Here is a 72,089-nt window from a genome sequence, read left to right on the forward strand (position 1 = left end):
TRTGCATTAACTTATATTTTGTCTAGTGCACTGTGATTTTAATACATAGTGAGTGTCACAAAAAACATTTTCTAATTTACCTGCAYACATACACAGACACCTGAGAAAGAATAGGATTTCCACACCTACTTTCCAGAATTTATTACAGATTCTTCTCACGATGTGGCAATATATAAAATATGCTGTTTAATTTTTACTGGTTTCACAAAAGCTGCAGTTGCRAAGATGAAGTTACTCAGCTTTAATTTGTCTGCATAGAATCATTTGCATAATTCTTCCACACAYTCAAATCCAAATACAGGATCATTCAGTCAAACAAATCTCCTTTGTATCAGTGAATAAGAAAAGAATAAACAAAATTTATTCCAAATGATACAAAGTAAAATATGCACCTAGTAATAATATTAGGATGCTTCAAAAAGGTGCATATCTCCTTGCTTTGTTCATATTACAAAGATGTTTCATTTGACAAGACAAGATGAGCCTTGAACTAATTATGGGTGATATTGTAGTCTTGTGAAGTTATTCACAAGCAAAATTCTTGATTCTTCCTAGCTTCATATTTTCTGYCATCAAAAGTGATAGATTCTGGTAAAAATGCATGATTTTTAGCATTAGAAATGAGAAGATAATTAGGTGGGAGTTTTTTTAAGCAAGTATGTTGGCAGAAGTTTCACTTCTATTGACTGTTGAAATGTAAGATTTTTCTAACATTGTGGTTTTATAAAGCAAGGATCTGCATCTTGCCACCACCAGTAAATTCATATTCTTAGAGTCCTATCTCAAAGGTATGTCTAGCAYATGTTAGTGAATAATTGATGGTTCMAAACTTGCATAATGCTGCCTGCAAATTGTTGTCCTCAATTTAAAATTCCTCACTTWGCAGTAGTTCAACGTGAGGTGAACTTAGACTATTTTTATTCTAAAACAAGACTTTCTGTAAAAATAATTTGTTCCAGATGAATCTGAGTTCTTACTCCTGTGTATAAGATGCTTTTCCACTCAATATTCCTGGAAGTAGGAGAGTCACATCTGCTGCTTTTCTTAAGAWTTTTTGGCTTTGAGAAGCTGCTTTTATGAATGAAATGTTTGTGTTTCRTTCACTTAATATCCTTTACTAAATGAGTCAGTGAAGCACATATGGGTAAGGTTTRGCCTTTATGCTGTTCCCATTTGTCTACTTTCCCATCGAAGGGACTGGCAAGGATATGACAGATTACTTGTATCATCCTCCAGGTTTAGCTGGCCCATTTTACAAGGTCTGTCAAATGGTTTTGGTTTCCTRCTTTAATGCTTTTGGTTGATCACTTTTATACTCTTTTCTGTATGTAAACAAACTTGATCTGTGGCACTGCCATGATATTTCTTTGATACTGACATGATGCTACATGCATTATGCAAAGTCGGTCTAAAGCCAGGACTGATAGGAAAAGAGAGAAAGGAAAAGTAACAGATGCTGAGACTTTCTGAAACTACTCCTCTATATGAAGGACTTCTTTTGACTTCCTTTAGTATCTTTTAAGAAATCCCTTAGTAGGAGGCAAAATCACTTTGCTGTGAAATACRTATATACAGATTGTTGATTACCGTCCCAAATTTTCATGAGGACCCCTTCTGCCTTTCTTTTATTAAGGCCAAAGAACAGAGTGTTTAGGAGTTTGAAAGTGAACTAGTTCTGGGTCAAAATGAATCATTGCTAGATAAGAACTCATTTAACAAGGTTAAGAGACTCTTCAGTTTCACAGGTCCATTTACAGGGTTTGGTTTTAAAATTCTTTCCCCCGTTAGGAATGCAATGTGAAATATAACCTTCAGCTTGATATCTTTCTTCAGAAAACTAAACCAGGACTGATGTTTAAAGCCATAGTAATGTGCATAGTAATGTTCATATTTTAATCACAACATGGGATAATCTTGTTGAATTCATATATTTAGAGGCAAGCTTTAGTCAACTTCATCTGACTGTAGCTATTTAAATTAGAGTGTGATTAGTAAACAGCTATTTACAGAGTGTGCAAAGTGAGGAAGTGAAGGCTTGTCAGGTTCTCAGAATAGCTAGCTGTGGCCCTAGGTAGATGTTGTAAGTATTATGGTTAGATTTACTTTTCAACTAACAGCTTTTCAACTAATAACTTTTCAACAATAGCTGGGGTTTTTTTTTTGTTTGTTTGTTTGTTTGTTTTGGTTTTTTTTTGTTTTGTTTTTTTTTTAAATTTTATTCTGTGTTAAAAAACAGCTTTCTGAGGGAAAACCCTAGACTTTTCACTGAAGGTTTCCCTAAACTGAAGTATTGGAAGTTGGGGCTGGCAACAGAGCAGTGTCAGAAAATTTGTTGTCTGAGTCAAACAGAATTGTTACTTCTGACACCTGGCAGACAACAAGGACAGCTCTGCTTGTTTTGCTACCATGCATTATGGGAGTTGCAGGCTGGTCATGCTGAGCTGAGGGAAGGTGTGTAAAATAGAGAAAGTTTTTTAAAGAATGCTAAGAACTTCTGAGGGAATTATCCTGATCCTGAGGGAATATATATTTTCAACACATGCATTCAACACATTTGACTTCAGGAGAGGCTAAAAGGGGGATGTTTTCTTTAATGTGGAGATGTCATAAATAGCTAGGCTCTCTGACAGAAACTTTGTGTTTGAGGGACCTTCTGGACTGAAGAAGAAACTATAATTTTATTTTTAATTTCATGGTAGGTTAAGGACTGTCTGAGGCTACCAGGATACCAGGGTCCATTTATAAAATTTTATTAATGTGTACTTATTGCACTTTGTGCTGTTTAAGCCATCAGGAAGATAGAAGTACTAATGATAATGAATATTTACTTACAAGATCAAAAAGTGCTAATTGCTAAGCTTTACTGAGAAATGGAAAAGTAGGTAATAGACTCATAAAAGGTGCACCAATACTGAAATGGAAAATCATTATGTCTCTTAATTCTTTAAAATGAAGTCAGCAAGTAAACATCCATCCCATTTACTCACAGACAGGCAGGCACTGATTTTAACAAAAATGAAACTCATTTTTAGTGTCAGTCAGTTTTTCCTTGTAAGTCTGAATGTAGACTCCTCATGGGCTTCTTGTGTGCTTGCATGTACTTACGTCTGTCTGTGGGAGTGCTCCTATCCTGGTGGCCACGTCCTTTCCAGCTGTGTCTGCTTGCCCGTCTAAACAAAACCAACCCTTWAAACATATTGAACCTCATGTTGATCACTCTGACTTGCAAAGTCAGGTAAGTCACCCAGGGTCTCCTTACTTGAATGAATGCCTGACACTGTGATTATACCTGGAATCATTAGGAAACTTCTTTTCCTCTAGGAACCTGCATTGAATAAAGCTGCAACTTTCTTCTTGAGGCATTTCAGTGCTAACAAAAAGATAATCTACTTGTAAAAGAAAATATGTGCCTGTAGAGAGCAGATAGCTAACAAAAATATTTTTTCCTTTGTGTAAAGAGCTGACATCTAGGAAGTATTTYGCATTATTTTTACAGTAAGATTTATCTTTCTTCTGGCACTGTGATTTCTCAGTGTTTGAAGTTCAATATGWGGATGTATGAGGAGAGGGTGGGATGGAGTTCTTCTGTTTTACTGTTTGGCAAAACCAGGAAATTCCACAGTTGAAAAGTGGGCTTTAAATTTTCTTTAATGAGAGAAAAGGGGATGGTGGAGGAAAGGAATAACTAACTGRGGCATGTGAGCTGAATCTTTCTGTCTGCTGTATTCCAGGACTTGATCTTATTTCAAATACTGCAGAAGGAATKAAATGAGTATGTAGAAGATGAAGTAATCTAACTGGAGTACTTCAGTAGAAAGGAGAAAATTACATGATCACATTTATTTGCACTGGAATGGGATCCACTAGAGATGGGATTTTAAGTTCTCACAGGAAAGACTGTGTTCTTTCTGGTAGTGTATACGAACATGAGAGGGAAAATGTCATCAAATCAGGTGTGCAGGGAGATCCTGTTCACAAGATGGTTGTAAATCATAGATGAAAAAGAGATGCTGCTTCAAGATCTCCATGCTTTTGACAGTGTGCTTACAAAGCATATTATAGTTCCATGGTGCATTTTGCTCTGGCAGCAAAAACCTAAAGAATGACTTTTGTACCTGCCTAAAACATTGAAACAACTGAAGATAAGATTGGGACATTAGTTAGTTGAAAAAGAAAAACAAAATACAGTGGCAAGTAACCTTTGTGAAACATTTAAAGGATTCAGGAGTAACATTGATCTTTTTCTTCAAGGTTTGCATACTGGTGGATCTCTGGGAACAAAAAGAAATATGCTGGCAGTAAAATGAGCTTTGAAATAAGTATTACTTCATACTCTTTTCTAAGGACTTTTAATAATTTTCAAACTGTTGTCTCCTGAAATAGAATAGTGGAAAGGTGTCTTAGATTTTTGGGAATTGTTGCCTTAACATCTTGCATAGGTTATGTTTATATATATATATATATATATATATGTATGTGTGTGTGTATATATATATAAACAACTACAGATATACATACATAAGTACCTTATGCTAGGATCTTATATATGCTATTTTCCATTCCAATAAATTTTAGAATTATGATAYTGCTAGTGTAATGCTCTGTAGCACWGCATGCTTCTGAGTGAGTTTATTTAGGTTTTGATCCATAGTATTMATGAACTGTATGATGTGAATTTTCCATTAAATTATTTGTCATTTTGAATTAGTAAATAATGAAGAAGGCATATAGAAGGCATAAAGTACCTCCATCGCTGCAGCTTGAGTGTATGATTGGAATTTTGTATATAAAATAAGGTAAAATAAATAATACAAGTAGGAAAATTAGTCTGCACATGTTTCTACATTGCAGTGTTCCTGTGTACTTAGAGAAGCTGCCCGATGTCAGTGGGGACTAATTAAGGGGAAACCCAAGCAAGTGGTAAATAGGTTCCCATCTTCACTCACTGTTTAGGAGGAGTGGGAGAGATTTTTCAGGTRTGGGGTAATGACTGACCCGATGAACAGGGAACATTCTTAGGGAACATTCTGAAGTCATAGRGCTGAAAGAAACTAAAGAAGTCAGAGACCACTGTTGTTAGGAGGCATGGAAATAGTTGCATAGCTAARCAGTCACAGATTATTTTGTACATTGTAACAGTAAGAGCTTAATTTTGGTATGAAATCTGAATATTTACATAATTGAGTGAAGTCTWGCCCCTTGCTAAAACACCAACTATATTTTGTTCGTTTGACTGTGGGCAGTTACATATACCTTGGAAGTTTGCTGCTATTAGTGCTCTTGAGTTTTTCACATAGTCATAGTCATGGAAGTTTCTAGAGCAAAACACTAATTAGAGGCTTTGGAAATACTGGCAGCAATTTACTTATCTGCCCTTGAATATGTACATGTCTAGCTGGGTCTATAGGTCTCTGTGCAATTTATTAAAACAAGAGAGTTCAAGATGTTAATGCTGCTCTGGCTTAATAACTGTGCTATCAAAGCAGGAACTGTGTAACAGTAATGAAAATTAGTAATCATTATTATTTTTTGGTGGTACCATTAAAATATTTAATTGTCTCTCAGTATAAAGTTCTAGCTTATTAACATCTAAAAAAGAGGCTCATATAATGAGGCATAGTAGTGAAAATAGATAACAGGATTAAATCTCTGTCAAAGTGATCAAGGGGAACTCTTAAGAGATTCATTAACTCTCAGGAATATATACAGAAAAATTAATTAAATCCAAGACMAAATTTAATTATGAAGATGGCATATAAGATGGTTGCAGAACAGTTTCCCTTACGTTAGTCATGCTTATTAAAGAAAATTGTGATATGTAGAGGCAAGAAGATTTCCTCAATGTGCAAACCCCAGCAATGTTTTCTGTTCTTGTTGASGACTACACAATACCTGGAACCTCTCTGGTTACATAGAGACCTCACTTGCATCTGGTGTTTCTGTGTTATTGCGTTTCTAATAAAAGTGAAAAGTGYTTATATCTGATAAATGTCTTGAAATACAGGAAATGTGGTGTTTTTTCCCCCCAAAGATTCCAGAGAACTCTTCAAGAGCTTTAGTGCAGCTCGGTGTGGTGATACTTGGAAATGAAGTTTTGCTCTTGCCTGAGGTTAGGATATAGATTCAATCAGATAATTTCTATTAATTGCCTTTTTTTAAATTTACAAGACCTAGGGTAATATTATATATTGTTACACTAAGAACCTGGAACTGAACTGTGTGCTATAATACTAGATCAGCTGTAGCCTTTCTACTAAGTTGTCTTTGCAGATSTAAGATACAAAATAAACAGTGTAATGAGTTGTTAAAAGCAGCAAGTGTTCTTTTGCCCTAGAATAGAAAATTATTCAAAATGGTTTATTCTCATTTGTTTAGTGTGCTTAAGCTCAACATGCCTTAATTTTGTACTACRGGAGAGATTTTCATTCCTGTTTTCCACAGCACTGAGTTTTGATTTTAGGGACATTTTTATACTTTATTCCATTTTTCTATGACATGTGTCTTTATTACTGGCCCACTGGCATATTTCATTTGTAAATGAATGCTTGTTCTTATCTATGTGTATCATATRTAGATACCACCATCAAACTTTTCTTTTAAATCCATGTGTGGGTGGGAAATTTCAAGGCTAGAAGGGAATTTTAAAGGCATAAYTCCCATTAATCTTACACTGTGAATAGCTTGCTTTTAATTGGATTTTAGATTGTGGTAAATATAGCTGTGTGAATCAGAACAAAGCATGATAATGAGAGCAAAGTGTTGAACAGTTCCTTTTGGTTATGTGCTGTACATCAGTGTCAAACTCTTTCAGCTCTGTGTTCAAAGCCCGTATGTTATGAGGGAAAAAAAAAAACGAATTTAAAGTGCTACTTTAAGTTGCATACAGCTAGAAAGCTTCCATGTTGTTAATAAAATGTACTTACCYGGTTCCTCCACAATCAAAACCCTTCTTTTTTTTGGAATTATTTTCTGTATTTCTTATATCTTTGGTTTTGATTTCTTTTCCCTAGGAAGGAYTTCAAAATGGATTCCTGGAAACCACTTCTTCTTCTCTATATTTTCATCTTCTCTACAGAGGCACAGGAGGAGACTGGTAATATACTAAAGAAATGACTCTTCAAGTTGATAGCAAAATTCGTTTTTTACATTTATACCCAATGTCAGAGAGAGATGAAGAATTGRCGAAATTGTTTTCTAACCAAGAATTATAATTAGGGATAATGTGGTATGTTTTTATGAAACTTATATTTATAATTACAATAGGAGCATTTTCCTAAAAACGCAAAATTAAATCCAACAACTCATTAAATTATGGGTTTGTTCTGCATGCTGAAGTTTCATATTTGCAAGAACAACAATTGTAAGACTGTCAAAAGCAAGAGAAGTCACAGTATCTAGCAGTTCCGTTTTGGTAGTCAGGTTTTCTGGAAGATCTGTTTGGGACATGTTCTGCACAATTGCAGGATTTTCTGCCTGACTGTCAATTTGAGGGAAAAATAACTGTTTCATCCATGCTCTACAAGTATTATATGCTTTTGAAATTTGTGGGAACATGTGGGTTTAATACTKACTACAAAGAAATGTGCTTAGTACTCTTTAAGTTGGTGTGAACTAATTTTTTTCAGAAAATAAATATTGATTAGTAATGTCTGCATTCAGAATGAAGCTCAAAGTGCATTACTAGCTTTTCCTTTTTTTGTCTTGAGAGCAGGCCAGCATATTCCTATGGTTGTGTTTCACATACAGAAGTGTTTAAAATACATTTTCTGCAAATAAGTTCTGAGCAGACTGAATAAAAATTGTGCTGTGGATTTCAGCATCTCTCCTTTTCCTATGAATGGAGTTGCAGAAGAATGTATCTTCTGACCCTCTGTATKATAAACAGGGGAAAAGAAGGAACTAGTGGGTGATAAAAATGTAGCAGGATAGATGGAAGGGCTTCTTTGCAAAAAACCAACAGGTCTTGGTTACTAAAAAGCAATTAGGGTTCAAAACTACTTTTCTATTAGATTACACAGCCTTTAGGGAAAGAGGAAAGTTACAACAYATTTCTTTGTTTGCAAGAAAGCATCCATGACTGACATAATTTTCCTGGTAGATGGATCCTGGAGTTTAGGGCCAAAGACCTTCAAGAACATGCACAATGATCAATAGCAAGACAAAATCTGTGTTGGTATGATTCAGCACAATGATGTGACATACACTGAATTTTTGCTGAGCACTTTTTATAACAAGAATGATTCTTTATAGAAGATACAGAAATAACATTACGAAGAAGGAGGCATCAGAACAGGGCACAGCCTCCCATTTATGCTAGAGAATCACTTTGTAGCAAGTGCTGATAGCCAAAAAGAGGTTTGTCCAGAGCTTTTTCAGTGAGTACTCTGCTGACAGAATAGAGCATGCAGCAATGGCTTTGAGGAACAGTGCGATCCATGTCTTTGAAGTTGACATAGGGATGAGAAAAAGTCCTTTGAGAGCTGTTTTTAATACCTGATGACGGAGAGTTCACAGCAGAAAACCTTCATGCATTGAAAACCATCAAAAAATGTCAATCAGGTCTGTTAATCCAAACATATCCCTCGTCAGGGTAAGGAACAAACCTTTTTTTGAGCGTATAATGAAAAATATCCACATGGCTTTGTGCAGTCTCTAATGAAAGTACCTGAGCTAGCTGGACTGCAGTGCAAGTGTTTTACCAAAGAATACTGCCCATGTTACTCAGTTTGCAACCTGCAACTTGTACTTTACTTCAGTCAAGAGCCACTACACTCTGCTACACTCTGCTATGGTAAATATCTTCTGAGGTAAGAGAGTGTTTCACATTGATCTGTCATATTCATAGCTCCTCAGTGTCTGAAAGGAATCAGARCAGATACCCCCAGCAGGTATCCTGATAAAAAGAGGGAAACAGACAAYTCAGTAGTATTTGAAAAAGAACCTCATAGAAACATAACTTTGCYATCTCCAGCAGACCATACTGCTTCAGTGGGACTGTCAGCAGTCACTGTCTTCAACAAAACTGAAGACTCAAAAAGGCACTACGAAGAGGGGGTGTGAGTAAATCCATCCTTGGATAATCCATCCTCGGTGTGAGTAAATCATCCTTGGGTGGGAGGTATTGGCAATATGTGAACAGCAAATCCACAGGAATTCTGAGGTGCTACCCAAAACTTTTTCCTAGATGAGAAACAGAAAGTGGTATCTCTTACTATATCTTTTGGATGGCAACAACTGGCTTGGATACCACACAACCTCAGAGCCTGCCAATCCCAAGGAAAATAAAGGTTCAGTATTGCCTTTGSTTAACATAGCAACTTTTATAAAATGTCACATGGTGGTTTTGTGTCTGAGTTTATTTTAACTTGGTGCTAATCATCTTGTCATGTGGGAAGACTGAAGTACACAACATACAGAGTTGCTCTTTAACATTTCATATTCATGCCAGCTGATACTGTAGATGTGCTTTTTTAGCTGAAAAAAAGAAAAATTGAGTCAAAGACAAACCAAAAAGCTTCCTCTTGTTATTCTGACTGTGGTCTACGTGCATGGCATTGATTGGGGATGGCAGAAGAGGCAGTTCTGGAGCACTTCTCTTTGTGCTCATCTTTATAGGGACTGTGACTGTCCCTTAAAGCTCCTTGTTGTCTTCCCATGTGTTGTGTTCACATAGAGGTGATATTTTGCATGTGTTGGATATATGCTCTTTGCTCTTTTTGTTTTGCCATAAAACTGATCCAACCCAGTTCTCCAGGCTGCATTTCCTTTGTGACCAGAAACTTACTGAGAGAAAGGAACACCGGGATGACCACAGTGCTTGTCTAGGGCTTTTTGTAACAACAGCTGAGCCAGTCATGYATCCTAGGTTAGTGTGATCTTGAACACCCGCAAACTGGCTGATATTTGCCAGGGTGATGGGAATTAAAATGAAGAGCTGAGCCTTTCTTCCAAGAGACAGAAGCAACTCTGTGGATTATATCTGCTCAGGTGGTTTCAGAGAGGAGAACAGCTGGGCCTGATTCAGTGTGAGCTTTGCACTCCCACCCACTCCTTTTCCCATCAAGAGCTGAGCATATTCYCAGATGAAAAAGCATTCTCCGGCTTCTGCAAGCAGAGAGGGAGTGCAGTGCCAYGGAGCAGCGTGACTGTGGCTGACGCAGTAGCACCTCCTGGTGTTTCATGGTAGAGAGCAGGGAGATTTAATGAGGGAGCAGTAAACTTCATATATTTACAGTCACACTTGTTTAGACAGAGAAGTTAAGGAAAGCATACTGGGTTTCATCTCAGTGATGCATATATTTATTGCTAAGTTCTGCATAAATTTGTCTCATAAAAMAGAGATCAATTGTGAAGCCTGTTTTATCTTGTCCTGTCATCTGTTTTTATCTATTCACTGTCACTGACCTTCTTTCCAGTAATACGCCTATTAATTCCCTTTCCTCTGGTCACCTTCTCTTAAACTGCCAGATTTTTCAATTAAAAAAGTTGCATTTCAGGGACAGAATTTTGACAAGAGAAAAAAAAAAACCCTTTGCAGCAGTAAGATAGGGCAGCTTAACAACGTGAATGTTTGTAGGAAAACAGGTGATGAGAAAAAATCTGGCAACACAGAGATGTTTACTCCTACAAAYAAATAGGATTATCAACAGGATACCTACCAGTAGCTGTTTTACACATTCTCATGAACAACAACACAGTAGCACAAAGAGTGAACTAGTTACTGCTGYTTTTTCATTATTGCTGGTACACTGAGGACTTGACAGAGAAGGTTTTAAGAGCTGAGTCCATGCTTACCCTTCATACCACATCCAAACTATATGACTAAAAAGACCCAGGTCTTAGAAGAATCTTATTGTGGAAACATACTCTGTGCTGTATAAGAACACACCCTGGAAGAAATATCCATTAGGTTTTGTGTTCATGTGTGCGTGTAGACACATATGCATGTATAGATTTATTTAACTAATTGCTTTGTTATGAGCTATAAAGACAAGTGACATAGATTTTTGATGTTGSTCTGAGGTCTGAATGGCAGATTTTTTCAGACAAAATCTCATTCAATGTGACCTTTTACATTCATGCTGCTTTCCAGCAGATCCTACCCTCTAGGGGGCAGTTTGTACTGCAAGTGAAAACTTTGAAACATAATGACGGTCCCTCTGAGATGAAATTATTTCTGGAAGCATTTGGTTAGAGAACTGAACACATCTATCGCTTTCATGAGCTAAGGAAAACTCAGAGAAGTTATGTGGAATAATGGGAACAAGCCCAAACTAACAAACACAGAAAGCAATCTTGTGATTGCTAAGTGTTTCAGTGCCAACAAGYGAGAAGAGAATAAAATTATGTAGAGTGCTGTTTCACAGCTAGAATTGCATTTTCGCTAAATGCAATTCACAGCTAAAATCTGACTTCCCTGAAGAGGTACAACAAGGATTAATAATGCATCTAGGAACACAGAATAAAATTGAGAAATGAATTATCAAGGTAGAGAATTAAAAAACCACATGGTTTTGCTGTTTAATGAGGGCAAGATGATTGGGAAGGTGGAAGGATTAACCATGTCACAGTATTGGTTGTTATTATAAGGAGTGGTGCAAGCAATTCCATAACTGAAGTAGCTTCAGCTCCATCACCTTACAGCATCTGTTTTTCACTATGGCTATGACATTTCATGTAAGCAATACTGTCTCTTCCTCCCATGTTTGGGTTTTTTTTTTTTTTTTTTTTTTTTTTTTTTTTTTTGCCTATTTTCCTACATATGTATGTATCACCTGATCCTATGACAAACTGGCAAAGCACAGTCAGTCATCAAGGTTCCTTTTGCAATTGGAATTTGTGTTGCACATTCTCAGTTGACAGCAAAGCTCAYGGAGACATTTTTGAAATATGATGCTGGACAGCTGGAGAACAGTGACATGTTTTGCAGTTTGGGTAGGCACAGATGCCCAGTAACTTAGTTCTTAGTATCTGCAAGTTCACATGGCCACACTGAAACCTGTGGGCTGATGGTATTTTATGTTTATGAAAACCTTTCTCACTAATTCTTAYTTCTGTTTTTAAATCTACTATGTCAAATTTTGTTCCACTCCCATGATTCTGACAAAAAACAAGATCYCAAAAAGTGTACGTTTATAGTTTCTGTTTCCTRTATTTATTTTTTCAGAATGCRACATAGATCTTTCTATAGCAATTGATATTTCAAGGCGTATTCAGCCAGCACCCACAATGCTTCTGAAACAGAGATTGCAAGCATTCCTCCCCAGTCTTCTACTCCAGATGAAATCACTGCCAAATACCAGCTGTAATGCTCCAGTCAACATTGGGTTCAAGTTTCAAGTATTGTCACAGACCAAACAATTACTCTTTGACTCTGGTTTTGAAGACTATAATGAAGAGATCATCCAGAAGTTCTTAGATGCACAGACCACTGTGGACACCTACCTGAATGCAGAATTTTTGCAGGCGCTTGAGGAGAACTTCTTTAATGTGACCTCTGCTAAAGTTAAGGTAACGTAATGGTATGAACGTATATCTTGGAAAAATTAGGCAGTTTGATGTTTACAGACTCTGATACTGAGTACTCGAGGGTGACAAAATTTAGCTCAGGAATAGATAATGCTAATGAACAGAATCACAGAATGGCAGAGATTAGAAGGAATCCCKGGAAGTCACCTTGTTGAATCCCTCTACTCAAGGAGGGTCAGCTAAAGCAGGCCGTCCAGAGCCATGTRCAAATGGCTTCTATGTATCTCCAAGAATGAAGACTCCTCAATGCCCCCAGGCAATCTGTGCCAATGCTCAGTCACCCTTGTGTTTTCCTATGTTTATATGGAATCTCCTGTTTTTTCAGTGACTTGATATAACCTGTTGTATCAATTTCAATTCCCTAGGCACTCCTGTAGTGAGATGGTACCCAAAACATTTGGCCTAATATATATGATGATKAGTATTCATACAGAAAACCTTCTTATATCTTCTGTGGAATGGTTGGGAAGTAGAAAGTAGTTTTCTCTCAGGAACACTTATTCCTGAAAGGAAACTACTTTCTTATTCATGATTCTGKATCATTGTCCAGAATAGTGACAACTAGAAGCAGAAATCTCAGAAGGTCAGCTGAGAAATTTGTTCACAGAAATTAAATCATGTCATTAAGTTATCAAATAATTTGAAATAACAAAACTGAGTTCTACRTACAAATAACCGATGATCAGGAAATTCTGCCTAGATGCTGTAGTTAATTCATCTGTCTTGAAGTGAGGTGAAGGAAGAAGTATAAAGCTTCATCTAATCTCTTCTGAAGTGTATGGGTATTCTTTCAACTTGGGTTTGAGAAATTCGGATCTTGTTGGAGTGTTTCARGGTCAATGCCTTGACAATTTATTCTTCATAAATCACTGCCTCTGTAAAGCACTGAGCATGTCCTGTAGTMGCTGCTGGAATATTAGCACTTAATACGGTCTCCATGCAGAAAGACTTTCCTACTAAGGAAGGACTAGTTAGTTATTGCAAAATACATMAGGGGTTTCCTCTTCCAACTTTATTTTCACTTTTATAAACCAGCAATTTTAATCTGACATGGACTGAGGAAGTCATATTACAAATTCTCCTGCTTTCAGATGAAAATTGACATTCTATTTTTCACTGCATTTGAATAGGTGTGTATGACTTATCAATTTAAATTCTCATTTGGTGCGTATTCAATAGGTTTTTCCCCCAAAGATTTCTTAAAATGTCTGAACAGAGAACATGACTACTRTTTCTTCTGAGTCTCAGAGAAAGAACTTGTTTGACATATAAGTAAAAGCAGTGCTTTTTTCCTCCTAATTGCCAATTCCGGAGATGAGCAACAAGAAAGGCTTCTTTCTGCTTAAGCATTATTACTATAAATAACTATGCTGCATATCTCAGCACTTTACCAGTGGAATAATATTCTTCTGTGATACTGTTTATGTGCAAATTGAAAGTACAGAACTTGAGAATGCACATGAAATCACAATTTAATGTTCCCAGGACATTGAGCAAGAACATGCTTGTTCTGTAAAGATTATTAGTTATGAACCTCATCAGGGACCAAGATTCTCTGTTGTCTGAACTTCTTATTTTCTTTGTTATTTGTTTGCTTAGGAACAAAAAAGTTGGACCTAATTCCAGCATTTTCGGCAAAACATGACTTGGATGTATTCCAATAAGATCTTCATATMAACAAATTCTTTGTAAATATAATARTAATATTTACATATATTTACATATAAAGCCAACACTAACACCACACATYCACCCCACTAACACCCCATATTTTTGGCGTGAAAAGGTGGAAATGTAGCCAATACAAATTATTAGCATCCTGAGGTGAGCTAAGTTTTATRTCTTAAGAAGGAAACATAGGGCAATAGAGAACAATAGGAAGCATAGAGCAGAGTGATGTACTGTCTGTGTGGAAAGGGCAAAAGGACATAAATATCTGCATGGGGGGAGGATTAGACCCAGAGAGGATTYGCTTCCTGGTGTGGCTCAGTTGATAGCCAACAGGAGCTGCTCTTGCAGAAATGGGAAAATTTGTCCACTCTAAATTATTCTCCAAGTAAGAGAACTCTTCAGACATTAGAGGAAGTTTTTCAAGGGGTAAGTTATAAAATAATTTCTCTTCTACCTTGTGTGCTAAGATGACAGATATARTGTGATAGCCATGCTATGTTCAGCAAGAAAAATCCCTCAAATGATAGTGCAATCAACAAAGAGAGGCTTTTGTGTTCTGTTCCCCTTGTTCTCCTCTACCATTTTCCAGCACACATTTCAGATCTACCACAGYGTAATGCAATTTGACCATCTCATAGCCATTTCTCAATGTGAACTKTACTTTTTACAAAGAGTGAATTTCATCCCTTTGCAATTGACTTTGCATTACTCCTTTTCCTGACAGGTTCTGCTGGTATTTTCAGATGGGATGGATGATTCACTGGAAGACCTCAAGAAAGCAGCAGACTCACTTCGTTTTAAAGGTATTATTCCAGTACCAGGTTCATGCTCCAGCCTCCTACTACCAAAGGCCTGATGTACAGTTTCCCCATTGCTACTTTTCCATGTAGCACTGCTTCTCCATGCTTGTGTGGCATTGCCAGGGAGTCCCTGAGAGAGTATTTGCTTCTCCATGTGAAGCAGTGTACATGATGACTTCTCCCTATTTGTCAGATGATGCCAGAAACATGCCTAGGGGTGCAGAGGTTCTAGTTTCTTGAGTCCAGCTCCAAAAGTTGGAGMAATTCAGGACAGAACCCTCTCACTGATGAGAACAGCACCAGAGGTTAGATACAGCTCTGACTTCTCTAGGAAAAAGCCATTTTAAACTTGTGTTTGGGCACTGAGTAACAGGCTGGTCTGCAAGCTGGGGAGAGAAGTCAATTGGAAAATTTTCAGCCTGGATTTTTCTCCTACACATTTTTTAATAGCTTCATTTCTTTTAACATACTGTATTGAAGATATGAAATGTAAGTATTTTAGAGAATTGCTGTTATTCAAGTTTATATTGTTGGTTAAATAGTATGTTTCAAGAACTCACTAATTTAAATCTGTGCTTATGTTGAAGGTCTTGATGCACTTCTATTGGTTGGCCTGGACAATACACAGAACTTGACTGAATTTTGGGAAATAGAATTTGGCAGAGGGTTTGGATACAATGAACCTCTGAGTGTTGGTTTTGCAGATATTGCAAACATCTTGCAGAGAAACCTTGTAAGTCCTTCTATAATACAAACAAAAGGTAGGAAAATTCAGTCCCTGTTTTATGATTAATATATTAAAATAGAATGTTTCTTGAAATTTTTCAGGATACTGTTGCAGAAAGAAAATGCTGTAAGGTTATTTGTAAATGTCTTGGAGAAAATGGTGAGCGTGGTGTCCGGGGAAACCCTGGAGAGAAGGTAGGAGATCTAAGATAGATCTTATATATTATTTGTTTTATTTTTCAAAATGTTTCTATTTTTTGTAGTATTTCAGAGCATGCATGCATGTCCCCATGCATGTAATGTTAGGACAGATGAAGGAGAAACATGAAATGGGATCCTTTCTCTGCTTCATGCTCCTATGCAAAAGTATTTTATAATGTATTATTTTTACATATAAAGATCATTAAGCACTCTCCTGCACCAATTCAKCAGAAAATGGAGAGGGATTAAAAAAATAAGTCTGATTAATTAAGAGGATTTTTAGCCATTGCGAATGAGTAACTTCCAACTGGCAAGCTGAGAGTAGAAAATAATCCTTTTTCACTAGGTATGTGCCTTATCCTTTTGTAAATGGTTRTTCCAAATATCCTCTTCTGTAAGTGTGTTTTGATCCAAATGGATTACTTCTAAGACTTTAAATTGTTTGTTTTAAGCCTTTTTGAATACAGACATCACTACTTCTACAGCCTGCTAGTAGAATTCATTATTAAGGTTTTTAATATATGTAGTCTCCATTTGACTACTATTCATTCCATTGTTTCTACTTATTCCAGTGGCATCTCAGGTAAATGATATCCATAGTTCGCACTCTTCAGTTACATGATTGCAGTTAAATAAAGTTTTGGTTATCTCTTAACAAAAGTATAGYCTTTTAATACCTTTTCATAAATCAATTTGCTGATTTCTTCCATTACTCTTGTTGATTTTCTTACATTTTTCTATTTTACTAAAAGTCTACATTATGCTGCTTAGACAGTGTTCAGAATGTAAATATAGTTGTTTTGCAACTAGAAAGTCCCTCTGTTCCAGTTTCTCTTTGCTAAAGTTTTTGCTCTAAGGGTATGACTTCCAATACAAAGTTTAAATGTTCCTATGTGTTTGCAAGGCATTGCAGTAACTTTGTCCTAACAAGTTTCCAGCTCCTTATATTTTTCRTTTCACCTTAGAATTTCATTACTGTGTAATGCTTCCTTTTCCTAATCATTAGAAAGATGTTTAATTTGACCACATATCTCAATGAGCTTTGTTAAGCCAGCAGTTTCCTGAAATAACAAACTGAAATTTTATATTAACCMTTGTTATTTTCTTGAGTTTGTGTTTGGGKTTTTTTTCATATCYATGTCAAATACATAGGACTGTACARAGTGTCTGTGTAAATGCAGGGAGAYTGCCCTCCTCAGCATAACCAGATCTAATTTTCAGGAAACGTTTTCTATCCCTATGTGCAGAATAATCTGATAGAGGTGAACCCAGAGTGCTTGGAAAACARTGTTACTTATCTTTTAAATTCTCATTTTTCAGGGAAGTACAGGTTACAGAGGATCTACTGGTCATCCTGGTGAGGAAGGTGGGATTGTAAGTAAACGCTTATCTTCCTGCTATGATGATGTTACATGGTTCCTCAACCTGTCTGCACTTATTTGCTGAGTACCCATCAATGCTAACTCAAAATTTGTTAAAGGAACAGGTAAATACACAGACCTGTTTCTCGGTGCCTCTGCATCTCACGTAGATAGTAGCACAGTTAAAAAACCGACTCACCAAAAGTGGGTTAGTTATTCAGTTAAAAAAAACAACCCATCTTCAAGTACAGACATTTCATTTGGAGCTTGGTAATGCAGTATAAACATAGAAYGATAATGAGAGCAAAGAACCAGGTGCAACTCTTATGGCTCATATGAAAATTTCCAGGTGACTTGAATTTGTGTCCTTAGTGCGTAAAATGGTGATATAGTTCTGTCTTTCTTTGGTTTTATGTGATCAACCAGTATGAATTAACCAGTAATCATCATTGTATGGATGAGATTGAAMGTTTTCTTTTGTATCTTAGGGGGAGAGAGGCCCAGCTGGTTTCAGTGGCACTCAAGGAGACAGGGGATGTCCAGGTGTCAGAGGCCATAAGGCAAGTATGTAACCTTGAAACACTWACTCATTTTGTTTCCCACAAACCTRTTTTCTGTATTGGGAACAAATCCCTGTGYTGTCTTCCTGAAGCATGGATGGGCAGCAAGATCCAGCTGTAAGAATGGCAGACTGTGTTTGCTGTCTTATTTTGAGAGGTATTTTATGTAACCCAAGCATGGTTGAATAGCTCAGTGTTTTGCTGACTAAGCAGCTTGATCATGAATTTTTCACCACCAGCACCAGACCGGCCTTAGTTAAACCTATAAAGCTTTATGGAATGGGAATGAAAAAGAAGGCTGTACTGTTTCTCAGAGGAAAATAATAAATCCCATATTTGGCCGTAGAGGGTTTTACAGTAGGGACTACCAATACTCAGTCCAGCATACCTCTGCACTGCTATTTTGGCCCGATTTTCAAGCTCAATAAAAATACTTTTACCAAATTTCATCTATGTTTATTTTCAATTTTAGGGTGCCAGAGGCTATAGAGGAAGTCAGGTATGTGTTTACATGTRTGATCAATTTTCTTTGAGATCATGTTTGGCTTCCTTGTAAGTTCATGTAAACCCTGTAAAATGAAATTATAAAGGAACAAAAATAGTGTAAAAACCTCACAACATTTACTGTACTTTTGCTGTGGCTCTATAACAATGAATTTAAGATACCCATCACATTAATCAAAATCGGTAGCCATAACTGTATTTTTAAATGATTGGAGTCATAGTTGATTTAGTCTAACTGACGGGGAAAGGATTTATTTACTGACTAATTGGATAATCTGTTAAGGTGGTAAGAATCTCATTCTAATTGATGAAGAGGAGTAGAGGGAAAAGAAAGATTGTGACTGTTATTTATTGCAGGTTTGGACAGCATTTTCACAATCRTTACTGACAGCTTTTCAATATCCAAACTTCTCTYCAAGCCATTCTTGTCATCTCATCTRTTAATGTTGCAAGTCTTCTTGTTTAACCTTTCATACCTGTTCATCAAGGAGATATGGGCACCAATTTGTTAATAAAATGTAAAGCCAGAAAACAATCATTTATAATGGTAATAGTTTCCAAGCTACAGTGAAATTAACTTGTATTGAATGCTTTGATACAAATTTCATTAAAATGAAATTAACTTGTATTGAATTCTTTGATACAAAACCACTTCTAAAACCTGTGAACCTCAAAGACTCAGAAGATGTTTGCCTCCATAACTGAGCAGCTGGGAGAAAGTTCAGAGTGTGTTTCTGAAACTTCAGCTCTATTAAAAGTACTACTTTGTATTAATTTGTTAATCTTCTCACACATTTCTCTTCCCTTTTCCATTTTCTGCTCTGTTCTCTGAAGTAATTGGTCCTCCCTCAAATATYCAAAACATCTGATTATAGGACAGTGAGAGTACTTGCTGATGATTTCAATTTGTCWAAGTTAAATAGTGCAGTAGGACTTACCATGTGCACAAACCCTACTGAAATCCAGTGAATATGTGAATATCTTCATTATGTTGAATCATTATATCCACAACTTTTATGCTAATTAAAAATATGACTTTCAGCACATAAAAAATGTGATTCAATTGTCCTAAGTTAGTAAGGTTGAGGCAGTTTATTGAAATTAATGAAGTCTGCAAGGCATTTTACTTCAGCTATTTGGAGAAAAGGCAATACTGAATATTTAACAGTATGAAGTGTGGCTCAGGTTTTCTGAGGTAGGAAATGACTGATGGAAAAATAACACTTCAATAAGAGTCGTGATTACTTAGTGCTCAAAATTTTTCTGGAATGCTTATTCAAGTAATTCTTATTTGTGACTTATTAATCTGATCAAAATGTAAAGACAGCTATTTTTTTCTTGTAATAGATACAGAACTCTTTTAAATGCAAGAAATTCCTCCTCAGGAATTTTAACTAGGTGGTTTTGTAAAGTCAATTTAGGATCAAATCTTACAAAACAGTTGTATCTGTGGTTTCTATCAGAGTGAGACTCCTGATGCCTTTAACTACTTCCATTTTCGGTGTTTGTTGAATATAATTTCAGCTTTCCAGGTAGTTGTCTCTGTTAATTTAATTTCTTACTRCAAATTAAAACACCCCAGTTAATTCCTTCATTTTTATCCTAATAAAGAAAGATGGAAGAAGTTTCAAAATAGCCTTTAAAAATTAAGTGTGTTATTTGGCTGGGTCTGAAACATTGTGGAGTATACATAAATGAAACAAGATTCTCAGAGTTACAACTTTATTTCAGTGAGATGCTTCAYACAAGTTAATATTGCAAACTCTTTAGGGCTGAGATGGATGTTTTGTGGGAAAATGACTTCTATAAATATTTGCAATATGGTGAATCATTTTTGCAGTCAAAGGAAAGAGAAAAGCCATGTGAATTTGAAAGGGAAGGTGACTGGTATTTATGTAGCAAGTATYACATTGCTGAAAGAATTATGAAGTTCGTTAAAAAATCCTGAAGTCTTAGATCAGTCTTTTGTAATTATTTTTTAATCATGGTTATTCTTTCTGRTTTTTCAATCCACTGTTCATGTTATAAAACCATGTAAAAAAGAAAAAAAAAGCACAATACAAATTCATATGATGGTTGAAATCAGAATTACAAGGCTATCAGCATGATTGGTAAAATACTACTAGCTGTATTTTTGGAACATATTTGGATTTTGAAGGTGCTGCAGTTGGGAAAAGATTTGAAAGCTAAAAGAAGGAAATGCAGAATTTAAATCCTGATGGAAATCTATAATTTAGATAGCTGTTTTTCTTATTAAGTGTCCTTAGCAATTAGTTGTTTTAGACATCCTTAATTAATCAAAAATATTAATTATTAATTCAAATTTATAGTTACTATTAATTATTCTTGCTAACCATTAAAAACCACAAATCTTATTCAAGTTTCCAAATGCAGGGCACGTTTTTCTTTGCTCAAAGAGACAAGTGGACTAATGCTAATAGGCTTTTTTGTTTTCCCTTATTGCTGCAGGGTGAACATGGTGAGAGTGGATTTGATGGCACTCATGGAGAGCAGGTAATCACTACTTTAAATGTGCAGGGCTATTAAAGACACCAACCTCAGGGTCCAAAGGTACAGATTTTGGGCCTTGAATGGCCTTTAATGCTGAACAGATATTCCCTGGTTGGGCATTTAGAGTTTCATATCTGTTTGRAGCTGGATTCTGCCAGACAAAMCYKRRRRSCCCMWTTWWYMRRRARRASMRSCMWTWAWTTTTTKCTTCTTCCCCTTTCTGTGTCTAGGGAAAACCTGGATTTCCTGGACCTTCTGGAGAAAAAGGCAGCAGAGGAAAATGGGTAAAGTAACATTTACAGCAATGTTTAGATTTTATGGAAACATCATTCCTAAGTGTAATGCTGTCTGCAATGCCTGTGAGGTGTTTTTAATAGCTGTCTGTTCTCTAATATGCTGTCRTGCMTGCTCTAAATCAGTGCAGCTCCACTGACTTCAACAGCTCTGGCCTTCCTCTGCTACAGATACTATTTATACTTGTACCTGATTTGTTTGTGCTCTTTTTATGATTTAGGGTGGAAAAGGCCCCAGAGGARAACCAGGTGAACGAGGAGAATCTGGTCTAAGAGGAGATCATGTAAGGGCATTCCTTTATTTTTATTACATTGCACTGATTTGCAACTGAACTTTATGATGGAGATGCCTGAAATATATGTGTTTTGGAGTTTTTCACAATCCTAGATAATGCTGTGCTCTGCAAGAAGCATGGCATATTCTAGGAGTCCTGAACTCTTTAGATGTAGATGGACTGATATGTTTTGATATGTTGCTTGGAAGCAGATATTTTAGCCTGAGGTCTCCTGCTTGTTTCTTGGACTTTTGTTTTGTTTGTTTTTACCATGGRCAGCAGAACTCCTTTTGAGGCTGCTTATCATAGAATTACAGAATGGCTTGGGCTKAAAGGGACCTTAAAGATCAACTGGTTCCATACCCCTGCCATGAGGAGGGACACTTCCCACTAGATCAGATGGTCTAGTGAAAAGATCAGGTGGACTCGGTCAGTCTTCCCTGTTGGTTTCCACTCTACAGAGGAATTTTAGATCAGTTGAAAACCTGCGCACTTTCTCTTGGTTAGCAATTTATAATGATGCAAAGGCAAGTTACTTCTTCATGTTACATTTTTAACTTGCACGCTCTGGAGACCTACATAAATGCACTCCCTGAGGATGAAAATTCCAGTGCAGACACCACATTTCTTGTATCACAAGTTCATMTTTTCACAGATATTTCAAAGACTTTGTTCCAGTCATATATTGTGCTTACTCCTGTCTTTAATGCTTATATTTTAAAAAAACCCATTCAAGTGTCATGGTAATTTGCCTCTTTGAGAGATCAGGATTTCACCTGATCTAGCACACCTGATCTAGCATTCAGTGGCTAAATGGAACCCCATGCYAGTGTAACCCCCCATCTGAAACTCATGAGTTATGATCTTAACTCAATTAACTGTATCAAATCAACCAGAACGTTTTCACATTTTCAGTTTCATTTCTTGCCCATTAGTAATTTGTCTTTTAATCTCTGTGGAAAAGAACTTGGCGGACTTTGCAGAACTTCCTATATGGTGTTCTTACAAGCATCTTTATTTAAAATAGCCTTTTTATTTCTTGCTKTCTGTTATTACAAATTTAATTAATTCTATTTCTGTATCCTGCCTCTGTAGTCAAAGTAATAAAGGTGTAGTCATTGAAAATGCTGAGCTTTCCATTGTCTTTTTTCAGGGAGATGCTGGGGCTAGCAATAATGTTACTGGTCCTAAGGGTGAAAAGGGAAACGTAGGACGGGAGGTAAGCAAGTATTTCTATTTTGTGAAGAGAGGATTTGTATAATTGTTAATTTCTAATTGGCTGACTGGTGACCAAGGAGGTTTTTGTTTGCTTGCATTTTGCTTTTAATATTTGTCTGCAACACAAAAAACTTGTAGGAGTTGCTTGATACAGTAAAAAAAAGAAAAAAAAATTAAAAATGTTTAAAAAGACAATGGAAGTATTCCCATAATATAGAGCTAARGGAAAATATGGTTTCAGTATAAATACATTATTCAACCACGAATTTACACCATCAACCTGAAAGGCTTCAAGTAATGGGTTGTCAGGATACTGTTAAAAATCATCCTGGGAAAAATGCGCAGGGTATCAACAGGCTGCAATCATTTTGTTATAGAACTTCTATTGCCTCAGGGTAGTGGCTGGACTCCATTTTAATCTGTAAATAGAATATAAGTTAGGGATATGCACTTGTGTAGTGATGTTTGAGTTTTTAACAGGTTTTTGAGCAATACTGCAAGAAAAGAAGCAAAACAGAAAAGCATGATGTGTTATCATTACACTATGCTTGGAAAGAATAAGCAAAGCTGATGGGTAGTTGGACAGTAATACATAAATGATGGTGAATGAAAGATTAAGAGGGTGGCAAACATGAGAAAAATCCACTATTTTAGAAGTTGRATTCTCTCTGAACAAGTAGAGCTGTATGCATACGCATATGTCTATGTAGAGTGCACTGAAAGCAGTAGAAAAAACTCTGAGGGTTACTTTTTGGAGACTAGTAGGGTTTTGATGACTCTTTGGAAGCACTTCTAATCTTAAGTAGTCCAACTGAAAGGCTGAAGTCAACAAAATTATTTCACAGAAGGCTTGACTTAGTATTTTAGCAGACATGTTTTGTCCAGTTTATAATTTTTGAATATAAATGATTTGCAGAAGGCAAGAATCAAYATTAGTATGACACAGCTGTTTGCAATGCAAATACTTAGAAGAAAAAAGAAAGAAGGAGTATGTAAAGAAGAATGTGCATGTAAAAGAAAAAAGAGGGAGTGTTTAAAGTGCTCTGTCATTACTTTGTTTTGCAGGGAGACCCAGGCCCACATGGACTCCAAGGAGAGCAGGGAGATGCTGGCCCCAATGTAAGAATAGTAATCAACATGGGGTGGAAATAACTAATAGAAGATACAGTGGGGTTCCCACTGAGGAAACCTATTTTTGTTTTCTTCCTGTTAAGCCTTCCCACCCTTCAAACTCCTGCAACGAGAGGGAACAAAAATCTTCTAAACTTTTCATAATGAAACATGTTTGACTTCAAATTGAGTAGCTTATATATAGCAATGTGTGTTCTTTTCTTTAAAATCAATAGTTTGCTTTCCTGTTAATTTCAGGTCTGATTCATGTGAAGTCACARGCTTTAAACTCAATTTCTTTTTCAATGAGCCTTAATTGCTTAATGATTGCACTCTAGAGAAATCTTTCTCTTCTTTCTGCCCTTGACTACAAGTTTTCTGTGCCTGTTCAAGCAGATAGATAAGTTCACTGGCAGCTGAGCTACTCCTTTTTAATTCACTGGAGACTGGAAATTGTGAGGGTACTTCTAGTCTGTCAGAATGGTGCCAAAATCAGGCATGACCACTCCTCAGTCAGGCTGCAAAAACATCCTAAAGGCCTCAAGTGATGTGAGGTTCAGCAGTAACATTCACCAGACCTGCTGAGCAGTGTGCAGCAGGAAATGGTACTATCCTCTGGGCTCACATAGAGAGAAGAGGGCTTTTGGTCTCTTTATTTTAGCCAAAGGGCAGCTGACTGGGAAGATGTTTTCCAGAATTTTGTTGAAATGTCTTCCATCTACACTGACTAAGGATCTAAAACCTTATTTCTTTTTGGAAAGGCTTGCTTGTGTAAGAATTTCTGTCCCAAATCCACCCTTKTCTCATTTTTTACCTTAAATCTTTCTGTGGAAATAATCTCGGATTTCTTTAAGCTGTGTTTGATTTTATTGTATGTATAATGTGTTTCATGATGAGCTGCTGTTTCACATATTGCTAAGTGTTTTGGATGTAATTTCCCATTCCACTGCTTCCTAGGGTGCAGCAGGTCGAAGAGGCCCTCCAGGTATAAAGGTGAGTACCTGACCCTGCTGCTCCCTATYTATGTGCAGCTACATGGCCAACCTGAGTGCTTGCTCCTCTTAAGGGAAAAGTTTCATTGTAAGCCAAAACACAAGTGTTTAACCATCAAAAGTCTATTTCAAGCCAAGGCAGCCTTTGAATCTCAGGTGGATGTAGCAGAGGCCCTCCTGACTTGAAAGAACTGGAAAGGAGTTTTCATCAAAATAAAATGACAGTTACTTTTATTATTAGGGCAAATATGGGAACGTARCTAAGAAAAAGACTGTCACTATAAGTGACAGGAATGAGTAGTTAGGCTGCAAATTCTGACAGTTTATTCCTCCTTTGCTGCGTGCACACAGAGATTYGCATGATACACACATGCAGCACTGATAAAATTAGGGCAAGTTCTACCTGATGCTTTTGCTAAAAATAAACATAACAGTGTTAACTGCAGCTATGAAAATTGGCTCAGATTATAATCAAGATTTTGAAAATAAGGTCCGAAGTCAATATCTAAAAGAATATAGGATGTAAAGAATGGGTCAAGCCCACTGCATGCTGACTGATCATTTGACAAAGATCTTCTGGTGAAAAAATCTCTTATGTCATTGAGAGACGGCAATCTCTCTCTCTCTCATTTTTAGGTGGTAATCCTGTTTTTTCTAGATTTACACCCCATAGAGTCACAATGAAAGAAAAGTTTCCTGAGATACTCTTAGTAAAGACATCGCTCCAATTCTCTTAAATGATAGTTCAGATAATGTTCCTGGGTTTCTTTTCTGTCCCAGAATATGAATTACAAAATACAGTTATGAAAGCAAATCCAAAAGCMKCTATATTCAAGGATGGATTAGTGTRGGTAAAAAKTAAMTTSTAGGTATGTTCAAGTATAGGTTATATGATCATTCTAGAAAACTTTGCCTTAGCACAAATGGTTCACATTTGACCCAATCTCTCTACCAAGTTGCTAACACAAGTAAGGAAGATGGTATATACCATGGTATAACATTTCCCCTTTATCTTAGTGTCTATAAATCCAAGGAAATGTTCCAATTTTGTGTATAGSACTGTCAGTACCAGCAGGATGGAATATGTCTTGAAGTCCTGGCCTCTATTGGATTATGGGGAATGGGAAGTGTTGTAGCCCCTAAATAAATGTGCAAACCAGCATTTTGAGTAGGCCAAGGGGAAAATGCTAATAAATAATAACAAGAATAATCAAAGTAATGCAATACGGAACATCAATTTCAGTGAAGGAAGAAGACTTCTAGGAGGGGGTAGTGTCTTTTATGGCAGTAATATTTTTTCAACAGCACAGTGTTTGATCTGTCTCTGATTTCTGGGCTTCCTGTCTGCTTTGCTATACCTTTATTATTTTTTTTCCTGTGTGCTGCAGCCAGGTAACACAGATTTTTTTACATTTAGAATTATTCAAATTAATATTTCATTAATTTCTGAAAGCCCCAATTTGGATTTCACTTTGAGAATCCAGAATTTTCACTGAGGTATTGAAGATAGGAATASACTGGAAGATTTTGATCCCATCTGCTTTGGCTGTTGCAAGGGATCAGTGAAACTTGAAAGATTAAGACCATTTTATAGTTTTTTCCTCTTTCAATCCCAGAAATCCTTTATAGGGTTTATGAAGGCATTTTAGATTAAAATATTGAATAATATTCATCAAGCCTGGCTCTTAATTATTCCAGTCCTTGCTTGATCACACAGAAATCCATTTCTTAGATAATTATGAAACGTTGTGGGATAGGAAACCCTATCAACAGGTTTTCCCCCTGTTGGATTGCAGCTGAGCTCTGATGAATGTTTGCATTATTCTGTCAGGTAAAAGCAAAAAGAAATAATCCGAGTAAGCTATGGGGGTAACAGGACTGAAACTGTGGAAGTTTCTGTAGAAGTCAGTGGAAACGGATCTGTATCGTATCTTGGTTGTACTTGGTTTTACTAACAAGCACARGAGCTCTGATGTGGTTAGAGAATCAGAACGTTCAACTTTAGTATATTCACAGAGTAAAGCATTAGTTGAACCTTTTCATGTAGTTGAACTTTAGTTGAGATAATCCTCTTCATCTCCATGGAAGTCCCCTCAGCCAGTGATGAGGCCACTCTTCTGTAAAACGGCAGGAATGAAGAGAAATGACTGAAACTCACAGCAACAGAGAACTTTTATACTGTTTTCATTCAAGTACTTGATAATCAGCTCTGGCTTCTAAAAGTACAATAAAAAAATCTGTCTGGGTCAGTAGGCATTGAAAGGTAGGCACCAATCAATGGTCAAACACAGGTAATGTAAATATCCTTGACTGAAAAGGTGTAAAAAGTAAATGACAAAGAGAATGCACACTTCTGTCTTCAGAATTGCACATCCCCTGGAGAAGSAAGATGGWGYAATAAACCCTGTAATATGACAGTGRCACYCATCCTTGAGATGGGTGAGATTTTGGGTGCTGTGTTCTCCCACTGAGATCTCTTACATGGCCGGACATTACAAAGCTGTCGCAGGATGCAGCTCTGTCAGCAAAAGTTATGATAGTTCCACAGTGAAGCTTTGCTGGTGTCCCTGGGCCAGAAAGCAGAACTATTTAGTCTGTGGGATCTTCAAGGACTCTTCTGTGCATCTGCTTTGTAAGGAAATATGATATGGCTATTACCTCTGGAAGAGGAAGATTTTGTGCTGAAATGGAATAAAGAAGAATCGCTCTTTCAGATAGAGAAGATAGGTATTGGTGAGATACTCAGGGACAAAAAAGCAAATTAGGGACAGTGACCCAGGATTCACCCACCTAACACCTGAAGACTTGTGTTTGGTTTAGCTGTTGATAAAAGGCACTGAAATAACACCTTCATCAACAAATTTATAACGATCCTTGCAGTCAGCATGAACTGCAGTTCATCGTGTGCTAAGAAGGATTCCTCCCAGGACTTGTGGCTCCAATTGTCTGTACCTTTTTGTAATAAAAGGAGACAAACTTTTTTGAATATTTAAAACAACACAAAGAAGCACAGCTAGCCGCTCTTAACAGTCAAAAGTAGTCATCAGGCAGAAGGAGCAGAAAGTGTGTGGTATCACAGAGGTGTTTCTCACAGACRAGAACAGCACTGTAGTCTGTGTGCAGGAAACAAAGAAAATAGTGAAGAGGGAAAGGAGAATAAATTAAAGGAAGGCAAGAGAAAGAGGAAAAGGCAGGGTARAAGAAAGGACAAACACTTTTCTGGGTTTTGATTTAAAGTAAATTTAAGTAGCTGAAAACTTTATATTGGTTTTGGATTCTAGTAGAGTGTGCCTAAGAAATTTATCCTTTTTCATTAGAGTCAAAATTACTTTTGTGGAATTCTATTTCTACCTGATTTTTTTTACCTCTGGTAATAACATATACTTGCTGATGTTCCATTTTACAGTGTTCTTACTCTGACTGTAAATTTACTTTCTATTTTGCTTTTGGCTTTTTTTTTTTCTGTTGTAATTTTTTTGTTTCATTCACATGGTGGAGAATGAAGTTCAGTCTTTTAAATTAATTTTTCCTCCAAAGGTTCTTTCCAGAACCATCTCTTTCCCAAGAATTTTCAGACATATGTTTATGATTTCTCCAGTGAAAGGGGGTCTGCAAGGCCTGGAATATCTTGGTGCTAATYGTCACCATTTTAGTCAATGCAGAAGACAGTGAGTATTTCTTAAGGATGTCAGTTAAACTGACTCATCCTCAGCTTTATGGAGATGCGAGCTGGAAAATTTTTTTTCCATTATCAAGGCAGATTTGATTGGCCTCACCAGAGTGAAATATTGGGAGTAAAAAGGGATCTAATTCTAGTGTGATTGTGAAGTCATGATTCCTCTCAGAGCCATTCTCCGTGGGTAAGGAGARAAAGAGATCTGCCCTTGTGGTGAGGCTTTGTAAACTTTTGGTCTTTGCAGTGGACAAGGGTAATGCACAAATATTGCTGAGACATAGTGTAAAATGTATTCAGCAAAATAAAATTGACCTTTTCTGCTGCACGTTTTATATTCATCACACCCCCTAAAAAAAAACCAAAGAAAAGCGACTCTTCTGCTTTTGATTTAGTTTTCTTCAACAGTAATTTGAAGCTGTTTGGAAACTGAGAGCACTGAAAAACATTCTATCAAGTCATACTCTGTACAGATATTGAATTATTATCTTTTGATGTACAAATGACAGRTACTAATTTGTCTGGGTTTGTTGTTGTTTTCTTGGATTTTGTTCTGGCAGGGTGAACAAGGAGATCTGGGGCAAACAGGTTACTCAGGAGAAACTGGTCTTCCAGGYCCACAGGTAAATAATAGAACCTYTGAGTTAGTKTTATGTTAGTTATGGAGAAAATAAWTTGTCAGCCTTGATCTTTTGTTTGTGTTTTGGAAAGCTTTGTTGGCTTCAGCTAATGAATATTGTGAGTAAGACTCATTCTTGCCGAATCTTTCCTGTAATCCTAAGGAATTAAATGTGGCAAGTTACATGGGTGCAACTTCTAGTGAAATTAAGAGGAAAAATAAGCAGCAAAAATAAGTAATTTAGTCAACATATCTCCAACTTAGATGATATTATCAAGCAGATATCTTCAAATGAATTAATCAGAAATTGCTAGCAATAAATACGTAAAATTTATTGCATTTACGAAACCAATGAGAAAAGCTTTGTGTTTAAAAATTTTGCTAGGTGGAGTCATTTTGAAGASAATTATCATGGCAGACTTCTTACTGTAGCTTCTAGTTTAAAGAGGCTCTAAAGATGGTTTTAACTTTACATTTTAGGATGGAGAAAACATGCGTAGTTAATAGTAGACTGCTTATGGCTTCTTTGTTATCTTAGAGACGTCAGTGAGTCTCTGAATCAGGCTGGCAGGCAGTGACCATCTCAGCTGCTTCACACAGGCAAATCCTTAGAACCAACAGCCAGAAGTTTCACCTGTCAAATAAGGCTTGTGAAACAGGCACTTGGATTCTGGCCATTGCAACAATATGTTTGTCATTGAAAGGCTGTTAACATTGAATTGACTTTTTGTTTCAATGATTCTTTATGTCAGGGCCCAAGAGGACCGCAAGGGATCAGAGGACCTCCAGGACCACAAGGCTTGCCAGGCCCTCTGGTTAGCATTAAATAACATATTCCAGGTGTAAACATTAGGGATTTTCATTCTCAGTGTTGATGTTGTTCTTACAAAGAGTTTTCAAAAGGCTTATAAAAAATAGAAACAGGACTTTTCGGTGTAGTACTTAAGGAAACAGATGTTCAGTCTCATATGATAAAATAACTGTCTTGAAAATAAATTTAGGTGGGTGAATAGCAAGTGTTAGGGTGTTACGAGGTTGCARCTACTGAGGACTGTCTGCTGAACTTCTCACTTTTGTGATGCTGTTGATTTTGGGGATTCTTGTTCTGGAATTATACCGTTGTAACTCATGACTGGAATGTCTTATGCTRTCAGCTTTGGTCATCTGTTTCACTCAAGTGATGCTCATGCTTACATATGCAGTTATATGTGTGCATTGATATTTTTGTACACATATGCATGTGTTAACTAGGTAAGTATGTAGATAGAAAATAACATTTATGTCAACCTTGATAGCATTTTGAGAATTTTACGACAGTTGTATAGATGACAGAAAATTAGTGGAATGATAGCTTGACCATAACTCTTACCTGTTATCCTCAAAAGCCTAATAATTTTACTGATTCTGTAGTAATTTCAAGTGGCAATGAATCCTTGAGGGAAGTGAGTCCTTGGTAACTTCACTGAGTACCTTTTAACTAGTTATTCTTATTACAGGGCAGTCTGGGAACTCCAGGTTCACCTGGCTCTGTTGGAAAGTTAGGTGCAGGAGGAGCAAAGGTAAAGATTTTTRAAAGTCTAATTGCAGCAATTTAACAGTGTCATTCATTTAAAACTCTAACCAAAGAAGCATGGACTAACAAAGGGTTMGTTCCATTCTGTGAAACATGTAGAATGTTAAGTTTTATAAATATTTTTAGATTGCTTGGCAAGATAAGTGATGTGCTCAARGTAATCTTACAGGTGTCAGAGCTATACTAAGAAGTTTTTAATGTTGCTATGACCACTGACGTAATTCCTCTGGTAGTTATGGTTCTGGATGAGACCTGGCTTCTCACAAATGGAGCAGAAAKAAGGCAGTGCTGATCCTTGAGCTTGTTTTATGATTCCTAGAATCTGCCCAATCCACTGAAAATACCCACCAGTAAATCATAAAGTATCTATCTCAGGTCAGAAGGGATCCATGAGAAACATCATGTCCAACTCCCTGCTTCTYGCAGGACTACCTAAAGCTAAACCAAAGAGASCATCATTMAGATGCTSYTTGAMCTCTGACAGAWTTTGTGCTGTGACTACTTTTCTRRGGARCCTGTTCCAGTSACCAACACTGGATCAGTGACTTCACCCTTGGGTGAAGAACTGTTTYCTAACATCCAGTYTGACCTTCCCAGTTCAGAGAAGCAYAGCTGCTTATTTTAACTGGGTTTTTCTAAAGATTCCAAACCAGTCCAAGAAACCCTGTCTGTTATAATGTCTATTTTAGAGGAATGCACATGTTGAGAAAAACTGAGTAAAAATGAAGTTAAACAGAAAGGCATATATGAACAGGTTGTTCACATAGTTATAACAAATGTTATTCCTTACTTTTCTGTCATTTATGGGTGTTGATATGGGTGAGATTTCATTTAACAAAAATACCTCAATTTACGTGTTGTTGCATCTTGGAATTTAAAAATGACAAATAATACCAAACTTACAGTCTGTTTGAAGGGTTGTAACATTCAGTGACAGAGAAGTGTCAGAAGATCAAAGTGCTACTGTGAAAAGAGTCACTGTGTGAAAACATATATTAAAACAGWGACAAAAATTGGGAAGATATATAGAAATTTCCATCATACATTCAATTTTCTCTGTCTGGTTTCATGCTGTTTAATATTAGAGTYTTTGTTAGAAGAATGCTCAATTAGAAACTGAAAACAAAAATGGAMCTGAAGAAACCCTGCAAGAGAACTAAGAGCCCAATGCAGGCAGCCTGCCTGAGAAACATGGTTTTCTATCAGCAGGAGCTTTAGGCTGGTAGAATTCCAGAATATGTCCTACTACCATTAAGATTTTTCCAAACCCCACTTTTTTTTTCCACTTGTAATTCTTTATAACAGTGGGAGATTTATTAAAAATGCCTTTGGGGTTTAACTGCATAGATGCTCAGCATATTCTGATTTGCCAAAACCTTTCCAGTTTCACCACCACGAACAGTCAATGAAACGTGTTTGTAATGGAATGCTTTTGATCAGCATCAAGTTGTCTATAAAATGTACAGGCATACTTCAGTTTAACAGACAAGCTTGCATTACAGAAAGAATTCTCCTGAATGAGCCAAACTAATGGCTTTTGTGTTTCAATTATAACAGGGTGAACCTGGTGACCCTGGAGAGAAGGGCCTGGTTGGACCACCTGGACGGAGGGGCATTCCTGTGAGTCTTTCTGCCTTAATTCAGGGCCCCTGTATTTTAATACATATACATCTGAATCAGTACAGTTCATTCCCTTCTACTTTCTCTATTCGATACAATTAAAATGATTTAATCTTTGGTTCTCAGTTTCCTTATGGACACCAAATTTCTTGTGGGCTAGAGTGAATATCTTTCCCCTCAAATTCCTTAGAAGAGAGAAAGTATAATAAAGGTAGGGCACACAGTGAAAAGGAACTGTGACCTCTATCTTTGTTTTCCCTCTACAAAGGGGGGAAACTGTTTTTCCCCTAGTTTTGCCATCATTTGCTAGTATTTTGAGACTGTGTTTTGATAGCTGGTCCTACTTCATCAGTCTTAACAGCTTGGGCACCAAATTGTAATGGGACATTTTAATTCCAAAATAAAATTTGATATAAACCTAATCCTCTATTAAAAGTTAACTCATAGTATATTTAACATACACAGGGCATTGATGGCAGAGATGCCTATGGTCCTGAAGGAAGCAAAGGAGCAAAGGTAARTGCTTCAAGTCAGAGAGTCTCTCAGTCTCCATTCTACTGTGTCAAATCAAACATGACMATCCATATTTGATTAAAAAGAAATATAAGACATGCCAAGTACATTTGTAAGGTTCAGTGAAAGGCTCAGGAATTCCACAAGCCTTGTGAGACATTTTTCCATAGGATATTCTTTTGAGGACCACTCACTCTTACTCTTTCTCTGATGTGTTTWTACATGTGGAGGATTGTACATCTTGGAGTACACAGTGCTTTCTTCCCACTTCAGCCTGCCTGATTGGATGCTGCTATTGGCAAATATTGGTGGGCCAGCCACTATGGGCTCTTTTAATTTTTCTTCTTTCAGAGGAGGGATTCCTTAACTACCAAGGTGARGGTGATACTCTCCAATAATCCTCACTGTTTTAATGTGAAATATTCTGCCTCGTGCTTCTACAGTCAGCAGTAAGATCTGAGGATTAGCCTCTGGATTGCTAAGAAATTCTTATCAATCCCTTCACAGTGCTTAAAACAAAAAGTAATGAAATGCATACTTCTCTGAAATTATACAAGAACACAGCTAAAATAAAAAGTATACAGAACGGATGAGGTCAAAATCATGGTCAAAAGTATACAGAACAGATGGTCAAAACCAGTGGATCAGTCCATGAGCAAAATGGTTAGGACGTTGGAAACATCTGCAATTCTCCTTTCAAAGGGTTTGTGCACTATTAGTCCTTGTTGCTTGTAAAATGGAAAGGGTCTAGTGAATCTCATTTGTAGGTCCATCTGTTTCACTGTCTTTTTTTTTTTTGTGGGAGAACCTGAGTATTGCACAAAGCCACAGAAAAGATAAGAAAATCTTTCCAAGAGCCCATCCAATAGATTAACTCATTTTTCTAAAATGGCTTTTGGTACAATGGTTCTTCATACTTCGTACTTTCCCATCTCTTCTTCTTAGCTCTAACAATTCCTTTGATGGGAGAGTTTCATAGGTTACATGTGTTTTCTATGCAAGAGGACAAGGACATATATAAGTTGTATGATTTCTGATGTTTAGAAAAGATACACTTCACTTCTGATTGGTTTTTGTGAGAGTTTCTGTATTTCTCATGTATGAACAAAGAACACACCAGAAACCAAAGTAACTGAAAAAAAATGATGAAAACCAAAAAAAAATGACTTCTAATAAGGCAAGAGACTATCATGATACTGTTGTTTAGTCTGGATGGTGCAAAATTTTGAAACTGCATTCAAACAGTGAGTTCTGAATGTTATACTTTACTCATATTTGCTACACATTAGTTCCAATGCACGTTAATATGAGGCCTAAGTAAGTTTTGATAAAACACTTCCTTAAGAAATAGAATATTGTTGAAAATTTAGAAACCATTGGGAATTCTTAAAATGTTCTTCCTTTAGATGAGCAAGGTATTAATCTAAAATGGTGTAATTTGAGACCAGAGTAGCAGCTATTATTACTCAAACAAATTCTAAAATTGAGAATAATTTTGAAGTTGTTTTTGGTTTAAAGATAACAGACTCTAAACAAATCACAAAGTTCTAGATTTTTATGAAATCTTTGTCCTGTCTTTTCATAGGGAGAATCTGGATTCATAGGATATCCTGGTCCAGAGGTATGATTAAACAGGCATGTTCAATCTTTTTGCCTTGTTTTACATTATTCTTATTTGGAAGAGGTTGCCTGTGTTTCTGTCTGTCTTCTCCTTTCCAATAAATTCTGGATTTCCTTAATTTTCAGGGAGAAGAAGGAGATCAGGGCATTCCAGGAGCTGAAGGACCCAAAGGAATTAGGGGTAGAAGAGTAAGAATTATRCATCTGCTAACTCTGTGAAGTGTTCTAGAAGTAAAAATCTTACAGCCAGTGTTTTCTCGCCAGAAGTTTTTTAATTGGTTCTTTTATTGCCATAATTTGGTCAAGGGGTCTTGAGAGAGTGCAGGTCTCAGAAATGTTAGTTGCTAATAATTSTTAGGAATGGTAATCTATGAAAATGCAAGATCCAACTGACAATATCATTACAAAGTCTTTTTTCCCTGATGAAATTTGGTACCAGTGCATGCAATTATAAAGAATAAAACTTGTATTTCTAYTTTTAGGGTAATGCTGGCACACCAGGGTCCCTGGGAGATCCAGGTGACCAAGGGCCATCAGGACCCATGGTAATTTTATTTTTCATTTGTTAAAAAATAAAATTTTGGTTTTCTAGAAATCACCCTTAAACTTCTCTTAAACTTACTATTAGATTAATGGAATATCTAGCAGTGTTTCACGTGATAAACTATGCTTAATTGGTATGGCAGTTACACAGGRTTATGTCTTGCCCATGGATTTGTGTGCACCTGTTGCTGGAAATGGAACAGCAACAATATAATGCCAGCTAGAACATCTTGCACAGGACTTGGTATTGTCTTTAGGCTGTGTAAATATTTAACTAAAAGAGCAGCAAGTACTGAAGTATAGAACTGAATTGATCAGCTGAAAGCTGTGCAATTTTTTCATTTGAAAAGAAAAAGCTGTTTAAAATCAAACTTGCAGTTACAGACACTTATTTAAAGCTTAACTGTAACCTGTTAATCCATGTATGCAAGTAGATATTTTTCAGTGTCAGTGTTCTGCATTTTACACAGCAAAATGTTTTATTCTTTACCTAAGCAGGTGAAAGGATTGTGGATTTCAGTAGGATTTAGACTAATCTTTAAGGTGGTTAGGAAAATCCCTCTATGTGTCCAAGTTTATCCTGTGGCAATTCTGAAAATCAGCTCCATAATGACCCGATTCACAACCATTAAAAATTTTCTTGTTAAACTTTCTTAAGCTTAGTCTTYCAGTTTAAATGTGGAACCTTATTGATAGCAGTATCTTTACTTGTATAAAATGGCCCACAGGATGCGTGCAACTTTGAAAACATTTTTTTTCCTTCATATTACCCTGTGTTGATAAATCAATGTACCTGTCCCAATTTATTTTATGATGCTGGGCACAACAATGGCTAAGAGTGCCAGCTGGAGTACAYTGGCAAGACTCACAAAAATAACTGTGTCTGTCAATCTGTAATCTGTATCTGTCTATCTGTAACTCACCAAAGTTACAGATAGATAAATCTTGTGAACTGATGAGCCACAGTTGCAGGCCTTGCCAGTCCATGGTCCAAACAGAGATATTTCAAGTTCTAGATCTCCTCTTCAAATGTGGAAATGAAAGTAGATCTTAGGATTTATGGTGCTGGTGGGATTATTGCAGTAACAGCGCATCAGTGAAATGAGAAAGTGGGAACTCTGTGCAAAGTGGAAGAGATAGGGATGCAAGAAAAAGTTTAACAACACTTTTATTTTGAAAAAAAAAAAAAAAAGCTGCTTGGAGTCCTGTCATATTTCCAGAGCTCCCAAGGAGAAGGTTGCAGAGTAGGCAAAGCTCTCTAGATTGGCTGAGCAGTCATGATGTGCTCATGATCTGCAGGATCTTTCAAGGCAGAACTGTGGAGACTGTACCATGCAAGAGGGGAGGGTAGCTTGTCCCACACCAGATGTTGGAAAGTATGTAAAGTGCAAATAACTGAACCATAGCACGTAAATTACTGTTTATGAAGGAACTCCAGTTCTKAATTATGTTGGTCCTCAAGGGCAACAAGTATTGAAGATTTAAAAACCATTAAGGAAAATGGACTGAGAAATAAGTCTGAGCAGTAGACTGCCACTCTGAACAGGTCCACAGAAATCTCTGCTGGGAACTGATGTCTCCTCCTATTTYAAATTCATAAAATACTTGTTAGGAAACACTGAATGCCTGCGTTTTCTTTGGGCTACAGAGTAATAGATGTAAATTAATAATCATGGTCTGATTGTTTGAACCTGTGTTTAATTTGTTTCAGGGTGCCAAGGGATCAATGGGTACCATTTCAATGGATGTAAGTAATCAGCTTACAGCTAACTGTATACTCCATGGAATTATCTGTCTTAGTCTTCAATTTGTAAGCACCAATAGTAATGAGCACAGTTAGCTGTCATAAAACCATATCCTTTCACGTGCTTGTCAGAGTGGGCAGTGGGTTCTTCCATTCTGCAAACAACCAAGGAATGAGAAACAATTATACATGTGGATTAAAGCCATGTCCAAACTTCTACAAACTGTTGGACAATTAATATTCATTTATCTGTTTCTTCACTCATATCAGTTCACACACCAACTCATGTTAATGTTACTTTTTCACCTCTTGTAAAGGAAGGCATTTCTTCAGCAACAGTTATTTTCATTGAGAATAGAAGTGCAGGATTCAGAATCCCAATCCCATGCAAAATGAACATTTAAGGCTCCATGAATCCTTGCATGGATTACTACTTGCAGGCAATACTATTGCAGRTGTGTCTTCTCCCTCATGGACCTTTCCCTATGTGAGTTTCTATTGAAATGTCCATTCTTTTATGGAAATGYCATTGACTGGTGATGTCCTGGATCAGTTTATTACGCAAAATAAAGAATGCATAAATGATTTCTTAATACTCCAGAACTAAATGCCAACAGATAAGGTGTAAAAAATGTGCCTAGCTCCTGCTGCAAGGGAAGGGAGTCCTCATGCTGCTTGAAATAAAGAGGAACTGGATTGTGTGATTCTGGATTTACTGTAATGAGAGTTATTTCAGGAGCTGGGATATGACCCTCAGCTTAAACCAATAACAAGATTGCCAGTCTGGGGTGGTCTGGGATTTGCCATTAATTMGTTTTTTATTTTGAACTTGCAGCCTTGTGAACTTGTGAATTTTACCCGAAAAAACTGCCGTAAGTGGGGAACATCCTCTTTTACCTCTGGTTCCACCTAGTCACKGTTCTTAAATGTAATCACCTGCATTAGAAACCCTATAAACTGGTAGTTTGTATCTGGGTTCAGTTTGACTGATAGTTGTTAAATGTAATGGGGTTTCAGCAGGTATATGAAGTGAACTTATGCTTTTTGCTAATTTTTCCTTTCTGTTTATTGCAAAAAGTACAAAAAATACAACTTTTCCTCATTAAAGATTAAATGAATCTTTGGTATTGTGCCAACACCCTTTGGGGAGACCTCTGAGAGAAGGCAGTATTTGTTTATCAGCTGTTCTCCAGATTAGGTGTGTTCATTCTCAGATGTGTGCTCAGCCRAACCCAGGACAATTTTTAAAATTTTTATCCAATAAAATTGCACCACTTTGAGTATTTTATAGTAAAAGAAGAATGTTTTCTTCCACAGACAGTTGTCTGAACTTTGAGTCAGACAACTCTTTATTGAAGGCAAGTGAATACATCACTATTTTAATGCATGTGAGTGCAAAATAATTTAATTGTTCTCCCTCTCTTCCTTCCAGYGTGCTCATCAGGTAAGCTCATCTGGTCTCTGCACATCCATTCTTTTACAGACTTAAAAAAAAAAACTTGTAGAAAAACTTGTTTGACTTGTAGAAAGGTTCTCACACAACTTTTCTGCTTCGATATAGACACATGTCCAGCTTATCCAACTGAAGTGGTATTTGCCTTGGATATGTCTGACGATGTTACACCAGCTGCATTTGAAAGAATGAGGAATATTGTTACGTTATTGCTGAAGAACATTAAGATCAGTGAAAGCAATTGCCCAACAGATGCTCGTGTCTCTGTTGTTTCTTTCAAYACCAACATGCGCTACCTCATCCGATTCTCAGAATTCCAAAAAAGCAACTTGCTRCTGCAAGCAATCCAGAGAATCCCACTAGAAAGATCCACTGGAAAACGAAACATTGGGGCGGCCATGAGATTTGTTGCAAGAAATGTCTTCAAACGYGTTCGTCAGGGCATCCTCACAAGGAAAATTGCCATATTTTTTGCCAATGGTCCATCTCAGGATGAAGTTGCCATCARTACAGCTGTGCTTGAGCTGAGTGCCTTGGATATCACTCCAGTGGTTATTGCCTTCAGTGAAGTGCCAAATGTCAGGCGTGCCTTTTCTGTAAGTAGACAGCCTATAGAAAACTGAGTCAGTCACCCACTTGCTGAGTTTCTGCTAATATTTGAGTGGATTCTACTCTCAAGCCAGTTAAAGGAACTGTCCAATTCCTTGTTAGAAAGGGGTACTTCTAAAGGTTGCTATTTTAATAAAGAAACAGTGATTCACTTGACCATAATATACACCATCTGACATATTTCTGTGCATGAATTATTAATCATTCGTGCTTTAAGGGCAAATCAGAGAATTTCCATAAGGTTGTGTTAATGTCACTTATTTACCTATGCCATTATACTTCTGAAATTGTGCAAACTAACAAACTGCAGTCCTAGTTTCTAGAAAAATTAATAGAAGCACTAGAAAACTAGAAAACTAGGGTTTTTTTTCAAATGAAAATCAAATTAACAAAGCCCATGATGATATCTTTATTGCCATTGGTACAGGAGAAAATGATGAAATTTTGTTTTAAAATATGACCATATAAAAGATAGCAAACAAAAATAAACAGTCCATTTTAAAAGGGCAAAAGAAAAGCAATTCTAAATATATTTAATGTTTCATAATGTAGATTCTATGGTCTCTGTCTTTTCAGTTTGTTTTAATATCAACTGTGCTCATTTCTAACTTTTTCAAAACAGAATTCTTTCCAGCGGTTATTTCCTCAAAATTGTCCTTCTARAAGGAARYAYRTTCACTTGTTCATGATAAAAAGTGYAAAACTTGGCGTCTAACTTCTGATCTAGCAACATCTAAGTCAGCCCTTTATTCATATTATATTTATTCTCATGCAACCTTATATTTGTTGGTTGATTCATGTGTTTTTCTGGCTGAATCATAATTTAGCAGAATAAAAAATTCTGCTGACATATGAGAAAGAAGCTTATAGTTTATTGCCTGGGTTGCTCCACAGGATAAGCAAGAACAAGAAGCAGTATTTTCTTTACTTAGTATAAGCAGATTATAGCTCTGAATGCATATGACAGCATCTGGTGACTTTACTTAAATCAGTCTTCAGAGCAGAAAAGTTTAAAAGAGCTGCTTAGCAAGGAGAAAGGCTAAAAATTCACTGCCCAGTGCTCCTTGAAGTTTACAGTGATGGCAAGGCAACCAACCCCACCACAATCCCCAACTAAATACAACTTCCCTTTTACTTTCAGATGGACTTCTTCCCTTGTGGTTGAGAAATGGTATAATCTTTATGATCCYACARGTYTCTAGCCACACATWCTTACTGGCTTTACTTTGCTTTAGRAKCTTCWGTTTAGACCTCACTCACATAGTCATTGCCAATTCTAATTCCTTTGAAGAGTTCTGTCTATAACATTCTTTACAGACATTAATTTGTGTTGTGTATAACACACAAAGCTGAAGTTTAATGAAAGAAGTAATTATTTCTTTGTTCACCATTCTAGCTTATACATATATGCTCATTTCCTGTAGTATTATGATATTTTAGAGACAGTTTTGTTTATCTTAGTTCACAAGGAAATGTTTTTCCATTGGATCACATTTGGATGTGGTTGGGTGCTTGTCAGTGAAATTGTAGAATGTTGGAGCTTCTTCAGAGTTCCTCAAGCATTTCTGTGGTTAAATCTTCTACTGTGAATGATTGTCTTTCTTCAGACGACCACAGGAAACATATAGGTTGTTCTCATGCTAGAACTTTCTAATGCTAGAATTTTCTCTCCTAAGAAACCATCTTCATTCTTTGTCCTAGAAAGAGCTGAGATGTCCTGTACTTTACTCTGTATAAAGATAGCACCCTATTAAGAAAAGAAAAAGTGGTAATCCTTCATTGGCAGAAAAAGAAAAAAATCTTAATATATTTTGGCTGACTTCTTAAAGTTACTTTTTTGTCTRTTTTAAAACTTAGATTGATGACACCAGAAGATTTCAATTATTTGTTTGGGAAASACAACAGGATGAAAATTTGGAGGGCATCACATATTGCACACTTTGCTTTGGTAAGACATTTTACAAATCACATCTGTTGCATTGATCTATTTACCATTCCATTACCAAATTCTGTAACTTTTATTTTGCAATGTGATTTTGGGGAATTTTTATGGAATATCTTAAATACATCTGTGCTAAAATATAAAAGACAAATGTTAATGAAAAAAGCATTGGTCAGAATTCTAGTGGCATAAATGGTTCTACAAAGAGTTTGTAGACAAAAATTAAGAGCCAATTCCTTATATACCCTTGCACCATCACTAATCCCATGGATGGTTGCATGGAGCTCAGCCCAGCTCTGCTGTCCAAGGGCGTCTCTGAGTGTTCAATTCCAGGATGGCTTACAAGACAGCGCTGTCACTGTTTCTTGTCATCTCCAAGAGATATTTCACTTCCTTACAGGGAGCTTTTCTGTCTCTGGCATTCCTGCTTCRAGCCAGTTAAACCCTTTCTGCAACTGGGCCTTCTTGCCCTCTGTGACAGATCAGTTCATTGTTACAGAATACCACTGCTGAGGAGTTACAATTCCTCATCAGTGGATGGTAAGAATTAGAATCTCAGAACCACAAAAGCTGTGTAATTAATTTCTGTCTCCACCACATGAAATGAATTACTGTGTTTAGCATTTCCTTTTTAACAGAAATACACTTAAAATAGCAACATGATTTTAGGAAACCAGGCTCATTTGCTGTGAATTCTACACTGTGAGAGGGGGAGAAACTACTAAATGATAATATTTCAGAATGTTGAACAATGATCTGAGATGAAAAAATAGAGTTTGTTTCTGCATCCTTTACAATGTTTAGATTTCAACAAAAGAAAATTTCTCAAGGGAACTGTTATCAGTGAAATTTTGCCTTATTAATGTTTTTCTGCTCTCATGCATGAATAATTTCCCATGGTACCTCAAAACTTTCTTCAGCAAGACTCATCTGCCATTCCTTACTAGAACAAAAAGATTTCAAGCTCYCAAATTTTTGGTTAGTTGGTTGTTTTACATTAAAGTTCAAGAAAAATGAAATTAATTTTGTAGTGGGTTGGCGGTGACTGGATGCCAGACACTCACCAAAGCCTCTCTATCACTCCCCTCTGCAGCTGGGCAGGGGATAGAAAATACAATGAAGGGTTAATGAATTGAGRTAAGGACACAGGGACATCACTCACCAAATACTATCACCGGCAAAACAAACTCAAAGATATGAATTGAATTTATTACTGAAAAAATCAGAAGAGGATAATAAGAAGTAAAATAAAACCTTAAAACCAGCTACTTCGCCCACACTACTCCCTCCTTCCCAGCTCTACCTCATCCCCACCAGTGGCACATGGAAACAGGGAATGGGGGTTCTTCTTCTTCTTCCTCTTCTTCTTTTTCTTCTTCTTTTCTTCTTCTTTTCTTCTTCTTCTTCATCTTCTTTGTCTTCTTCATCTGCTTCTTCATCTTCTTTGTCATCTTTGTCTTCACCTTCATCATCTTTTTCATCGTCTTCGTCTTCTTCTTCTTCTTCTTCTTCTTCTTCTTCTTCTTCTTCTTCTTCTTCTTCTTCTTCTTCTTCTTCTTCTTCTTCTTCGTCTTCTTCTTCTTTGTCTTCTTCTTCGTCTTATTCTGAAACATATCACAGAGGCCTTTCCACCATTTCTAATGGCATGGCAGTGGCATGTCTCTGGCTGGCATTGGCTCTGCTGGACATGGAGGAAGCTTCCATCAGCCTCTTACAGAAGCCACCCCTGTATCCCCCTCCCACTAGCAAAAGCTGGCCATACAAACCTAATACGGATCTACGAGACAGTGTGATTTTTTTTTTTATAAATCATTGCTTTTGTTATATTTCTAAACAGTTCACTGCCTCTTGGTTCTTTCTCTCTAGATAAATGCAATCCAAGAACCAACTGTGAGGTGCCCTTTTCTCCCCCAGTTCTGATGGATATGGATATCACGTACATCATGGACAGCTCTCGCGGCATCAGCAATGAAGAGTTTCAGAGAGCCAAAGACTTTGTGAGCAATATGCTGGATCARTTTGTCGTTTCCTCACAGCCAAATGAATCATATGGAGGCATCAGAGTGGCACTGGTGCAGCAGGCTCCCAGGGGCTTCCTGCCTGACAGAAACCAGACACCTGYGGCCTTGGAGTTTGATCTAGTCACATACAGCAATAAAGATTTGATGAAGAAACACATCCAAGAGTCTGTTCAGCAGCTCGAAGGGCCRTCAGCCATTGCTACTGCTTTACAGTGGACAGTTGAAAATGTGTTCTTTAAAGCCCCCAGACAAAGAAAACACAGGGTCATATTTACAATAGTCGGAAGCAAAACAAGCACATGGGACAGAGAAAGGCTGAGAGAAATTTCACTCGGAGCCAAGTGCCAGGGATTCACCTTGTTCACTCTTGCACTTGGCAGTGATGTGAGTGACAATCAGCTGACGGAGCTGTCAAGCTCCCCCTCAGACCAGCACTTAGTGACACTGGGCAGGGTGTCCACACCAGAGATGGCATATGCTCAGAGGTTTAGCCGGGCATTCCTAAATCTTGTACAGCGTGAGTATCACACGGTGGCATTTGCTTAAGTTATGGAAAAAAAGACAGATGCTGTGTCGAAAAGGGTAGTTAGTATAGTTGTGCTAAATATATATGTGCTATCATTCAGCTATCCGTATCATTCAGGTCATAACTGAGCATCTAATCTTTCATGATTAGTTTACCTCAGATGTTGGACAATAATGAAAGAACCTCTTCTAGTCTCAAGTAGTCTTTTCCCACTAAGTTTTTATTTAATGTGTGGCTCTGTGGACTCTGGTTTCACTGAATATTGACCATTCTTCAGCGAAGAGAACATAATCATATTCCTGATTTAGGCCTGCATTTCTCCTCAGACCAATGGTCCAGATTTGTTGATCTTTTTATGCCTATTTAGGCTTTGGGACAGGTACAAGATAAATGTTTAGTACATTGGACGTTAACCTCTCTTTACCACAGTTTTTCCTCCTCTGTAGAGCAGAGAGAGGACTTAGTTTTCAAAACATTTTCATGTAGATTAGCAGGTTCTAGATGCTTTGACATGGAAACAAGAGAATATCAAGTAGGAAATTGTCACTTATTTAAAATCTTCACTAGAAGCATATACTTGGAGAAGTCAAAGTTTCTATAGAAGGGTAAATAATGTATTACAAAGCAAGACAAAAGTATAAAAGATTGGTTCAGGAGCCATTCTCATCTAGCTGATCTCTATAATAATTTTCATTTTTATGGACATAGTTTCAGCCACTGTGGATACAGTCTGTTACTTATTGAAATACATGAACTCCAGTTCACAAAAAAAGCCATGTAGTATGTTTTGTTAACCATGCTGGGGTTTGCAGGACTTTAAAACTCACCCATGTTATGTTTGCTTTCTCAYAGAAGGAATGAACAGTTATCCTTCACCTGAACTTCAGGAGGAGTGTGAAAACTTAGATCGGGGAGACATACAACAGGAAGCATCTATGACTGAAAGGTTGGGAATTACCTATTTAACTTTTTGAGYGTGTACCTCTGAACCTAAGATTTCTCCCTTTGGGTTAGTAGTTACATTCAAAGTARTTAGAATAGAAATGGGATTGGGGTCAAAAATTTTTTTCATGTTATTCAGAAGGAATGAACCAGATGCATTTTACAAGGTCATAGTGGTGTTTAAATATTTCCACCCCACCCCCCCTCTCTTTGGAAGGATACCTTTTCCTGGAATGGCTGAAACTGGTTCCAGTCAGGTTTTAGCYGACATGGATAAAAATGAAAGTGGAGTCATGAAGAATATGAAAGAGAACGCCAAAGTACCTGTACACACAATGCCAGAAATGAGAGATGATTATGAGGAGAATGAATATTTCACAGAGGAAGATGCTGAAAGGGAAAAGCCTCAAGAGTGTGCAAAAGCTCAGAAGAGCAAGAAAAACTTAAAAGCAACAGTAGAAACTAGAGGTGCCTGCAATGATTATGGTATGCTTCTATAGTAAGAAAATCTTTTTAAATTCAGTTGAAAGACTAAACGGTGAAGGACTCAGTTGAACATTTATACAAGATGAAAGATTTCCAATAATTACATTTTTCCAAAGCTTTTAGTTGMTGTATGTTTGTATTCACTCCAAGTCTATATATTAGTTAAAGACTCAACTACAGGTGTCATTATAACTTCAGTTTTCACTTATAATTTTTTGCAGTAACATCATATAAAGTTCTAATCCCCCTAAATACTAAAGTACTAAAATAGGTGATAATTTTAAAATCCCCAAGTTGCACTTTAATTAGTGAGTTACTTCTGCTGCTAATTTAACTCAACATGGAGAAACTAAATATATCTCTGCTACAGTCTGTTCCTGTATGAAGAACAGGATCCATCAGCAGAGGTATCAAAATATATGTTCTTCATGTTTTTAACTTTGCTTCCTAATAATGTTTTTTTTCATTGCAGATYTTCCATTAGATATAGGTATGGAAAGATGACTGTGTGATTGTCACTGATGTTCTTTTAACACTGTTGAGTGTTTTTGTTGTTTAAACTACAGTTAGAGAGAATTTATGAGAAAATAAATGAAAATATGTGTGCATAATTTTGGGTGTGGTAGCTCATTTCTATAGCTGTTATCATTTTGGTTTTCATCCCTCTCCACTTAAGAATAGTTCTGGAAATGTCTGGTAGCCTCATTCATGTTTAGAGAGGATYAGCAACAGGAAGATACATTGCGCTTTGTACTTTACAAATAAAATATTTCCTTTGAGGAAGYAGTCATGGTCACTGCACTTAAGTGAGAAGTGACCTAAGTCACTTATGAGAGATGTATGAACTGCTTTCACCAATCCTGTGCTGTAATTAGTGACCCAATAGTTTTTACTTCTAAAAACGTGTAGCCCAGTTCCAGAACTTGCCTTTTGAGAGATGTACCTTGTGCTCATCTCTTGCTTGAGATTTTTGCTTTCCAGTTGATTAGGAGAAGGTTATGACATTTTAAATCTTTAAGCTGGGTAGTTGTATTGGTGTATTTCTTGATTTCACAGCTCTTCCTCTAATGTCGTATGGACACCAAAGTCTAGAGCTGCCTTTCATTCTTCTTTTGAGTAACTCTGAATTTACATTGGTGAGAGATGATTAGATCTGTTCTTACTGAATACCAGATTGCTGCAACGTATGCTTCTCTCACCTACTTTGCTAATTTATGCAATTTGAATCTGTAATACTGTTTGATTTGGCTGAGAGACTACCATGGATAGTTTAACAACCTATGTATATTCATTTATGAAATTTTATTTATGGATACCAGTGTAAGAAGCTGGAATAAAGAAGAGGAGAATTATTAAAGGGTTTATTCTCCTAGTCCCTATGGACCAGGTACAGTGATTTTACAACCGTTTTAATTAAAATGTTACATTAGAAATTTAAATAAAAATTTTATGTTAGAAAATGAAAAGCCTTTTAGCATTCCTTCTATTTATGGCACTGAAAATCTTGTTTCAGGCATTCTTTCTGGGTTAAGCAATAATAAAAWGAGTGTCTTCAGACCACCCTGGCACTGTGGGGTTATAGATGAATATTTAGTGAATCTTTGTAAGGCTTTGAACCCTGGCTACTTCTTTTGTCTGACAGTTTGCACAAAATGTTACTTTCCCCTGAATTTACAATGCTGAGATGGGTGGACCTTTCTTTCATTAAATCTGTGTCTTATTTCCCTTTTCCAGATGCATGTGACCTTGTTCAAGATAGCGGAGAATGTCAGAATTACATTTTGAAGTGGTACTACGACAAAGAGCAGAAAATATGTGGTCAGTTCTGGTATGGGGGCTGTGGAGGCAATAAAAACAGATTTGAAACACAAGAAGAATGTGGATTCTTGTGTATAGAGTCTTCCTAGTTCAGAGACACTTAAATTACGTAATTCTTCAGTTAGACTATCAGGTTGATGTAGAAAAGTCATTCAAAGAGGAAGCTTTACATAGCCACACAGCTCCCATATTTCAGTTGAAATACTTGATCATAAAGTTATTATCTGTTAACTTAACTGTGAAAATAAAATGTAGGCTATTTCTCCATTGATCTAATATGTTTATTATTGAAAAACTTCTGTTAGCCAACAGTGCATTGTTTAAAAGGCRTAGAAGTATTCAAACTTGACTTTCTTCCATTTATTCAAAAACGTACACTTTCTGAATATACTGCATAAAATAAAACAGTGCCTCAGAGATTTTCATTAAATAACATCAAATGCAAGACACAAACATCAAAATGTTTTGAYGTTTTCTTACATTTATTTAGACCTCAAATGACAGAATTCCTAGAATGTAATTCACTTAAAGAATTTAAAAGATTTATTACCATAGAGTCATTCTTGGTTTATTTTTTTTCCTGAGTAATCCAACATGTGAATAAAATTAATCATTCTCAAATGTTTTACTTCTGCTATTAGTTTTTGAAACAGGTGTATGCATATTCTCATGGTGTGGCTTCTCCTTTGTAAATAAGCATTGGTCTCCTTACCTTGTTACCAGACATTAGACAAGTGCATTTATTTTAGAACATTCAATTTTCATGGTTCCTCTTGAGTACAAGAAAAAGTCCTGCGGACRTCTTCTGATTGAGGATAGAAAATGCAGTGCCCTGCAGAAGGGTGAGAGTCAGGTGGACTTTCCTATACTGATGACTTACCCAAACTCTGTTATTGCCCTTTTTATGGCTGTAGAAGTCATGGTGCATTTAACTTCGTCCCCTTAGGTCATTCTGCAGAGGTGGCTGTACTCACCTGTCATTTTGTTCTTCTCTGGATTCACCTACAAGATACAAGAATAGATCTAGTACCAGCTTTCTATGTGCTTCCTTGAAAAAAGATAAAACTATTAAACTAGAAGAAGAGCTGTAAAAATCATGCAGAAAATGTTTCTCACTGAAGAAATAAAGTGAAAAATTACATATATTCTACACATGAAGATGGATGSCACTGGACACAGAAAAATATGTGCCAACTTTCCTTAAATGAAATGTAAAATTTCACTTAAAAAATATAGGCTATGCTCTGATTGAGAGGAATCACATGCAACACAGAATGGAAGAGTTGGTATACTACTGACCCTATGGAAAGAAATTCTCGTCCACTTGTAGAAGTAGGTATTGGGGAATTTTAAGATCAGTATTAGAGGGGCMCTGCTTCCAGACAGGTGGAGAGGGATAACTGGGTTTGCTGGTCTGGTGGATTTGATGGCCTGGCATTATCAGTCCCACAGGAGTACAARGCTTTAGTAGACACTGGTGCACAGTGTACCTTAATGCCATCAAACTGCGCAGGAGCATAAGGCATTTATATTCAGGGAGTGACAGAAGGGTCCCAGCAGCTGACTATTGGAATCTGAGATTAGCCTGACTGGGAATGAGTGGTAAAAGCATCCCATCRTGACCAGCCCAGAGGTTCTGTACATCCTTGGCATAGGCTGTCTCAGGAGAAGGTCCCAAGAGAGAAGGTTTCAAGGGCCCAAGAGGTCTTGCCTSTTCTCTTGGATGASCCTTCTGTTGGGTTGCTGAAGAACAACAGATGCTGTCACTACCACAGCGATGCACTGGAGGCAATATTGCATCAAYTAAGTCTCCATAATTTCCACTCATAAACTGATTTGTTGAAGAGCCCAGGAGTGATCAGCAGGACCTGCTCACCCTTRAACAGCCCCATGTGGTCAGTAAGAAAGCTTAATGGAGGCTGACAGCAGACTATTGTGGCCTGAATGCAGTCATGCCACTGCTCAGTGCTACTGGACTGGGCGTGCTGGAACTTCCACACAAGCTGCAAAGGCAGCCAAGTGTTGTGCCAAAATTGACGCTGCAATGCCTTTTTCTCAGCCCCTTTGGTGGCAGAGTGCAGGGCACACTTTGCTTTCACTTGGAGGGATGATTGTACACCTGAAATCAACTGCCCCAGGGGTGGGAAAAAAAGCTCTATTGCCATGAACTGATCCAGACTGCACCGGAAGAGGGTGACACTCCAGAACACATGCAGTACATTGATGACACCATTGTGTGGGGCAATACAGCAGAAAAAGTTTTTGACAAAGGGAAGAAAATTGTCCAAATCCTTTCAAAAGCCAGTTTTCCCATAAAGCAAAGTAGACTGAAGGGACCTGCATACAAGATCCAGGTTTTTAGGTGCTTCTCCTGGCACCCTGATYATCCATGTTGGATTGGATGCTCAAAGGGACACTCCCCTCTGCACTGATCAGGCAACTGATGCTACATGGAGTCAATGGGCCACACTGATCACACAATGAGTTCAGATAAGAAACTCCAGTCATCTAGGAGTCTTGGAAGTGATCATGGACTGCCAGAAAGCAAAGATTTTGGAATGTCACCAGAGTAGGAGGTAACACATGCTGAAAAGGCCCCARTATACAATAAATTAGCAGAATGAGAGAAGTGGTGTGCCGTGTTTACTAATGGATCCTGACATCCTGTGGGAAAGAATCAGATGTGGAAAGCTACTGTAGGGAGTCTCCTACTACAAGTCACAGAAACTGCTGAAGGAGAAAGTTAATCAATTTTCAGAGGTCAAAGCCACCTAGCTGGCTTTATATGCTTTTGAATAGGAAAATGGTCAATATTTTATACTTTTCCTGGATGCTGGCAAATGCTCTGCGGGCCTGGCTGCAGCCATAGAAGCAGAATGACTGGCACTGCAGGGCTAAGCCTATCTAGGCTGACACATTGTGGCAAGATATTGCTGCCTGGGTGGAGAATCTGGTTGCATGAGTACATCATTTACCCAAGAGTCGGGCCTCTGAAGAACACCAGAACAACCAGCAGCGGCCAAGACTTGTGTGGCTCAGGTAGACTTGGACTGGCAATGTAAGCATGAATTATTTCTATCTCAGTGGGTCYATGACACCTCATGACATCAAGGAAGAGATGGAATGTATAGGTGGGCTTGTGACTGAGGTATGGACTTAGCCATAGACACTGTCACRCAAGTTATCCACGGATGTAAAGTTGCAATTAAGCGATTGAGGAAGCCAGGCTTTTAAAGCACCTTTGGTGTGGAGGACAAAGGCTGAAACATAAATATGGAGAAGTCTGGCAGATTGATTATGTCACACTCCCCTGAACCCCTGATGGCAAGAGTCATGTGCTAACAATGGTAGAAGCAACCACCAGACGGMTGAAAACATATCCTGTGCCCTGTGACACTGCTTAGGACTCAGGATAGGGTATTCCAGTATTCCAGAAAGAAATTAATCACTGGAACTAATTTCCAAAACCACGTCATAGATACTTGGGCCGAAGAACGTGGCATTTGAGTGGATGTATCACAATCCCCATCATGCACCAGCCTCTGGAAAGATGGAACAATGTAATGAACTGTTAAAGACTAAGAACAATGGGTCATGGGACCTTTAAACAGGGGCATTTAGCATTTAATGAAGGCCACTTGGTTAGTGAACACTGGGGAATCCACCAGYTGGACTGGTCCTGAAATGAAAATTTTACATAATGTAGAAGAGGATAAAATTCCTGTACTGAATACTACAAATGTGCTAAGGAAAACTGGGTTATTCCTGTCTCAGGCACAGGCAAACTCATTCATCACTGGTCCCAGCAGATAGAAAGGACTGTCGTGTTTTGAACCCAGCTGGCAGCTAAGCCCCACACAGCTTGGGAAGAGAATCTGAAAAGTACAAGGGACAAAACTCATGGGTTGAGACAAAAACAGTTTAATAGGTAAAGCAAAAGCCACACATGCAAGGAAAGCAAAACAAGGAATTCATCCACTGTTTCCCRTGGGCAGGCAGTTAACCCCCATAAGGCAGAGCCACCACATGTGTAACTGTAACTTGGGAAGATAAACACCATCACTCTGAACATCTGCTTTGTTTTTYCTCAGGTTTRTATGCTGAGTATGATGCCRTGGTATGGRATAYCCYTTGGKTTGGCTGTCCCAGCTGTGTCCCCTCCCAGCTTATGCCTCTCCAGGCTGMTTGATGGCAGTGTGAGGTTAGAAACCTGGAAGGCCTTGACTCTGTGCAARCACTATGCTGCAATAATGAAAACATCTCTGAATTATCCACACTGTTTTCATCCCAAACCCAAACAGACCTCCACACCACTTGCTGTAAAGAAAATGAACTGCCCCAGCCAACAAACACCAGCACATCCTCCACTCCTCTGGGAAGTGGGCTGACCATGGCTTGATGCCAGGTGCCCACCACCAAAGTCACTCCTCACACTTTTTTCTGCTCCAGTGTGGGGTCCCTCCCASAGACTGCAGTCCTTTGGGAAAAGTCTGCTTCAGCAAGGGACCCCTACAGAGTCCCCAGTTCTGCCAGAAAAATTTATTCAACATGGACTCCTCTCTCCAAAGGACCAAATTTCTATATGTCCAAATTTTTTGTCTATTTCTGCACCAAATAGATTCTCTGTGCTCTTTTCATAGCCCTACATAAAACTGCACTTCTGTCAATGGGTTATGTTATAGTTGTTGTCAGCCATTCTTTCTTGTCTCACCTTTTCCCCTTGACTAGGCCAAATCTCTGAGCAAAGCTTGARTTATTGTGGAAATCTGGTGGCAGTTTTTGATAGAGCCTTGTAAAGGCTGCTCATTTCATGCTTGGATGGTCACAGTCTAGATCTCCATCAGGCCTGTCAGGTGAAGGCATGTCCGAGTGCCCGAAGGTGGTTTTAATGTTGTATCAGGCTGTCAATGACAAATCCAAAAATTTTCTTGAGCTGAGAAACTGTTTTGACAGAGTAACACAACTCTGGAGTCTTTAGTCAAAGGAGGTTTCTCTGCAGACACGAGATCATCCAGGTGACACCTYCTGCTCATTGGTATCACCTTTGCTTTGCCAAGGTCAATGTTCCCTGAATGTTGGACCTTCCCAGACTGTGCTCTTTCCTTTATGCTCTTTTCCACATGGTATGTCTTCTGCTCTTGGGACCTGCTCTTTTCTGTGAGATGAAAGTAGAGAGAAATGTGCAGTCTCTGAACCTTTGGGGCAACTTTTCTGGCAGCCTCATAGCAGTGCTCCTCTCCAACAACTCTGCAGAACAGCCTGTTAGCAGGCGTACATCTCTGTGTCTCTCACTGAGGCAAAAAAAAAAATTCAAATTGCTTCAGAGGCAGCTGGCATAAGTCCATCTCACATCAAACCTGAATGCAYCTTCTGGACAAAAGGTTCCTTAGCTTTGTACATCCTCTGTTACCTGGAGTCACGTAGCGTACTGAAGCATTTTGTATGACCCATTTCTGCCCAGATTGCTTTCTTTCTGGATGAATACATGTTTCATATCCCAGGGATGTCTGTCTGCAGTTTTTGAGATCTTAAGGTTTAAGAGGGTTAAGATTTAAGGAAAATCTTTTTACTTCCAAATCCCTTTCCTGTGTATTGAAAAAAAACCAAGCAAATAAATTAAAGAATAAAAAAAAAAATCTTACTGTTAGCTCTTAAGTGTGTCAAATGGAAGATCATATCTGTTTCATCTGAAAAAATATGGTGCCTGATTGAGAAAACCAGGGACTGCTTGATACCTTCTTCAAATTAAAATATTTGTTAAGAGAAAGCTGCATATTGCACCTTTCCAGATATTTATTGCTAACCTGTAGAAACAGCTAAGAACACAGGAAAAATCAATTAACTGCGATCTACAGCAAGGGAGGTCAAATTTTTACTGTAACAGAKATGTGAAGGAAAACATCAAGTGTTCTCTAGCATGATCTAAAGGGGAAATATCATGTCATTCAAACTTCTTTAATTAGTTTTCTTGTCTAATTTAATCCACAGCTTCAAGTTCTGAGATTCTCTTATCTTTACACTTTCTGTGACTAGAAAACTCTGAGTTGCCACAGAATACCCAAGGCAAGGCAGTGCTAGCAGCCACAGCCCCGAGAAAGAGCATGTCTGAAGGGCCCTCAAAAGCTAATTCTATAATTACAAAAATTGAAGTTGAAAGTCAGAACTGTCATCACAGGAAAAAAAAAAAAAAAAGATGTTCTAGTGGTGGAAGGCCATGTTACAGTTATCTTATCCCTGTTCTGGTCCTGCTTCCCTATCTCAGCTGTGTCTGAATTGCCCCCAGTATCTGTAATGGAGTGCAGCAGACTCTTCCCATGTCCTCGGATCAGCAGAGCCTGAGCTCATTGAAAAGTTAAGTGCTTGGATGTAGCCTTGCTGAGTTCTTAAAAGAGCTGCTGACTTTAGGTCCGAAAATACTGCTTTATAGTAGTTTGCACCGACAATTGCTTCCTAACGACTTGAATACACATATATGTCTTTTTATACACATATATTTAGTAAATAGTATGCTAATAATCCTGCAAAATAAGTGTATTATTGCAGCAAGTGTTCTGTCATCAGTGRAATAATAGGAATGAGTTCCTCTCAACTACAATTCACATAAATTAAACCTCGGGGTGCAGTGTTGCTCTCACTAAAATTAGTGGAACTAATATCACCACTCAATATTTTGTAAAAAGATTTTCACCACATATTACTTTAAAAAACAGGGTGAAAACCTTCTATGGAAAATAGTGGTATGTCAATCTAAGATACCCAACCTTCCTGAAATCACAAACATGCCCATTTATTAAAGGTTAATAACTGCTCAAATCACATTTTAAAAAATAGTTACCATTTGATTAATAGGAGGCTAGTTAAGTGTTTTCAATTTTCCTTAAAATTGGAAAAAGAGAAGCAGGATGCATCTGGATTTCGACAGAGATGGCTCTTCCTGGTACACATGCATGGTTAAAAAACAGCTTCTTCGACTCTCTGGCTGTGACCATTCTTTTCACTTCCCTCAGAAAGGATGCTCAGAGACRATTGCCAGGACCAAAAGGAAGACAATGTAACATGACATCCAGGTAAAAGAGGTTTAAAGATTAAACAAAAATTCAGAAAATACTATTTATTTGTGATTTAGAACAATTCTTCAATGCTTTTATTACATGTTTTTCTAACTTTTGCCATAATTTTTCTTTTCATGGGGGCAAGGATTTGTTGGGGGAAAGGGTACAGTATTACTCTTGACATTCTGAATGTGTGAATGCAGTATTCTTTAGGGTTCTCTATTGCAATAATTGAAGGTTTTGAGAGTTTTGCAGAGATGTCAGTGAATGTTAAGTCAAAGCTACTTTTTTATAAGCTGTGTGCAGATATCTGCTGCAGTGGCCAGTTTGTGTTTTTGTCTAGGAAACACGTGGGAAATCTAACARCAAGCATTAATTCCTGTGTTTAGGGTTTTTTTTCTTCCTTTTTTTCTGTTTTGTTGGTTGGTTGTTTATGTGAAAAATTCACATGCATTTTTATTATTTCAGTAACAATGGGGAAGATGAGAGTGATGGAATTAGAGGAGAAGAGGTTCATTATTTTCTTTCTTTTGCCTTCTTGACCTCAAAGTTACTGAGTGGTAAAAATGAAATAATGTACCATATTTTGTCTCTATGAGATCTCTTGGGRTTCCTGGAAAGAAAGAAGGAAAGGGTGGCTTTGGATATCAGTAACACTTAGTCTTCTTTTATTGGTCAGGGTTTGGATTTAAGAACAATAGTATGGCTATTTCATGAAACTGTCCTTGTGAAAAATGTCTTTAATAAACTCTCAAGCACAAAGCACAACTTTGTACCACAAAGTTATCTGCTCTTCTTTTTGTTCAAATTTCTATCAGAAGAGATATTATAGGACTTAAAATACTTCTTGCTCTTTTGAAAAAAAACAAAAAAAAAACCAAACTACTGATGAAAAGCCAGTGGTTAATTTTGGGAACAGGTTATATATTCAGTAGAAGAGGCCAGCGTAGGACAGGGGAACAAACAGACAAGATTGTCATAATAGTCTTCATCAGAAGGTGGTTTTGAACAYATGTACATTGCTTTAAAAGAACTGCTTGGTACTTCACTTCCAGATAAAACTTTTTTACTTTTTCTGTTCCTATAGAAGTGCCCAAGGATACRCAGAGCTGTATGTGTTCCAAATATTGCACAGATAAAACTGCAGGAATTTTTGCTTTAGGAATTTGTCGCTTGCATGTAAGTACTGTTAGATATGTAAAATTTCTTTTTTCATTTATTTGTATCAGCTTCCACCACCAGGCCTAGTGCTCAGCAAGTCTTTTCTGGTGACTACAGTATTAAATGATGTTTTAGTGCCCTTACACAAGATTTTATTTCAAGAAAGTCACCACTGCATGGTTTCAGGAGTACTCTTTGAATTGTTTTTGCTGTGTTGATTGCTAGTTCCTTCTGTGTCTGCAGTGTTCAGTGGTGAAACCAGACTGGTTAGGTAGATCCTCTGGAATCATCATTCACATCTGTAAATACAAGAAAGGATGTTATACATAGGAAGAAGATGTAAAGAAAAAATTAAAGAAAAAAWWAARRAAAAAATTAAACCTTTTCGRTACCATGAATGCCAACATGTTACTGTCTGTTAGATCACATCAAAAAGCCTTAACAAGGCAAAGATTTGTTTTCATTTAGAAACAGATCAGTTGTGAACAGTTGTGGTCATGATGGCTTGCAATGAAAACAGGGCTACAAAGGACCTCAGGTAAACATTTTTAATATTCACAAGAGGTAAAAAATCCCCAGCATTACTGGTTTGTGTGTTTGTACATGTTGATTTTAGGGTCAAAAAGGACAGAAAAGCAGGAAGTAAGAGTCTTCCAGTAATTCATATACCGAAAGTATGACCTGTTGTTTAATTGTAAGGTACTGGATGCGTAACCAGCTAAGAATTGAAATCTGAACATTTTTCATAGCAGAAATTTTTCAATTTCTTATCAGTACATGGTTTTGACAGAAAATGAGGTACATATTGTTAAGAGATAAAAGCAATTACAAAATCTATAAAACTTAATTATTATGAATGAAGTATTAAATTTCGAATAATGCCACCTTCCTAGAAATAATGCAGAAAAAAGAGATAGTGTAAGGCAGTTCTGCACCAGTATTTTTTTCAAGATGTGATAAATTCTGCAATTATACCTAATACATTGCTGTAGTTATCTGTAACAAGCTATTAACAGAATAGTTGACAGGTTTTTATAGCAAGCTAAGACAGAAAACAAGAAGAAAGGTCACAGACCTGGTCATGCAGAAACTATCAAGTATGAATTGATGCTATTAATCTAATAATTATAATTTTAGTTCCTAGGAATTCTAGCTCTTTCATTAGTGAAAACCTTTCTTAGACAGGTATTCTGCCTTTGCTCCTTAGTCTCCTTTCTGTCTGTATCTCTTGTTCCAAGTGCTGTGGCACAGGGGCTTTTATAAGGACTTGCTTTCAAGAGCAGTTGGATGTCCTGTAAGTGTGTAGTGACCTTTTTGTTGCTCATGCTCACACTTCCTACAGCCTTCACTGCATTCTCAAATATTCTGTTTAATTGTAGTTTAATACTTAATTCAAAAACGGAGTAAATCAACTGATTTTCACAATCCGGAGGAATAATTTAGCCAGACAAAAGACTGAAACTTTTTTTTCAGGCTGAATCTAAAGTATTCTCAAAACAATGAAAATTGCATAAATAGCACTTAGCTGTGAAATTAATTTTGCACTTAAGCTTCAGCTAATAAGAGTGCTTAACATCTCTGTGGATGCAGAGCTATTGCCACAGAAAAAGCAGAGTCACTCTGCTGAACACCACGGCTTGGTGATACTGTGGACAAATCTCTGACCCAAAGCTTTCTGGTAAGTTGTCATTTGTAGAGGAATAAGGAAGAGGAAGGAATACCTCATGTTCTCACAGTTTGCTGACTGATATACATTCTCCCATAGATGTAGAAAATCTGCCAGGGGCTTGTTCTTGTTGATATCACTGGACATTTTCAATGTTATGTGAGCAGAAATTGCTTGTTAATATTTTCTCCAGTATTTTTACTTACATAGCAATTAGGAAGCAATTAGAAGTTTTGTTAAATAAATTATACTGACAGCTCATCACTGTTCTCGTGGGAAATGAGTGTGCACTCCAGTAAACAAGTAGATAAATCACATTTGGAAGCAKCCCACTTCTGCCACAGACAGTATTACTTGGAGAAAATACATCACAGTCAACAGGATAGTTGTGGCAGATTAAAAGGAGGGGTACTTTCAGTTGTGTGGAAAAAGATATTGCAAGTCTTTTGTTATCTTATGCTGCAGTAAAGTACCATCTGCATTTCATTTTCCTTTTCCCCAGTAAAAAATCATTGACTGGTGATTGTGCAAGTTTGGTTTGAGCTTTATACATGAATCTATGACTAATTTCTTGTGGTTTAGATCTTTGTCTTTCAGTGGGAAAATGCTGTCATAATTTCTTGAGAATCTTGCATTTTTGTCAGAAGAACTTGTCACATTTTAATTGCATTTTTTCCAACTAACTAGGGTAAATCTGGAAACAAGGGACTGCAGGAGAACATGGACTAAAATGATATAGAGGCAGAACAACAAGTACATCATTGATATTTTAAATGGATTTTTAATAGATTCTTCCCTTATATGTGCTGATTGCAGAGTTGTATTGATTATTAAATGTTATGTCTCTGATTTGCAAAAGCTGTTMATGCTCTGTCCCTATGTAAGTCACACTAAACAGAAGCAATGATCCTCTCTGAATATCCTATATGTGCTCCAGTTCACTTTCCTTTTTTGCTCTTTAGGCTGTAGAAGAAATTAGCTGGTTTAAGAGTAGTGTGATGATCACTTTTATTCCCCATTAACTCCTTTGTCCTGATTTTTCTGCCTTCTTATGTCTTTCTTTGTCATTTTTCTTCACAAGATTTTCCACAGCTGAATAGTAACTTCAGATGTTCTCTGCTATGACAGGGGCTGACAAGGGCTGGCTGCTCCCTACTGAAGCATGTGCTAATTTTATTTTAAGGACTATATTTTTAARTGGACTTTGAACATATTGGATGAATAACTCAGTTAACAAAAATGAGCTGAACTACTAGAAGAAAATKGGTGCTTCGATGTTATCCATTAAGGTTGTTCATCTCTCTAAAGTGAAAATGGTGTCAGACCTGATACTCTTCTYTCTTATTTCTCATTTACAATTAATTCAGTGGAAATTTAAGGGAAAATTAGGAATAGAAAAACATTTTCTTCCTATTCTGGTGGCCTGGAGTGGTTGTATGTACAATGTTCTGATAACTTCCAACGATGTGTTGCTCGTATATTGTAAATTGTATGATTGTCCTGTGCTGTGAACATCAGAAACTTATAAAATAAAGAAGATAGTAAATCCATCTGTATGAAAGCACAAATCAGGTAATTTTGAATGCAAGTGGCTAATTACATACCTATAAATGTAGTTTTCAGAAGTCACCATCTAAATGCATGATTTGTGCATGTTTAAAAACTGTACCTGACTCGTACTTTGAGCCTCTCCTTTTAACTAATGCAAAGGAGAATGGTTACTGTAACTTTTGGTCATAAGTAGCACATAAAATTTGCAATTATATGTTTCTAACAAACTCTTTAGAGTTACCATTGTGGCATTCAACAGTSTGTATCTTTAGTCTCAAATGAAAGCGGCTCACCTTAGGAATATTTGAGGCTCACCTCTTTGACTTTCAGGTTTGCAAGTTCAACACAGGGTAAAAGACAGATTGGGTTCATTTKTCTCTCATTAATTGTTACCATTGCAAAGAAGTCTGGAACTCTTGCTAAAGTGTATTTTCCCTGTACATCTTCCCTGTACAGGTGATATACTGAGAATTTCCTACAGCTTCAAAATMGAATTAAAGATTAAATCAATTGCAACAGCTATGTTCAAAAATTCCTGTAAGCACTAGAGGWCTGCTCTTGCAAACAAAAAACATGTATTTCCTCAACCTAAATGGAATAAAAATAACATATACACATATACGTGTGTATTTATATATGTATATATACATATATATAAACATATTAAAATAACAGGTAGTGAAACCTTCAGTTCTACTGTAGAATTTYAATATCCCCAAATCATAGTAGACATTACATAAAATATGTAAAGTTGAGTAATGCAGCCCTTGGCTTTGCTTGATTTTTTTCCCCATGATGAGTAATTGAGACAAAGAGAATGCTACCAYAAATTTKTTCTTTTTTCTTTTTTCTGGGGATTAAATGGTTGAATGGGCAATCCTGATTTTCTGTACATATCTCAAGCAAAGTCCGTGTTACAGACACACACAATGCACCACCTCACTGAGTAGTCATGTCCTCATTTATATCTTTTTTGTTCTTGCCCACAGCCACATGAACTCATTAYCTACATCTGCAAACCTGACTATAAGCATTCAATCCCGTTTCAATATTGTAAACCTGAGCAATCACTTGCTTCCTTCCCTGATTTATTAATATCACATTGGTTCTGTATTCAGCATGCCTGTGAATTTATGGTCTTAGCAGTCAGGTGCTTGAAAAATGCTGTTAGGTTTGAGAATGAAAAAGGTTGCTTTTTCTTGTTTAGATGACGTTATTTTACTGAAGTTACTGTAGCATAACTTATTAGAAATGTTGAGTGTCTTTGTATCCAGCAGTTCCAGTTACCATGAGGTAAGTTTGCATTATCTTTCCTGGTCTATCTATCCCAATTCCTTCAGAACTGACTGTGCCAAATAGTGTGAGTTTCTATAAGAAGTATACTTATATCTATAAACCCTGAGAGAAACCTCTCAATGAAAATGTTTGGTGTGGAGCAGGCCCAGGTCCTGCATGTCCTTTTACTCCATTCTCCAATAAAACCAAAAGGAGTTTAGCAAGCATACATAGCAGTGGAAGACAATAATGTGTCTTAAGTCACGGAAAACCTTAAAATCTGTAGAGCTATGGCAAATAAATTCAGTGTATGTTCCAACAGTGATCTCACCTTTTGTTTTGAAATTTTTTAGATGCAAGATTTTTCAATTAAACTTTCTTTTTCTCTTTCTTTAGCTTTCTGGGATGGTGTGTACTTCTTACTCCTATGTTCCTGATGCTAACAATGCTGTTAATTTGTCAAATTGACCTAGCAGAGATCTGAGAAGCTGTCAACTAYGTTGCCTATGTATGTTAGGGTCCACTTAACCAAACATTTTGAGTTGTATTTTTCCTTCACAGGGCTTAAATCCTTATTTGAGTCGGGTTTACCGAACTGCAGCTTCAGTTTGCTCATCCGTTTGTAGGAAGGAATAAATGAACTGAAAAAGAACATTTTAAACTGCATGTAGTTTCAACAAATCTTTTATATATCATAAATTTCTATTTACAATAAAGGTTCACCAYTCATCTTAGAGCCATGCATCTTTTGTTTCAGGGATACTTGATTAAACCCCATTGGTAAGATTATAGCTGGCAAGACCAAAATAGTATGAGTTCCTCCTTTGTCATTTCCCCCTATTCTCTATGTTCCTGTGCAAATTATTTTTATTATTTCTTCCTACTTGTCCCTGAGAGATACAGCTTGCATTATCCTTCTTTGACCTTTCATAATTCTAATTGTCTTGCAGCTTCAGCACTGCAGATTGTCTCCCTTGTCCCTTCTCTGACCTTCTTTTCTGTTTCAACTTCACTGCCACCAGTTCCTCCACTGCTTCACACTGAGCTGTCAAATAACTTTATCACACCTATTAAWTTAAAACTTTCTCCTCTTTATTTATTCTGATTTCAATACTGCTCTCCTTTAGTTTTCTTTTTGTGGGTTTTTTTCCCTAACTATCCTCAGTACTTGGCGTGTTCCATGCCCAAATGTGTTTGTACCAGTTATGTATAAGAAATGATAAAGGAACACATGAGCTACACTGAATTTGGCTGGAATGGTGAGTCAGTAATCTCCTCTCTTCATGAGTGCTAGATAAATGATCTTATTGTTATTGCAGTTTTGCTGCCTGCTGTAGCCTGTGATTTTTTAAATTATATTTTTCTTCATGATACTGCAGATTATTTTCTTCAACACCATTTCTGCTTTTATGTTTAATACAATGGCTGGAGTAATTACAAGATGAAATGTGTTTTACTATGGAAATGTCACATTCATTATGAAACCTGAACAGTTCTCTTAGTAATAATGCAGTAATAATAGCATCAAATCAGTATCTGAGCTACACAGCTGTACTTGAATTAGTGTAGGCTCATACTGAGCCACAGAGGAGCTTTGAAAGGGAATTTTGTGCGCTGAAATTGCAGGRTACAGCAATACTCGCCAATGCAGACTGTTGCAAGCTCGTCCTGAGGTCAGTAGAGCAGGTTCTTCCCCTGCAGGCACACTCAGCAAGGGAGCACAGTTTGCAGCAGGTTTGCATGTCACAGGTTCAGAGTGCAGGTGAATGTGGGTCCAATTTGGACAAAACCCAAGATAATTTCTATTCCTGTTGTCCAGTTTASCAGTGCTAATATGTTTCTCTGCTGCAGCGTATCCATCTGTAAATAGTGCTAGCAAAATTTATAACTATTTTTCAAATAACTTTGTAAAATCTTTTCATAAAAGCAAGCGATTTTTACTCTTCTGTGCTTCACTTCAGTATACATTGGGCAGATTTTTTTGTCTAGCTACCCCCTTTTTTTGTGTTTGTGTCCAGTATGGGATGTAGTTCTGCATCGTGTTATATGCCTTGTGTGTGCAATACTCTCTGTGTCTGAGATGCAAGACAGCAAAATAATTTGGGGGTATTTTTTGTTTCCTGCAACTCTGTTACCAGCACCTCATCCATTTCTGAGAGTTTCACAAAAAGAATAAGCTACTCAATGCGCTAAAAAATAAAAAAGAATAAGCTACTCAATGCGCTAAGCTACTCAATGCGCTAAAAAAAATCACTCACCAGAGATCCTCTAGTGAACAGGACACCGGATGTGTGATGAAATTTATTGCCATGAATGTTTTCAGGAGAACTCTACAAGGCCCTTGAGTAAGAAAAATAGTTGTTGTTTACAGCCATGGACCAGCCACAGATGCATGCTCTGTTAAATGAGCTGTTGTGGAGAGCTGTTATGGAGATGAGTGCAGTGGAAGTCACTCCAGTAGTTATTATGAAGYTTTTTGTTTTGAAGGACTGCAATGAAGAAGGAATGGGAGTGGAGCTTCTGCTTCATGAGAAAAAACTGCAAAATGCCTCTGCTTGTCTCTTCTGGTGCAGAGCCATCTTCTCCCATGTAGATGTGTCTGACCTACTTTTACCTATGAGTGAATGCAGATTCACTTTACAAAATGAGTTCTCAGAAATGTGAGTAGCACTTTGCCACCTGATGTGCTTTCCTCTTGTGAWTTATTTCCCATTCTCTGTCATCTTTTCAAAGAAAATGGATGAAGGCTGGTAACTGGGCTTCTTCCATCTTGCTTTAGGAGCACAGTGCAGGGAAGTTACCCCAGGAAAAGGCTCCCTGTSAGGCAGTGAGGTTGACACAGTTCATGCAAAAGAGAAACTGTGAAACAGCGTGAGCATAGCAAGTGTTTGGAGTTGAAAGACAAGGTCCAGCTGAGCAGCCTGGTTACTTAGTCAGATGTTGTCATCCACATTGCAAATTTTTCCTATCCATTGTTGCAAAAAATGCAGTTAGTTATGTTGTTAAGGTAGATGGCCCTTTAGCACTGAAGACTTCAAAATTCTCAAGCCAACAAACTGTTTCCCTTGCAAAGTTTGAGGTGAATCAATAGTGCCCATAGAGCCCCTAATGAGCATACAAAACCTCTTTTGAGGTGCTTTGTACCTTTTTTATAAAATTTTAAGCAATAAAGTTCAAAATCATTAGTAGTCGTTAAAATTATCAGGGCATCTTGTAGAATTATTACAGGTAGGCTCTGCTTCAAAAATAAATTGCTACATGCTGTAAATTCAGGAAAGTATGGATTATTTTTTATTATTTTTCTCTTTAATTTCTGAAAGGTTTTTATAATCCTGTCACATGTTGTAAAAAATGTTGGGAAGGAGTTCATAGCTGTAGTGGTTAATTTAATATTGCCAAGTGGCCCAATGGGGAAATGCAATCTGCAAATGCCCTAGGAAATAATGTAATTTCATTTTTGATGAAAAAGACCAAATATAATAACATATACTTGCCATTAAAAAGCATACTGTGGAGTGAGGTTGTATTTTTATGAAAAAAATGTTTAAGATAATGTTCAATAACTATAAATTTCACATTGAGAGTAAATTATTATTCTGTCTGATTAGGAATGAGTAAAAGGATATATGAAATAATTTTTGTAAGGAGGATGTGGAAGATTCCTACAGTAAGAAAATTGAGTTATTGATTTAGGTTCTGTTAATGTTCACTGAAGTTAATGTGTGACCTTGCAGAACTTATATTATAGTATTATAATAACTTATAATAATACTTCCTTATATACGAAGGATTTTAAGAATTTAAAGGATCTATTTATACCTTTTTGCCCTATATTATAAAGAAAAACTCTTCTTTTAAAATTTACTAGAGAGTAAATACTAGTAGATACTATCTAGGATGCAGCTGAAATTCATGGAGCAATGTCCAAGATTATTTAGCTTATTAGGTTTTCATTCTGACTGGCATAATTAAATAATGTTGTCTGGGAAAAAAACTTCCATGTCACGCATAGTCTGTGAAAAGCCTATATTAGATTCAGAAGAACTCGTGAGAAAAACCCCAAAGGGGAACTGTGTTTCTCATTAAGATTGAATTATTTAGTCCCATTCTGGTGGTTTCTATTGCAGATGAGTTATTTGAAATGGAAACCTCTTCCTTTTTCCTCCAGTGTCATGCTCAGCTTAGAGGTTAACAGATGAGAGAGTGAAGATACCGAATATCTCTGTTCTTGTTCATATGCCTCAGGCCTCCTCAGGAGAGCAAGTCCAGCAGGATCTGACCTGCCACTTTTTGAACRTTCACTAGATTTTACTTATTTCCTAAAGCACTTTTTTGTCTTCATCCAAAAAGGTGTGACTTGTTTCTAAAACCAATGAATTAAAAAAAAATAAAAAAATAAAAAAAACAGCGCTTTAAAATGCCACAATTAAAGATTATGTAGTTTGGTTAAGTTTTGTGTACTCTGGCATCCAGCACAGTTTTAAACTTTTTTCACCTTGCAAAATCACTGCAAAATGCCAATGATCACTGCTGCTGCTGCTTCCTCTGTGTCACATCCTGGGCAGGTAGGGAGTTTACTGTCKTTCTTTTTCTTGTAAAAATGTAAAGAAGTTAATTTCAAGCTGCATCTGCTAGATCAGAGTCAGTGGTGTGAGGCCAGACACAGACAGAGCACGGCAGTTTTGCTGTTTCAGTTCTTTCCATAAGGATAAACAGCAGTTGTGTGGAGACAAAGTTCATAAGCAGGGGTGAAAGTGAACCAAAAGCCTGCTACAAATTTACCTGGAAGCCTCACAGGGGTTTTGGCCAGACAGGTGATATTCTGGTCATTACATTCCCTGTATATATGGTAGTGAACTCAAAAATCCTACTTTGGTTTATTCTGAAGAGAAGATTTGTTGGAATAACTCCTGAAAGTTATCCTGTCAGATATTGGGGATCATATATTTTGTTGATCATATATTGTATATTCATCATATAGCTGGAGAGGAAATTCAGCCATCATCAGGGTTATTTAAGTACAGAGAATGTAAATGGGACTGAGTACAGAATTCATTCTAGCATGTAATTTTTTTACTACTGTAAAAATATAAACTTTGTCAAATGAGAATGAGAACAGTCTAGTGATTGTATCCTTTACAAAGTGTGTTAAATTGTGAATATATTTTGAATATAAAAAGACACTGAACAAAAAGTCAGAACAAGGAAATAAATAAGTAAGGTATAAACATAATCCTCACTTTCATCCAAATTTAAGCTAATTTAGGTCTTTCAATTTTCATTCAAGTTTTCTTGTTAGTGAGTGCAGAATCAGACCACACAGCATTCATATATATATAGTGTTTGTGTTACATGTGTAAAATCAATGAGGTCATGTAATTTGCTGCTATTCTTTGATAAAGGGTAAAACTTTGCCAAAATCTTCTAAATTCCACTGATTAATAAAACTGATTAATTTTATTACTGTTTTCAGAACAGGTCAACTACCCACCAGAAGAGCCCAAGGAAAAGTGTAATAGACTSCACTTTCAGAATAAAAGAGCTGTGTAAGTCCATTAAATAATTATTTGGACATCGGGGGTTAATAGTGGATAAGATTTGCTTCCAAAGCACTGTCCTTATTGGGTATTTTCAACAAGTTTTTTGTCTGATTGGTAAAATTCTGCTTGATTTGCAGACAGAAAGAGTGGAACCAGACTATAAAAAGCACTTTAGAAATTTACATCATACCACGTTTAAAAAGGTCGAAAATGGTTGTGCATAATTAATGACATCCCTTGTGTTATTTCTGTGTTTTAAATACACCTTTACAGCCACATGRAACTAGTCATTGTGCCCTTCTGAAATTTTTCTAGTGCCATGATATTTTAATTAAAATGCTGTGTTTTTGTTGTTGTAAGATTATGCCTTCCATGAAGGCATAAATACAATGAAAAAAGAGAAGTCCAAACTGGGGAAATCAGTCACTGGTGGCAGACAGTTTTGTGATTCCTTCTGCCAAAAGCATTGGTTGATTCTGAAACTAAATCAAAGTGCACAGGGCTCAGTTTCAATGCAGACATTCACTGGGTGACTGCCCACTAGGACACACAGTGGAAAGTGCCACTAAATGACTACAAAGCCAGAGTTCTGATCAGAAAAAAAAAAAGAAAAAAAAGATGAAGACATTATGAAACATTAAGTCTCCAAGCCATTGTCTTCAGGGTTATTTCCCTGAAGCACGACTAAAAATAGTGTGAAAGTTCCTAACATTTTCCACATTAACATTACTACTATATAGTAGGATCTCTGCTATGTAGGCAGGCATATTGCCACCTTACAGCTACTTGTTAAGGCAGCTGTAGTATGAACCTGGAAAAGAATTTGAATTCTTTCATTACAAAAAATGGTGYTAATAATGAGCAAACTCAAAGATTTTGAAAGCCTTCTCTTATAAAAAAATRGCTAGAGCAGCTGGTTGAGAGTCCTTGTTTCAGTTTTCTTATCTTTAGAAACACCATCTCTTATTTGCAGTTACCCTGTTTTGAGTTTTCTCTAGCAGCAGTTCACATTACAATGGATCATGGCTAATAATAGCACTATTATTGACTTGTAAAAATCAACTTTGCTTTTGCCCCTGCTTCAAGCTGTTCTTTTCATTGCTTTTCTCTTTCTCTATTTGCAAGTGAATGATTCACATAAACCTCCGTCCATTTTCTGAGTGAATCCTCTCAAAGGGGGACAAAAAGCCTGATGCTTTTTCACTCACCTGCTGTGAGCTAGCCTTTTAAAGTACAAGGATGTGTTTTGGTTTCTCTCCATGCTGTTTCTAAGATTTAGGTGAATAAAAACTGAACTGCAGAGTAGATATCGGAGTAGTCAATAGCTGCTTAGCTAAAAGGAGCAGATCTTCTACAAGAAAATGTCCTACWAATCATTCTTAGCTTTTTCTTGAATTGCATTTCTGGGAATGGGTTTTAGRGTTTGCAATCAAATGTTGAAACTTTTTTGTAACTTTTTTTCAGAATTCTTTCTAGCTTTCATGCCTTCCCCAAGGTGTGAATTCCAAACATAGATACTATGTTATAAGGAGAAAATTGCYAGTACCATAAAGAATTGAAATGGTAATGGAAATGTTCCTTGCAATTTTCTGCTATCCATTGTCCCTTCAGAATGCAYCAGCAGTGTTAGTTGAAATCATGATCTGATGATGGCTCTTTCAAAAACTCATAGATGAGAACCCATTCTTATCATTTTCTTCTGCTAAGAAAAAAGAGACCAGAATGCACAGATTTCAGCTCCTTCAGAGAGTTAGAGAGAGTATATCAAATTAATTGCAATACATGGATTCTCCAGTTTCCATATCTTTAGCATTTTCATATTTTCTCATGCATCTTTAAGAGGAGAAAGTGGGTTATGCTTTGCTGTTTGGGACTACAGTCCTYCACAGTGATGAGAGATGTTTCATTCCCATCTTTTTCCAACACAGGCTYRTACAGGAGCACTCTAAATCTGTAARCTCAGTCAAGCATATGAATTTGGAACAGATTTCCACAACAAAATATTTGGTATCTGGAAAACAAAGAGGATGCAGAAGATGGGGACAAATGAGCAAAGAAATAAATTGCTGTCTTCATAAGCAGTTGTTTGTGTTTATTTTGCTTGTCAGATGTCTGCGAAGGAGAGAAGGAATGTGCTTTCCTTAAAGGACACACTATCCTGAAGACTGGCAGAAGCAGTTCATGATTTTACTTTGGAAGTACACTGCATTCCAGAGAGATGTCTGTTTCTCTTCAATGTTTCCAGGAGTTACAGAGACCAAGGTCACTAGAAAGATATTTTGTTTTTGAAATTATAATATCTGTTCCTCATGCCTCAGAGACATAAAATTTCTCCATTGCTTTCAGAAACTTGGAAATACACTGTAGTTTTGATGTTAATATGTAGCCTCTGTACTGCACTGATGAGACTATTGAGAAGCTACATCCTACCACTGTATTTGTCCATCTGGGTTCTTTAGTGCAAGGTGCAATGAACTTCTTGGCTTACCTTTTGTTTTGCTGTTGCTGCTATTAAACTACATTGCTAGATTTCCATTTATCCTGATGGCTTTGCTATAGCATGTATATCCTTCCTTATTAGAATGTTCTGCACAAAACTCATCCACAGGACAGTTTCTTTCAGATGAAAGAGGATTGTGAAGTAAAAATTAAATTTGGCATATTTRTGAGGTAGCATGTGTATATCCCCTTTGCAATTTCCAGCCTCATTTATGCCTCACAACATGGAATTGTCCCCCCCAGATATAGGAATCCAGGAAATGTAAGGATAGAGTGCAAGGCAAAAAGAGTTTTCTTTATCTTTCAAGAGACCTTGTGAAGAGCTGGACCATAATGGAGTTCTGATACAGGAAAACTAGAAGAGATTTGTAGGGAGACAACACTGTCATTTCATTTGGGTTATGTAATTTCAAGTCATCATAAAAGTGAAAAACATGTTGACTACTCAAAGGTTATGCATTTCATGAAGCTTCAGATAATTATTTTAATAAATTAACAGCAAGAAATGAGCATGTGCTATAACTCTTTATAGTTTCTTAATTATAACACATTCAATACAGAATATCAGCTTCTTTTTACAGATGAGTCAATTCTGATATCATTAAAATTACTAACCACTTCGCATATTTAACTCTTTCATTTGGAATTTTGCTGTGTCCAATATGAAATGGAAGAATTGTGCTACGAAACAAAAAATATTTTAACTATCAGAATTGCCAGTAAAAATACTTTAGACATGTAATATAATATTGGGTTTCTTGTTGATCTGAACTTCTCTTAAATACAAGCTACTGAACCTGTTTTACAGAAGAAYTGGAATCCAGAATCCAAGAAGAATTGGATCTGGATATTCATAAAGGACTGGCTACTGTTTCCTTCATTAAGCTATACAGTGAGTATGGGGGAAAAAGGAAACTACACATTCTCCATTCTATAGTTCAAGAAGTCTTTTCCAAACTATTTGTTATTTGTTCATTCAAATTGGGAGKGGAGGGAGGGAAGTTAATACTCTGATTGGAACAGGTGGGTCCTTGGCCTGGCTGGGCAAGTAAAGAGGAAAAGAATTGAAAGTGGAACTTTCCCACTCTGCTTTCTGCCATCACTCCAGCTGTYCTGATTCTGCTTTTAAGGGTATCTCAGCATCCTTTCCTCTTCTCTCTCCTTGCTCTTTCACAGCACAGTTAAACAATGAAATCCATTCATAGTTCTACTACCAGTTCTTGTTCTTTCAAATCCTTCTTCTTTCTTACCCACAGTCAACGTATTAAAAAAAAAGTCATTTGTAGTAAGAAATTTACATCTATTTTAACTATTTCACAAAAGCCAAAACSAAACAAAAAAACATCAAAATACTAGGAGACATCTTAATTCTGTGACACAGCTGAACTTGTTTGATCTCTCTGCCCTTATCTTTGTGAAGTTTACCATTGATTCTTGCTTCACATGTCTTAATATGTTTAGCACAGAAGTGCTTGGACTGTCTTGGTAATGATTGCACTGTAAAATGCAAGGAAGATCTAAAATGAACAAGATGCACAGAATCCTCCATTGCCATGGCTGGGTGTATGTGATATGTGTCCTGGACAGCTCAGGTTCCATCTGAGCTCACACCCTGCTTTTCCTCTTAACAGATCATTAAATTAGTCTCTAATCTCTGTACTACTGGTCTTCTCTGTGAAGTCTGCAGGAACTTCACAACTTTGAGACTTCTACATTTCTGTCACATTTAGTTGAAATTGGCCAACCTGTTCACAATTCTACTGTAGCAAGATAAACAGACAGCCACTGTAACAATATCAGCCTCATTTTCATTGGAAAGGCGAATAGAAAAGAACTGTGGAAAAACAGGATTGGTGCACTCCTTCTCTAAATGGTCAGATTTTCATTATATGTGTGGAAAAGTTGCTTCCAAAAACTTTCTTTTTAAAATTAGCCCAGGTTATCAGATTGTGAAGGATTTTACAGGATGCCATATTTTAAAACTGAAAATAAAACCTGAGTTGAAGCAAGAAGTAGATTTCCAGCTAATATTCTCTGACTAAACTGTCCAATAAAAGCTGGCCCAGGAATTTATTTCTTAATTTCTGCCATACATGATTAAGCCTGTGGTTCTGGATCCTGAATCCTTTGTGCTTGCTGTGAAGGTAACCACAACACTGCTTGTGCATGATTTCCTGTGGCTGGTTTGTAGTGACTAACTCACTCTGGCTTTTTGGCTCTTTTTTCCTCTTTTGGGAAAATGTTCACAAAATACAATACAGCATAAATTGCTCATTTTCTCCAAGCAAAACAGCAAAAAACAGAGGTGCTCCAGTACAACCTGTCTTGTAGTATGAAACACTGATAGATGTGGACTTCCAAGACGCGTATTATTTTTAAGAATGAGGGGTGAATGGGGCTTGTGTGTGATGGAAAGATGTTGAATGCCAGGGGCCTTTTCTTTCACTCAATCTTTTTATGGCTTAAGACACAATGGCCTTTTCATGCCTCAGTCTGAAATTAAAATTCCGGCTTGTGCTAGTTAATACAAAGCTATACATTTCTGCATGCTACATTTTTATTGCAAGATGAGGATTTATGAATTTTAAAAGTCAAGTGTTCTGTCTCCCTTGGCAATACACTTTTCATTCTGCCCTGCCTAGTTAACTCAGCTGGCATTTAGAAATAGATTCTTTTCAAAATTTGTTTTGCATCCAGGAGATTTTTCTGACTTTACACATTTTCTTTATTTCTGCTTTCACTTTTGCTGCTCTCTTTTTCTTGATTTATTTCCTTTTCAGATGCTAAAGCACTCTTGCATTTTTTGTTTGAGAAGCCATTTTAAAATCATGCACAAGCAAGRTATCAAAAAGAAGGATTTAAAAAATGTTATTTGAAATAGATGCCTTAGCTCATGTACCTCAAAATTACAAGAAGYGGTAATAAAAAAGGGTATGTCCAAACCTGGTTAGTAATGTACTYAGGGGAGTGAAGCAGAGAAGAACAAACTGCATTCTGCTGGCTGCTGCTGGCAGATGGTTATGGCTTGACTTTCATTTCCAACCTTTTCCTAAGCATTCTGCCTTCTTTGGCTCAGGCACAGATTCCACTGAGATCATACAAACTGTGTCAGAAATGGACTCTCTAAACTGCATCTCATGGGCAGATGTGATATTTACACTGAACTGYTAAGTTAAAATCTCAGCTTGAAGAGATTAGTGGGAAGGCCAAGCTCCTATTTTTTAATGAAAAATTTTGACATTCTGAAAACAATAGATGATTTTGTCCTTGCCATCACCATATCTGGATGTTGCAAGTTCTACAATTTACAGTAACTCATGCTGATTTGTGTATTTATTAATTCATTTCAGATTCAGTGGTGATAATTTTAATGAGGTAAATAATAAAAAGGTGTTTTCTTCTTGCAAGATCACCTTTTCATACAGTCTACACACGGACAAAGTCAATTTCATTTGTAGATTAGCCGAGCAGATCCTGTTGCCTTCAAAGACGTGATATTCTCCTTCTGATCATCTGCAACAGTAACATCAACCATCCTTGATTTGGGATTTGAGAGCAAGTTSTGGCTGTTACTCAGCTTGCTTGCATAAATCTTAGGTCTTTGTGTCCCCTGTGATTTTTAGACATATCCTTTTTGTCCTTGCTTTCCAACCTTGAAAGACCAATTTCTTTGACAGTCYCTTTATTTTCTGTGAATCTAAGAACATTAACTTCTTTTTCCTTAATTATGCTACCAAGGTCTCTTGTGATATAGTTTCTTCCCAAGAGATTATACTTGGCATTTCTCATCAAATCACCTCTATGTAATACTGCTGTAATTGTATTGTAATAATATTCTCTTTCATTTTTTTCTAGTGTCTKATTCAACTGTTCAAAACCCAGCTTTTACAGATACATGTAGATGATGATTTTATGTGTAATTATCTCCTTTGAAGCTGACACTTTGAAGAAATCAATGAGCTAAGGTGAGAAAATGGGCTTAATTTCAGTTGCTGTCCCTACCCTGCACTCTAGAGGATGACTGCCAAAGTGGTGTCAGCTGAAATAGAAGAATCTCTTGGAGGCTCCAGCCAGCACAACACAAACTCAGTACAGTGCAGGWTGAAAACCAGTGATTTTTAACATTTTACTGTTCCCTCTCCTTATTGGAGAAGAAAATCTGGACTCTTATTTCCACAGGTAAAAATAGAACTTTCTCTTCTACTTTCACAGCTGTTGCCAGTTTTACTTTACTGGTACTGCTAATGGTTTTCTGCCTTCCAGAATCCATGGCACCTTGCTGCCTTATGGCAGCTGGTCTAATTTTGACGAGAAATAAATTACCTGAGCAGAGCTAAGTCTTTGCTTTTTCTGTGGTCAAGGATATACTATTCCACGAGAGTTTAAAATTGGAAGGAAAGTGGATTTGTGATTCTGGCTGGATTTTTAAAATCTCTGAATAGTCAGGTAATTCATAACAGTCTTGTTAACATCAAACCATTTCTATTTTGGTGGAAACTAAATTCCATCCAGGAAGTTAATAACATCAAACCATTTCTATTTTGGTGGAAACTAAATTCCATCCAGGAAGTTAAAAAAAAAAAAAAAAAAAAACAAAAAAACAGCTCTCCCATTTTACAGAAACCTTTGTGCACACATATAGAATTTTTTTTACAGGCCACCCCATCAGAAAATTCATGCCAGAGTTATTGCAAAATCACAACTTTAATTTTCTACATGCCATTTTTGTAAATAGCRGTTTTGTGTTTAGTAGCCCTTCATGGATTCTGTTTTGCTCTGAGTTTATGAAGTATTATTTGAACTCAGGCAAACCTTGGTGTTCACAACAGCACAAAACAATGAGCTTCATCGTTTTATTACATGCTTTATGGACTAGTACCTTCTCTTTTACGT

At 37.0% G+C, this 72,089-nt stretch overlaps 1 protein-coding gene across 1 annotated transcript; it reads left to right on the forward strand.

The window, feature by feature from the left end:
* The first annotated feature begins 11,474 nt into the window (after positions 1–11,474).
* Positions 11,475–46,938, forward strand: COL6A6 (collagen type VI alpha 6 chain). Its single transcript, XM_057372727.1, has 31 exons — positions 11,475–11,487; positions 12,167–12,510; positions 14,924–15,002; positions 15,587–15,732; positions 15,828–15,920; positions 17,247–17,300; positions 17,776–17,847; positions 18,320–18,346; positions 20,821–20,865; positions 21,093–21,146; positions 21,377–21,439; positions 22,584–22,649; positions 23,714–23,767; positions 24,716–24,751; positions 28,984–29,046; positions 29,795–29,857; positions 30,539–30,601; positions 32,173–32,235; positions 32,701–32,751; positions 34,334–34,369; positions 34,495–34,557; positions 34,851–34,913; positions 36,623–36,658; positions 37,491–37,527; positions 38,088–38,099; positions 38,217–38,704; positions 40,575–40,665; positions 42,526–43,197; positions 44,059–44,152; positions 44,366–44,634; positions 46,369–46,938. Exons 1-31 carry the CDS (start codon positions 11,475–11,477, stop codon positions 46,539–46,541), a joined length of 3,483 nt encoding a protein of 1,160 aa, XP_057228710.1. The 3' UTR covers positions 46,542–46,938.
* Positions 46,939–72,089: the final 25,151 nt, after the last annotated feature.

This window comes from Malurus melanocephalus, unplaced genomic scaffold (assembly GCF_030028575.1).
Source record: "Malurus melanocephalus ecotype Western Australia unplaced genomic scaffold, MMel_1.1 scaffold_177, whole genome shotgun sequence".
In the NCBI taxonomy this organism is placed as follows: Eukaryota; Metazoa; Chordata; class Aves; order Passeriformes; family Maluridae; genus Malurus; species Malurus melanocephalus.